Here is a 72,089-nt window from a genome sequence, read left to right as displayed (position 1 = left end):
ATAAAGCCACAGCTTTAAATAAAAAGAAGAAAAAGTATCTTGACATGGCCACATGGTATTATTTCTCCAATTTGTGAATGCAACATGGTGTCAACGACAGAAAAAGAACACCGCACTTAAACCCACAAAAACTTTTTTTTAACAGTAAAATGTGCTTATAAAGAATTTTACAAACAAAACAAACCTTTTAGGCATGCAAAGTGATTTGTCCAGGCTAAGAAAAATATGCTAAAATATCATTAAACTTTGAAGAAACAATCTATTATATTCACATACTGTAACAATTTAAGCAATAAAAACACACTGATTACATCTATATAAAAAAACGAGTTGTCACCTAAAAGCAAGAAAAACCAGCTCAGTTCATAGACCGCTTTACAGAGAAGAGAGTGAATGCGAAACAGTAAAACATCTCAAAGTTTGAACTCAGAGCATTTCTTAATAGTAACAGACCAACCAGGTTTACCCCATACAGCCCAAAGCATTCAGAAAAAAGAATTCCCACCACTTAAGCTCTTAATGTCACTCAACCGAAGTCCATTTACCAAAATGTTTCTCCTATTTCTTGTGTCCTCAGAGACATCTTTATAAAGTCTTAGTAGCACGCAGTAATGAAATCGCCGTGACTGTTGACTCCCCTGACACATAGCTGATTGATACTCCTTTGCTGAGCTGCTGATCGCATGATCTGTGGGGGTACAGTTCAGGGGGAGTCTGCACCTGAATAAGAGAGACAGAAAGGAAACAAGGCTTAGAAAAAAAAATAAGAACACTATGCAGCACTTGCTAGTTATTATACAATAACTGATGCATGAATGTCCACACTAATGAAATTGGCATGACTAGTGGTAAACTTATACAGTATATTGTCATATCCCTGTGCTTATCCCTATTACAGCTGGAAAGAGCACCCTTAAAGTAGAGTATTTGTGAAACCCAGGAAGGAGCAAAGAAACAGTAAACTAAAATTCTGAACAGTCAAGAAGATCAAATATGTGCATCAATTGGTGAATTAGAACCTCAGTGTGTTGTAGTACAGTGATAAAGGTTTACCTCTGTTTTCACAAAGATGGCACAGCGGTGCAGTGGTTAACATTCCTGCCTCACAGCACGGAGACCAGGGGTACTATCTGTGTGGAGTTTGTATTTTCTTCCTGTGTGTACGGGGATTTTCATTAGGAGCTCTGGTTTCCTCCCACAGCCCAAATTCATACCAGTAGGTTATTTGGCTTCTGGGAAAACTAGCCCTGGTGTGAACGTGTATCCCGTGATGAACAGGCATCCCATCCAGGGTGTATCCTGCCTAGAGCCCGTTGCTTCCCAGCATAGGTTCCGGCTCCCCCATGATCCTGAATTGGATGAAGCAGTTTGAAAAGGGATGGATGAATGTTAGTGAGTGTTTATTTTCTCCTATAGACCTCATTATTCCTCCGAATTGGGTGTAAATTATCATTTCATGTAATTCATTAGAATTTAAAATGTCATAGAGTGATATTAACCAGAGTATAAAACCTGTTAAGATTTAATCAAACCTTAAGAAAAGCTAACATCATGCCTGTTATGCTCTTGTTTGTATTGTGTCCATTGAAATTGAGTGGTCGGATCTTTTCCAGCTAATATATCTTTTCCAGCTATCCAGGTAGTAATAAGGAATATCACTTAAAATGTATACCTATCAATGCCATTAGATAATGGGAGAAAACACAGAAATGATTATAAAAATGTTCTCTGGAATCCAGTTTATTCCTTTCATATTTCCCTTTTCTCAGGATGTGGCATGTTAATATGTTACGGTAATTTATTGCAACATTCACAGCTAGCCACAATTTGCATCATAAACCAGTTGTGCCTCATATTTAATTATTACATCAGTATATATTTCTTAGACAAAAAGGTAACCTTTCAAGAAATTCCCAGTTATATTTTGTTTTTGTTTTTTGTCATATGACTACTTTGATTTGACCAGATCTCATGTTTCTACGTTAAAGATGTCTGGTCATAACAACAGTAAGGATAATGCTAAGGATGATGTCTACAGTGTTACTTAGAAATATTTAATAAATATTTCAATAACATATAGTATTTTTAAACTTTTAAAAATTGGAATCCCATATTTATTACTTGAACCTTTTTTGTATGAAAATACTCCTTCACTTACTATGAATTACTTCTGTTCAGAACCTTAGTATTATGTTACACACGTTTAAATATCTGTCACAATAATAATTAATCACCTTTTAACCCATGTCCTTTCTGTCATGCAAATTAAGCACCAAGAATTTTATGCTAGGTTTGTTCTTTTTTCCCCACTTTTCTGTCAAGATCATCCAACAGAATTTCAATACAGAAGGAGGTTAAGGAAACTGTCAAGTCCAGCTCAACAGTTTTATCTTTTTTTCTTAATTATAAGCAATAAGTCCTTTGTTCACAAGGTTCCTTCCAGTGGGGTATCAATTGTACTGAAGAATGGAATAGTTTTGTGCCACTATTGTATATTTTATTTTTACAACATCAAAAGAGCCTCTAAACTTCAATTCTACTTACACACTAACACTCTAACTATTTCTAGAGCACATTTTTTCTCCTTATTTTTCATCTCAGAGTTGAAAAAGCCAAGCATTATTTCTAAATACTCATCTTCAATGTTTTCTTTTACCAATCAAACCTTTTCTCATCAACCTGAGTTCTTAGAGATATCCATGTACCATTTTCTTTCCCATTAAAAAGACATCTCTGAGACTGCTGTGAAACACACAGCACACTGAGGGCTGATGAGGAATATTATACTTAGCCTTGGGCAATCAATCTTCTTTCTCTTAGTTGTTTTTATGTGTGCTTTTGTTTCTATAGTTACTTGGTTTGTGTATCTGTTGATTATGTTCTGTATCACATTGGCTTTTTATTTCCATTTATCTTTTTCACAAAAAATAGTTTCAGAAGGCTAAATATGGGCCCGTCCCCAAAGTACAATATTTTAGCTCATCCCTTTAAGGCATGATAACTCATTTACTGTGTAGTTCTCTGGTTTCAGGCTTCCTGTTAAAATTGCCAACAGTCCATGGTTCTTAAGAGATAGACAGAAATAGAAGAGTTTATCTGCCATATGTCTCAGGACATGCACAGTACAGCAGACAACACAGTACAAGAGATACTGTAACACCACACAATGTAGACAGTTAATAATAAATAGAGACAGTATGTACAGTACAGAAAATAAACAAGCAGAGAAATAAATATGTGGTGGACGTGGAAGCATTATTAGTAGTAGTGGCAGGAGTAGAAATAAGAAAAATTAATTTTATTTCATAAAAAGTAGTGCATTTGGATCCACTAGATTACAAATTAAACCATATAACAATGGAGACGCATACAAACTAGAATTAAAATCTTGAGAATAAAAGTGAGTTTTAAGACATCATTTGAGAGTGTTGACAATGACAATAAAACAAAGCAAAACCATTAGAAGTACACAAGTACACAATTTAATACAGTAAATAGAAAGAAGTGAAGCTTTGAGGTGAAATTTAAAAGTTTTACTGGCTTGCAAGATCTGACAGGGGCTGAGAGGTAATTCCATGGCCTTGGGCCAACAGAAGATATAGTTTGGACAAAACAAGGCTAGGGTTCAAACAGCGTACACGAGTTGTAGGTGTTTAAGGAATTAACAGCAGACTGGTGTATTTAGGAGCCAAACTATTCAAGCTCTTAAAGCAGAGCAGAAATATATTCATTATTTTTCCCCAGAATCAATAGGAGGCCATTGGAAGGAAGCTGAAACAGGTGATACCTGTTTATTAGTTTTGGTTTAGATCCAGCCGAACATGATGTTGACATGAAAGCACTGCGTTCTAATAATACCAACATAAAATGCAAGCCTGCCAAAGTAAACATTAGCTTCAGGCATATCAACATACAGATGTATCTATGCATTTAAAAATAAGGAAATAACCAAGGAATATATCTATAAATTTCAGTTTTCATATTGGGCAACATAAATTTGAGATGCCACTTTTAAAAAGTATAAAAAAAATGCAATAACAACAGCATTTTCTTAAGAAGCCAATTATTAAGACAGATAAATAAATCTGTAATTCAGAACAGTGCTGAAAATAGATGCAATTGTAATTGTACTTCAACACCCATTGGTGTTGAGCTGTAATCTCCCGATTGGCCACTAGATGGCAGTCAACACATTCATGTAACTGTCAAGGGGCTGAAAATGGTAAAGAACTGAGAGCAAAGAACTAACAGACGGAGCAAAGCGTGCTACAATACGTATCATTAACACAGCAGATCATTGGAATTTTCCGTTTCTAATATAGAATGATATGTCAGAGATGTATAGTTTTTATTTAAGTTTATTTTAATAGAAAAGAGTGTAAGCAAAGTTGGCATGGTGGTACATTACTTGCCATTGCAACTTTGCAGCTCTGGGACCATGAATTCTTAGGCTGTCATCTGTGTGGTGTTTGTGTTTTTCACATTGTTTCATTTTAGTTGTCATTTTATTGCATGAACAAATTTTATAACTCTTTTAATCTGCAGTTTTCAGTGGATGACACAAATACTGTAGAATTGAACTAATTGATTTCTTCAGAGAATAAATATTCCCTTCAAACAAGTATCTTGTTTTTCTGACCTATTTGACTTGATTATCCTTTTCAATTAAGATTTAAACATCTCTCAAGTTTCCCAGTCAAGTGTTTTCAAGACATTTTCAGAGCTGCTCTATATATTCTTTATAGTATGTCAGTGATACCTCTTACATTTTTACTGAATGCTCATTCATTCTGACAGGTACTAGTTTAGATGTTTTACTGTATTTAACTGTTCTAGTACTCATGTCACCAGCAGTACCAAAACACATATTATTGCCAATGGAAAACATTTAGTAGAGTACCTTGAGTTTAAATAAAATAAAATAAAATACTTCATCAGCATTTTAAAAATGCCTTTTATGACTGTTACTGTTTGTTTCTTATTAAAATGGATCAAATGTTGCTTTCATGAAGTAATATCTTGAAGGGTATGCTGAATCAAGTATTTTGGTTCTAGCACTGTGATGTGGGAGATCACTGGCTGGGACTTGTTCATTTTATGTCTCGTAAACCAAATAATCAAACTCTGTTTTAATGGAACTTGGTACGAGGCATTGCATTGGAGAAACAGGCTTTTCTTCTTCACCCATGACAATCTCACGATTTGGTTCATTTACATATAGTATATCTGACACTTCTGGGAATATCCGACACTTCTGAGAATACATTAAGGTGGTATTTTATGTTTTAACAATATGAACAAAACCATCAAGGTTATAAAGTTAATGACATTATATGCATGATTTTCTGAGACCAATTCATTAGAACACATCTGTGGCCTACCATGTAACAAGGAATTTAGTAAAAGCAGGCTTGAAGAATTTTCTCTTACATACAGTATGTTAGCCCAGTAATAAAAGCCTTTATTGTTCAAAACTTATATATAGTATATCTTTTGCCCATATAAATAGAATTAACTACCGAGATATTTTTGCCCACGGTGCAAGAGGTTATAAACAGTTACTGTATGATCGTGTTGAAGCTGGGTGCAGAGAAGGCTTGTGTACAGCTATAAAGTACATACAATACATCTTTACATAAGAGAGCATGTTACTGAGCAAGTGTCTTAGCCCGTTGTATAGGACTGTTGTATACAACATTTTTAATGGCATTATTATTGTTGTTGTTGTGTGTTGCAAATTAAACAGTAATACTGGCAGATTTGACAGTCCGTGTTCACTGTTTTACATTTCTCTTCTTTACATCCTTCATTTTACTGAATTAATGTTACATTGAATCTAATCATACCTGTGTTTTCCACTTAGATTATTGCAATTTTGGGGATTCACAAAACTGTTTCACAAAGAAAATACTTTGATGGCACTGTAATAAAAGATCTAAAAGTATTAAGAAGGGATTCAGGCAGAGATATGAAAATTTAAGTTCTACTAGGCTCACAGAGTGAAGATTAATACGATTTTAATACAATAGTTATATCCAAAAAACACTGCACTTTCAGCTCCTTTCCTTATCAAAAGCTTCATACAAACATTATGGACAGAAGTAAAGTTTGATATTTCCTTTGTCCAGTGTTCCATTCCTCATGTGTTCTTCAGTGTGCCCACTGTCGTTTAAGCTTGTGCTTGTGGTAACAAGACACGCATATCAATTGCAGAGTTTTCTCGTGTAGCATGCAAACAATTTACATACCAGGCTTTTATTGAATCTCCCAATGGCACGATGTTTCATTTCACTCATTATTTAATTTGTGATTTTCAGAGTGTGACACTAATTGTCCTGAACTGACTTAATTTTCCATAGAATAAATATACCTACCAAACAATACCTACTGTCTTGTTTTAAATTCTCAGTCTGACCTTTTTGAAGATTTGATTATCTTTTAACTGTCTTTCCCCAGTCAAGTGTGTTTTTAGAGCTGCTGTTTGTATATGCTTTTAAACATAACATAGTACAGTACGTGCTGAATACTGTATGTGCACTGTATATACTGTATAGACTAGACAGATATATGTTGTTATAAACATAATATTGTCACATTGCAAATGAAACGACATTGTTATCTACTAAATTATTCAGCACAATAAATGTTGTAAATTTTGTCTGTTAGCCTATGGTTATTTGTCAGTGGTACCTTTTGAAGGTTTACTGAATGCTCATTCATTCTGGCAAGTGGTAGTTTAGACTTTCTACTGTGTTTAACTGTCATATGCTAATACTCATGTCACCAGTGGTAGCAAAACACATATTATTACCAATGGAAAATATTCAGTGTACTACCCTGGTATTAAAGAAAATATAAATTAATGTGTATACTGTATGTGTATTTCCATGTATACTGATGGAAAAAAGAAACACAACACCTCCTCCTCCACACTCTGGCTCTCCTGTCTGTGTGGAACAGGCTGAAGAGTGATTCATCCATGAAGAGGACCTGATGCCACTGCTGACGAGTCCATCACAGCCTCTGTTTGGTCCCCAAGCCAGTTGGTGTGTGTCTAGGAGGTGTGAGCAGAGGGCTTCTGACAGGTCGCCTTGCTCTAAGCCCAGCAGCATGGAGCCTCACTGTCCCATCACTGATGCAGGCATTGTCTGCCAGTGTCATGCCCTCTACAGCTAGAGGGCGCTCCTACTCTGCCCTGTTCTTAGTTTCCTTGCTGGTCATTCCAGTGTGTGTTTGTTTGGGTATATAAGGTCACCCTTTCCTCCTCGCTCAGCATTGAGGGTTCAGATGTCTTGAGACCCGCCTAGCACCAGGTCGTCTCCTCCGCAGCCTTAGGGCATAGGTTTCTACCCGACATCGTCTGACCTGCTGAGCCCGGGCTATTCCCTGTTTTGCCGCTACGCATGGGGTCTTTTTTGCTCTCCTGCCATTCCACGGCTTGCGCTTTCTGACATCTGTGACAGCCGGCAGTTTCAGCAGCAGTATGAGTGGCAGATCTGAAACGATATCTCAGATGGACCGGTCTGATATGTCGGTCCTGCTCTGGTGTGCTCACTCGAGAGCGACCGGATATACACAACAACATATATCTGTCTAGTCTATATATACAGTGCACATACAGTATTCAGCATGTACTGTGCTATGTTATGTTTAAAAGTATATACAAACAGCAGATCTAAAAACACACTTGACTGGGGAAAGACAGTTAAAAGATAATCAAATCTCACTATTTGGATCATTGACATACCATATATCTGACCGTTCTGATACTGACCAGACTCACACCTGCTTAGTTTCAGTAGGTTGCCAGTTGTGAGTTGTAGGGAGCTTTGGCTGGTTACTGAGTGGTTCAATGACTTCTTCTTGAAACTCATGGTAATTCTTCATCCATGCCAATATCACCTGGGCTTTTCATCTCTTATGATCTTGAGGCCTTTATCAGGAGCAGCAAATAATTTTTTTTTACCTCCAGCTGGTCTTTGTCCCTGGGATTCACTTAGTTCTACGCACACCCGAAATTCCTGTTCAGGCCCTGGAAGGTAGACCCCTAGGCACTGGAATGATCTGACAACAAACTAGATTCATCACCCTGAAGATTGGTTTCACGCACAGATACAGAAGAGTTACAACCTCTGTGTCTTCCATCTCCATGATGCCCACTGGTAGTCTGCTTTCCTTGGCTCCAGAACCACAGCCCATAGCCAGATAGAGCTCCTGAGATGGGGAGCAGAATGTTGGGGAAAATTCCTGCTCACCTGCTTGTTGTCACTAACATTGATTTCTTTTGACTTCCACCACAATACCTAAAATTCTAGGGTGTCTTCTGTAAAACTAAGGCCCAGTCTCTGCCTCCAAACCAAGACTGACTGTCCTCTTGACCTTCTGTCTGGAGCTAAGCCCCATAGAGGTGGCCTGTACTCTCTCTTCCTCAGTCGCAAGCTGTGAAGGAGTATATTGAGTAGAATCTAGAGATGGGATATATCCACCTATCCACATCACCAGTACGGGATGGGTTTTCATTTTTCAAAAAAAGATGGCTCTCTGCAGCCATGCATTCACTCAACTCAAAGATTCCCTCGAAGTACTGGCAGGACCTATAATTAGTATAATGAACATATCCCTTGCATCAGGCGTTGTACCTGACCAATTTAAGGTATTGGTTGTTAGATCGCTCTTTAAGAAGTCAAATTTGGATCCACAAGTTCTTAACAACTACAGGCCTGTTTCAAACGTCCCATTTCTATCTAAAATTCTTGAGAGAATAGTTGTGGCCCAACTGCAATCGTTTATGGATTCAAATAATATACTTGAGAAAGTCTGGTTTCCGCCCAGGCCACAGCACTGAAACTGCATTAACAAGAGTCGTAAATTATATTCTGTTAACTACTGACGGGGGTGTGATTGTCACTGTTCTGCGCGGGGTCATAATCATTTTAAGTAATCGTTTTCATTATGTTCAAATATTTAATAATTGTACTGCTTCATCAATGTCACCAGTTCAATTTGGGGTACCACAGGGATCAGTGCCGGGACCAATATTGTTCTCTCTCTACATGCTGCCACTAAGTAGGATAATACGAAAACATAATATAAACTTTAATTCATATGCTGATGACACGCAAATATACATTTCGTTTACACCAAAAGACAACTCTTCTATTATCATTTTAGTTAATTGCATTAATAAAGTAAAGTAAAAGATAATAAAGTAAAGACTTGGATGAGTGAAAACTTTTTGTTTTGTGAACTTATTAATGTTTACCAGTATTCAAATCCAGACTTAAGACCTATTACTTCAGCCTAGCCTACTCACACCTGACATTATAGCCTGCTGCAGCCATGGCTGCTGGTGCTGCTGTACATGCCATTGTGTGTCTCTATGTTGGCCCACCAGGTAGATACATCTGTTCTGATCAAACTATCCTATTCTCCTCCCCATGTGTCCAGATGGTACCATCTGAGTTGGATGCTACATCACTGCCATGGATCCAAGAGGGACATCGTGGATATAGCTATCGTTTAGGAGGAATTTACTGGTCTACAGAGATCTTAATGTAGTACTAACACACAGAAACCATGATCGTCAATTGCATTGTTAAGTGCCTTGGGGCAACCTTGTTGTGAAAGGCACTATATAAAAATAAATTGAATTGAATTTAATTGAATGCATTGAGTACAGGGACTTAATAAAGTACTCAATAATAAACAAAATCACCTTAAGAAACTACCCTTTACTATCTACATCACTCCTGGAGAAGGTCAGTCATGCCAGGATATTCAGTAAAATTAACTTGGGGGGGCCTACAACCTGGTCCGGAACAGAGACAAAGATGAATGGAAGACAGCCTGCATCAGTACAGGGCATTATGAGTATCTTGTGACTCCCTTCGGTCTCTGTAATGTTCCAGACATCTTCCAACACTTAATGTCTTTCAAGACTGGGTTGACAACTTCAACTTTTTCTCTCTGAAACTGTCCAGCGCAGAGCTGATGTGGCCACCTGGAAACTGTTGGCAATAAGGATGGCCCTGGAGGAGTAGAGACATCTCCTTCAAGGGGCTACTCATCCATTTGTGGTCTACACTGATCACCTTAACCTGCAGTACATTGAAAAGGCAAATAAATTAAACCCTTGAAAGATGGTTTGGATCCTATTCTTCTCCCGGTTCAATTTTAAGGTATCATATCAACCGGTGTTGTAGAATGGGAAATCTGACACCCTATCAAGAATTCACACTCTCAAAGAGCCGCAGACCAGAGCCATTCATATCCGTGAATTGGTGCCACTCTCTTGGACATTGAGCAAGCATTGTCGGCAGCAATTGCATCAAATCTCTTGCCGCCAGAAGCTCCAGCAGATAAACTCTTTGTTCCCCAACACTCCAGGTCAAGGGTGCAAAATGGGGTCACGCTTCCAGGCTTGCACGACACGCAGGCATCCAAAGGACCCTGGAACATATACATCCCTGGTGGCCCACCCTGAGGTCTGATGTCAAGGCCTTAGTTGCCACCTGGTCAGTCTACTCCAGAGCCAAAGCTTCTCGTACAGCTACCACAGCCTTAATACTACAGCCACCTCCAGTACAAGGGCATGCATTAGAATCCATATCCACAGTTGTTCTCATGGGTCTCCCATGTTACTAAGGTAATTCAGTTATTTTCACAGTTGTTGACTGGTTTCCCAAGGCCACGCATTTTATACCTCTCCTCAGATTGCCCAGATTGGCACCTCAATATTTCTGTCTGCATAAAATCATGGAATGTGTGAATGCCAAAATGTATCAACTCACTCTTCCCTGACACCTTGGGCAATGGATTTCACTGACATTCTACAATCAAATCAAGAAGCCTGAATCTGTTACACTGCCCATCGAGGTATCTGAAGAACTCTGGCCACAACTCATTTGACTCTAGGAGGGTGCAGGGGAGCCTCCAAGGCTCCTCGCATGATCTATGCTTTCCATGTCCAGAACCTTAAGAAACCATGTTGGACACTAGGAGAGCACCCTCTGAGGGTGGGCACTGTCACTGCAGCTAGCCATGGCTTGCAGTCATCAACTACCATGGCAACAAATTGGATTCCCATGAGGGATTTTGAACAGCCTATCACCAGCTGAACTTGTGCCATCTGTTGCTACTTGCAATCAGCCCCTGGTAAGTTACTCAATCAGGGATATTTAAACCTTTCCAGGGTTTCATTGGGCGCTCTGACATTGAGTCTGTTTATATTACCACAGATCTTCAGTTTTTCTGATCAGCCCATCCTACATTCCTGACTTTCTCTCCGCATTCCTTCCTTACACTGCTGACCTTGTCTTCGGATCTTCCCTTTGCCTGACCTCATCTTCTGATTATGTTACTGAACTCTGCCTGGTTTATTACCATGGTTGCAAGCTGCACTGTTTTAGTCCCTGCTCTTACTTGAGCCCTGCCTGCTTCATTTTCAACTAGTCCTTCAATTGTGTCCTATTCATCCCGGCTCTAGCTTCTGGATTCCTTAGCCTGATTACTGACGCAACTCATACCAAGTAAGCAGCTACGACATTCCATCCGATATAAAGGACTCTCAAGTCAATCTATAGCAACTATCTGCCTCATTGCACTTTGGTAAGAACCTATTATGAAATATATTACACATGGAGTTACAGATAACCACATAATATATATGGCAAAAATGTCTGAAAATTGTGTGTGTGAGATACAAAAGCAGTGCTTTTTAAAAGTAATGGAATATTTAAAAATTATTGTGATGTATATCTCTACAAAGAATTTTAGTGATAAACATTAAGACATAAATATTTGCTTTGTTGCTAAATACACAGCTGCGCAAAGGTCTTTCACATCTTAAACACAGTGTCTACTATCTATGTGTGTTAGGAGGACCAACAATTTGCTTTAAGTCTCTCCTGTTGTAACAGTAGGAAACACAGCTGAATGTTACTAATAGTGCTTAGTTTAAATGAGATGAAACCAAATTTAAATTAAACTTTGATCGGAATCTTCAAAAACTCATCACAACAGCTCAAGGCAACGTATATACAGTGCCTTGCGAAAGTATTCGGCCCCCTTGAACTTTTCAACCTTTTGCCACATTTCAGGCTTCAAACATAAAGATATAAATTTTTTATTTTATGTGAAGAATCACCAACAAGTGGGACACAATTGTGAAGTGGAACGAAATCTATTGGATTTTTGAAACTTTTTTAACTAATAAAAAAATGAAAAGTGGGGCGTGCAAAATTATTCGGCCCCTTTACTTTCAGTGCAGCAAACTCACTCCAGAAGTTCAGCGAGGATCTCTGAATGATCCAATGTTGTCCTAAATGACTGATGGTGATAAATAGAATCCACCTGTGTGTAATCAAGTCTCTGTATAAATGCACCTGCTCTGTGATAGTCTCAAGTTCTGTTGAAAGCGCAGAGAGCATCATGAAGACCAAGGAACACACCAGGCAGGTCCGTAATACTGTTGTGGAGAAGTTTAAAGCCGGATTTGGATACAAAAAGATTTCCCAAGCTTCAAACATCCCAAGGAGCACTGTGCAAGCGATCATCTTGAAATGGAAGGAGTATCAGACCACTGCAAATCTACCAAGACCTGGCCGTCCCTCTAAACTTTCAGCTCAGACAAGGAGAAGACTGATCAGAGATGCAGCCAAGAGGCCCATGATCACTCTGGATGAACTGCAGAGAACTACAGCTGAGGTGGGAGAGTCTGTCCATAGGACAACAATCAGTCTTACACTGCACAAATTTGGCCTTTATGGAAGAGTGGCAAGAAGAAAGCCATTTCTCAAAGATATCCATAAAAAGTCTCGTCTAAAGTTTGCCACAAGCCACCTGGGAGACACCCCAAACATGTGGAAGAAGGTGCTCTGGTCAGATGAAACCAAAATCGAACTTTTTGGCCACAATGCAAAACGATATGTTTGGCGTAAAAGCAACACAGCTCATCACCCTCAACACACCATCCCCACTGTCAAACATGGTGGTGGCAGCATCATGGTTTGGGCCTGCTTTTCTTCAGCAGGGACAGTGAAGATGGTTAAAATTGAGGGGAAGGTGGATGCAGCCAAATACAGGACCATTCTGGATGAAAACCTGTTGGAGTCTGCAAAAGACCTGAAACTGGGATGGAGATTTATCTTCCAACAAGACAATGATCCCAAACATACAGCAAAATCTACAAAGGAATGGTTCACAAATAAACGTATCCAGGTGTTTGAATGGCCAAGTCAAAGTCCAGACCTGAATCCAATCGAGAATCTGTGGAAAGAGCTGAAAACTGCTGTTCACAAACGCTCTCCATCCAACCTCACTGAGCTCGAGCTGTTTTGCAAGGAAGAATGGGCAAGAATTTCAGTCTCTCGATGTGCAAAACTGATAGAGACATACCCCAAGCGACTTGCAGCTGTAATCGCAGCAAAAGGTGGCTCTACAAAGTATTAACGCAAGGGGGCCGAATAATTTTGCACGCCCCACTTTTCATTTTTTTTATTAGTTAAAAAAGTTTAAAAAATCCAATAGATTTCGTTCCACTTCACAATTGTGTCCCACTTGTTGGTGATTCTTCACATAAAATAAAAAAATTATATCTTTATGTTTGAAGCCTGAAATGTGGCAAAAGGTTGAAAAGTTCAAGGGGGCCGAATACTTTCGCAAGGCACTGTACGAACAGCCAATATGAAGTGTTCAGGAGGGATAACAGCAGTCAGGTTCAATTGGCCTCAGCTATCTTAAATTGTAATCATTCCTAATGTAATTTCCTAAAATTAAAAAAACTATAAACTATAGGTAAGGTAAAACTAAAATTAATTTCTCATTTTAAAATGTTGCACCAATGTATAATGGCCAAAGTCAAAATGTGAACAAGTGAATTTCAGCACAGAATGTGTCTCAAGGTTTGCTGAGGGGAGAATCGTTAAAATTGTCAATTTATTTTCATGTCATTTTTCAGCAATTTTCCATCCCATCTGTGCATGTAATATGCCTGCAGTAAGCATCAATCAGATTATTTTAATACCTGCGTCAAACTGAATCTTGTATTTTAAAAATTGAATGCCTTTAAGGGAATTTTAGAACAAATACAGCACAAGTAGAACTGCTTAAGAATTGTATGTATCCTTCAGATGTGGTTATCCGCCTAAGCATTCTAAAGAGAAAGAGCAACAAAAGACAGATAAAGAACCAGAAGGTAAGAAAAACAACCTTATCTTGAGCAGTATCTGAAGGTTTTACATAGATATGTAGATTTTAAAATAATTGAATGAAATACAAAAAAGCACAGTATTTTCAGATTTTTATTAACTAAAACCTGTTTTGAAACATGCAATAAGAGTGATTAAAACTGAGAGAGAACATGCACACAGGAATAAATAAATCTAGGATAAACATTTAAATACTTTTTTCATCCAGTTTAGGTATTTTAAGTTTCAAACCTACTCTGCTGTATAGAGTGCTGTTGTGAAGACATTAATTCCTCAGTGTACTTATTGATTTCTGTATTTTCTTTTGTCTAAAACCCATGTTTTGGAAAGAGCTCCTATTTATTTTGGAACCACACATGACAAAATATGACTAAGGATATTACCCTGACATGCCAGTCAGCAGCTCTGTGAACTCCTTGCAGTTTTTGCCTTTGAGATCCCCTAAAAGTAGGTCTTCTGAGGTTGTCTATCCAAAGAGGGCTACATTTTAGTGGCAGATGGTCTTTCTACTCCTCCTTTACAATGCAATTAAGAGTGAGAGCAAAACAACTGTGGCACCATGGTCTAGCCAATCCATGAACACAAATGTCAGTAAGCATCTGTGGATTACCAAATAATCCCTGCATGTGTCCCTGTAAACCGACTTCTTGGTACTCCTACTTGAATGTTCTCTGTCAGGAATACGACAGTCGTTGTACACTTGACATACATGCGTTTCTGTTATTGTGCAGCACTACTAGTTTTTAAACAAGATACATTTCTCTCTCTATGCCAGTTCCCTGCAAACTAATAACATATTTAGACGGTGTAGAGGCTTGAATGAAAATCAGAAATAACTTTGGTAAGCATGTCCCCTTACAATACTAACTAGTCCTTAATTAGTGTGTTTAATACATACAAACTGCTAAGGTTTCATTACAATGGATCCTTAATGACTGAATTTAACAGGTGGCACTACTGTGGCTGAGAAATCCCTTTGCTTCCTAAATGGAGTATCTGAAATAGGCAATATGCTTAAATAATAAGAACCATAAAAGTATTTTATTTCTTTAGATCTAAGTTAAGTAGGGAAACCACTAGCCCATTGCTAGCCTTATTAAGATGATTAAAGTATTAAATGAAGTGTACTGTATATACACAAATATTCAAAATATATTACTACATTAATATTTACAGTAGTAAATACTGTATTACTTAATATTTGGTTTTAATAAAACCAAAATTCAGCAATTATTTATCAACGTTAAATTTGATGAAATACTATCAATGTTAGTGTATGTCACTTTAATTGACTAACACTATTAATGAAAATTATTACCGAACAGACCCTTTGGGCCCAAGGGCCTCCTCTCATTTGCAACCTTTCTAATGTTTGTGAGAATAAATCAGATTGTAAATTCAAGTAGAGCTGCCAAGCTTTTGAAATGTGTAATAGCCACAGATTTAACAGCTTTTGAAGAAACAGCGCCTAGGGATTGGGGTGGCAGAGAGGCTACCTTCGCTCCCGTGCAGTGCTGGGGTCCCGGGTTCAATTCCAGGCCTCTGGAGTTTGTATGCTCATCATATTTGTGTGGATTCTTGTCTGGTGCCGGTATGTTAATTGGCTTCTGGGAATATTGTGTGTCCTTTAATGGACTGGTGTCCCATTCAGGGTATACCCTGCCTTGCACCTCTTGCTTTGATAGGACAGACTCCAGCTTTCCCACAACCCAGTTTTGGAAAAGTAGTTAGAAAATGGATGGAAGGAGGTTGTGCCCAGCATTGATCAACCAAGTTGAAACTTAACACTGAGAAAATAACACTGGTGCTCAGTTAACTATGTTAAGGAAACCTGATTTACTGCCAAATTTTGAGACAGGTGACTGTAGAACTCAAAACAGTTTTAAATTGTTGGTTGCAAAGCTGTGAAAAATTTATCTTTGGCCATTGCAAAGTAGTGTCTTTCCTATGGCATCTGATTTCGTGAAAATGGAAAAGGAGAAACATGTTTTTTTTTTTAAAAACCTGAAGTCTCAAACTTAGAAACATCTTAGGTTAAATTAATTTCCAAAGTCTACGAGAGAAAATAATTCCATAAGTATTCATACCCATGAACTCACAAATTTGGGGAACAATTACAGCTGCAAGTTTTTTTCTTTCAACTCCAGGTTACTTTCGGTTCTTATTTTTAAACCATTCCAGTGTAGCTCTGGCCCTGTACTTTGGGTTACTGTCCTGCTGAAGAGTGACCTTTCCTCAAAAAATACACCTCTACTTTGCCACATTTCATTCAGGCTTGACATACTTACCAGTCCCTGGTGATGAGAAGCAGAATTATAACAATCCTGCCACCACCATATTTGACAACAGGGACCGAGTTGATTGAGTGATGCGCTATGTTGCGTTTGTGTCAGATGTAATCTCTCACATTTAGACTAGGTAGTTCCTATTTTAGGCTTATAGGATCACAAAACCTTTCCCAGGTTTGCAGTATCACTCAAAATTGTTGCAAACTCTTTTAAGGAGCGAGAGGAACTCTCAATGTTGTAGTCCTTTCATATTCATCGTTGATATCAATTCCCCTCCTTAACAGGTTACCTCCTTGCCCAGCCACTCAGACAGGAAGAACAGCCTGATCTAGGCAGTGCCTGGATGGCATGATATACAGAAGCTCATTTATTTTTGCATGTAGTGCTCTTCCTAAAAAGCACTTAACTTATGGAAAATCTAGACTCCAGGGCTTGTGCTCATTCAATGAGGTGATGCCACTCACGTTAACTATTTAGGGGTTCCCAACCTTGGAAGCCAACACATGCTGCATTTCTTATAATTGAGACTTGGTTCTTAAATTCTGAAGTGAATTTGAAGTTTGTTGCCTTTTCTAAGTAGATGAATCCCAAACTCTAAACCCCCCCACCACACCATTAAGCTCAGATGGAGCGGTGTTTAATTTCAATGCATCATGAAGTGAGTCTAGAGGTCAAGAAGCTCAGCCGAACCAAAAATTGAAGGCCTAGCTAAAAACTAAATACCAAACGAAAGGCTACTACAGTGCATCTACTTAACACCCATTGCTATAAAAAGGACAAATTAAGGAAACAAATACACCAATTAATTTTCACTAAGCATTTTACTTATAAAAATACAAAATTTAAAAACGTTTCCATAGGAACAGTGTAAAATGCAATCCCATCTCTTTCACATCCATTTTTGAAATATAACTGGCTTCCAAGTCTTAAGTAGAAGGCAAATATGTATGCAAACTCATAATTAAGGTTTCTACATGGAAGAGGAGAATTTATTCTGGATCTGTAACAGCCCACACCCTTTCAGGAAAAACCTCCTCAAAAATCCTAATGCCGTGAAGTTTGAGAACATGTCATGCTCAGCAATTTATTCCACACACACCTGACCAACTACTAAAATCCAGTTATTTGCAGGAACAATCATGGTACTAAATCTCAGAATAAAGTTGGTATGACACACTAGGAGGTAGAAGAGCAGTTTTTCTTCCAAGACAAAATGCCAAGCTTACATATAGAAGTACTACATACAGTTGCCTTCACTCTGCCTATTACTGGTCCCCAACACTACTGCCCCCTTCTCCTCCCTCCCAGAAAAGCTGGTTACAGCACACGTGTGGAACATGAGGATGAAGGAAGCTCTATTCCACTCTCCCAGGCGCAGCATATGGGCATAGTGCTAGGACACAGCTCCTCCACTGGCTGGATCAAACCTTGCTCCTGGATTTGTTGCATCAGTTGCCTTGATGGAGGGAGGAAAAAGAAAAATGGTAAGGGATCAGAATTATAAAGATGGGAAGTCCCATATTGTGAACATATTGTGAATTAATCATCTGGTACTAACCAAGCAGGCCTTGACATCACGTAGTGAATGTCTGGTTTCTGGAACCCATTAAAGGTGGATGATGCAGCCACTGTGTAAGCTCCCATGTTCTCAAACAGCATCCAGTCTCCAACCTGGAGTTCCGGCATACCGCAGAGCTCAACAATGCGATCCAGGCCATCACACGTTGGTCCCCAAATGCTGCAGGTGAAGAACTTTTCATCTGGCTTTGGCTTCTGAAAGTGGAAGAAAAAATAAAATTGAGTTTCCAAGCAAATAAATGGTAAAATCGGGGAACCAACCGAGAAGTTGGAAAAACTTTTTACCTTATGGAGAACAGGCAATACATGGGCATGGTCATACAGGATGCAGTTGAAGGACCCATACACTCCATCATTGACATAATACATCAAAGTTTTGTCATTGGTCCCATCATCTTCATCTAGGAGAGAAGAAATGGGGAAAATTATGAGCTTACCTACTCAGACTTTTAAACCTAATCCTCAGCATTTACCCACAAAGCAAAAAAAGTAAACACCCCTCAGATCAATTATAAGCACAATCCTTACCATCAGAGGCCGACTGTTCCTTCAGGACCACCTTCTTGGCAATGATGTTGACTGCTAAGGTATAGGCAGATGCAACATAGTATCGGCCTGGTTCAGCAATGATCTGGACTCCAGAATCAGCAGGGAAGTACTTATCAAGGGCAGGATTAATTACAGCAGTTATCTGAGAAAGGAAAAAAAAAAAATACTTTAAGGGATCAGCCACAGACAATTCCTGCACAGTAACAGACCCAGGTCTTAGCACTGCCCCTCACCTCCATGTGATTTACTAAATTTGTTGAATCAGGCATTTTCACATCACTCTAAAGACTTGCAAAAAAACTCACTGTTTTGTCAACCCAGTGATAGTGCATGGCGTATAGTTAGTTAGGATTAAAAATAAAGTCAGAGCATCCCCCAAATCAGGTTATTAAAGTCCTTCTCCCATAAAAAACTTATATCAAGTTACCTCTTCAAATTTAAGTTTCACATCCTCCGAACCAGGAAAGCCACCACCAATATCCAGGAGCGTCATGTTGAACCCAAGTTCTTCCTAAAAGAGTAGATATTGCTTTACAAAATTGTCCATTTTCAACTTCAAGCCAACACTTTGATATTAACAGCTACAGAAGTTTCAGATTATTGCTTTCGCACTAAATGAAGTCCAAAAAGACACTAGTAACACATTTAACATACTTACGCCCATATCAAAGACACAGCGCGCATCAGAAATGGCTTGGCTGAAAGTGTCTGGGTCAGTACAACCACTTCCCACGTGGAAGCTAGGTTTAAGAAAAACAGAAATTGTAACCGAAAACCAGGTATTAAATTGTAGAACATTACAAAAAAAAATCAGGTTTCGCTATACAATGCTGAGATACAGACCTTCTCAGATACGTCAGCTTTATACATTAAGGGAGATTGTCACTCTTTCCAAATAACTATTTACCTTACACCAATGATGTCCACACCCAGCTCCTTTGCCCTTTCCAAAAGGAGACGGCTAGTTTTTAGCGTAGCTCCAAACTTCACACTCAAGCGGCAAACGGCCTTGGAGTCATCTGTAGCAATTCGAAGAACCAGCCTGGAGATAAGCAACATGTTTAACATTAAACAGTGTATTGACTCAGCAGACCTGGGAGAAGCAGGGAAAAAAAAAAAACAACCTACTTTGCATTGCTATGGCTTCTTGCCACTTTCATCAACTCCACTTCGCTATCAAAGGTCATCTTCTGCACACCCTGGGCAGCAGCATATTTAATTTGCGAAACTTGTTTGCAAGGGTTTGCATAGATGATCCTCTCAGGGGAGACTCCAATGTTCTGAACAAGCTGAATTTCAGTCTGTGGGGGAAAGAAAGGCATCAATGGTTAATCCCCCCCACATCTCAGTGATGACTCGATACTTCAAAACATGCGTCGGTCAAGCCTCCACCACTGAAAAGCAGATATTACCTTGCTAGCACAATCAAATCCTGCCCCCAAAGATGCAAGGGTCATCACCACAGCTTTGCTATCATTGCACTTCACAGCATAAAATGGAGTGACGCGGGGCAGTGCTCTGACCCATCGCAGGTGCTTCTTAAGGACATCCCCAAGGTCAGCAACATAGAAGGCATCCTTGTCATCCTGGAAAGACCGAAGCCATAAGGTTACGTTTAGTAGTACAACAGAAGCCAGCAAAAAAAGAAAGCAGGGTTTTCACCAAAATTACTTACAGACAGGGAAACTTCATTGATTTTTTGTTCGACGATGTCTCTGGCAGTGAAACCTTCATCGAGGAAGGCAAAGTCAAATTCGGCCGAGTTGAAGACGCTCATTATTCCAACTAGACTGCTGGGGTTCTCTGCGGTAGAAAAGGTAAGCGTTAATCAGAATATCAGAGCGCCCCCCCTCCCTTCTACCGTCTCAGGAAGAGGCCTGGTAACAACTAGCTTTCAGTTGTGCAATCAAACCGAGTTAAAAATTAGTTAAAAATTACAAGAAAAGCAGACAATCTACTTGTACCCAAATCTCCATTTTAAGATGTCTACACTGTAATGCGAGTTAGAGCTTTCAAAAGACTTTAAGTCTATAACTTGCCCAAGAATGATTCTTAGCTCTTGATAACTTGCTTTCCTCAGAAAATACACTTTCAAACCAGATAAAAAGTGAAGAGACTGTACACATTTAAAAGTTTTATAGGGCATAAAATAAAGGAACTTACACAGATGAGAAAGAGATGGGATCGGCAGCAGGAAGACGGTCAGCCAGACAACCAGGGCGGCTCACCGGTGAAGTTGAAACCTTTCAAATAGGAAGCGAGGCCAGGGCCCTCTAAGAAGCCGATATCTGCTTTCCTGAAATGAGCGTTCTAAGGGAACAAGAACTTTTTTTAAAAAAAAAAACTTCGCAAAGATATTCGCGTTACAAGCCTAAATTGATGTCCCTACAAACCCTGCCGACGGAGCTCAGCCACTATTTTGCAGTCTTGAGTCTTTGAATTGCCATCCGTGAGCTTTTTAAAGGATATAAAAAACGGCAGCGGGACTGCTCCCGCGTACACGCGTTTAAGACTCATTTACACGAAGTATAAAGGCGGGGGGAAGTCGCAGTTTGCATATTTAAAAGGGTCAAGTCGCAGGATATACACCCCCCCACCACCAAACCCTGCAAAGACCTACGCACTGCAGAATGAATGGCACGTAATCCAGCCGAGCCGGCAAACGCAAAGCCCGCCCACACAAAGGGGGGGGAACAAGATAAAGGGAGCCAATGGGTGGAAGGGATTCGAGACTGGAAGAGGATTGACGGCAGTGAGAGCCAATGGCGCAGAGACGGGCGAGGGAGGCCGCTGCTTCTTTAAAACCACAATGTGTTCAGTCAGGAGCCACGACCATTTTCATTCAAAGCCATGCCTTTTCGTCCTCATAAAGAGAGCCATATAATCCATTTTAAAAAAATCTACTTAGGGGGTAAAAAAAAATATTAATGTGACTAGCTTGTTCAGTTCCGCAGAGGAAAAAAAGGTACCTTTTCGAGCCCCTCCGATTCAAATAAAGGATTTAGGTCATTCTAGAGAAATTCGTAATTTTACCAGTACCTGATGAGATTGAAACGACTATGGTACAATAATCTTATCCCGGATGTTCATTTTAAAACACTTACGATGGTTTAAATGTGGAATTAAAAACTACGATCCTATGTCGATATACGATCGAATTTATAATTTACTTTAACGCTAATGAAACCGCGGCCGTAGGCAATTCAAACATACCGACGGGAAGACCTATCTAGCAAAAAAGAAAATAAATCTCACCTTAAAAAGCATTTACGAAGAGTATGTCCATTAGACCAGATGACTTGAAATGAGAAAAAATAGACCCTGACCTACTCCCTTCCCCGAGCTTATCTTACAGCTGCTTGAAATGAAAAGACACTAGTAACTGCTTGTGGGTTGAGGCTTTTATATCCTCTCGGTTTCCAGGGCAACGCTCCAGCTGGAACCGGCTGAGAAACCAGTTTGCTCTTGCTGCGTTTCAGGCCACATGCTCCGAGAAACTGCTCACTTTATGACATCATACAGAGACGGAACTCTTAAAGTGGGTAAAGGAGAAGGAAAGTTTTCTGGCACGTCTCAGACTTGACAAAGAAAAGTACATTTTACGGGAACAGTAAACCATTACCGGTGCTCTGCTTTTACGTTTACCATCGGAAATGATTGTAGTTATTTAAATGAGGAGTTCTATAAAAATCTGAAGAAATGTGCTGCCCCGCTCATTAAATGTAAAGAAAATTTGATAAAAAACGGACCTTTTCACGGTTGCCTATGGTACTAGGTGTTACACAAATTGGGCTGGTACTGATAATGACGAGCATTGTTCTGTGGCTGAAGCATGTGCCTCAGTGTATCTGAGTGTCCGAACTATGCAGATAGAATCACGACTGAAGTATCCCATTGCCTCAGGGTGGTTGAGTATCGCATGATTTTATTAAAACGGGGTTTTAACCGTACATAGGTCCCCACCTTTAGTAATGCGAAAAGGAAGGACGTGTTTTCTTCGTCCTTGTCCTAATGAATTCAAGTCAGATTCAGCCAGATAAGGACCTCCCTTCAGCCTTGGTGTGAGAAAGGAGACAACCAGTTCCGTCCTGAATGTGCAGGACAACACCTGGAAACAACACGTTTCCCAACACGTTGGGGCGTCTGCACTGAATTATTCTGTTACTCAACTCCTGTAACTGTAAGTATTATGTAACTGTTATTACAAAAAAATGTCCTGCAAATTGTGTGGAGATTTTATAAAAGGGTTGCACCAATGTTTTGCCCCTTGATATGTCGGCGTGCTCTTTGCAGATGGGGCAACTCCCACTGATAAATGTGTCCCTGTGCTTACAACACTGTTGGTGTTATTTCCTTTGCACCTGATAAAAGGCAGCTGCACATCCTTTGAGAGCACTTTCAGTGCTGATTGTCACAACAAAAGACACTTGAGAGCATTGGTAGTTACATGCAAAAGGTTTGGCTATAATTAGGCTAATGTCCTGGAAATGTGCAATTTTAACACTGTTATGGTGGTTGTTTATGATTTAACACTCCTTTTGTTTCAAGAGGCTGCCAGTGTCGTGGTTATACACAGACTAATACTTAAATGTCACAGCAAAAGATTTTTGCAGTACTTGTGAATTGGTAATGCAAGTTGATTTATGAAGTTCCACTAGGAACCTATTAGACTATGAAGGTGTGATGGGTTGGAAAACTATGCCCCTGTTGTATAACCGTCGCCTTCCGCACAGCTCAGAGTCACGCCAAGAGTTGTGGGAGTGTGATACAAGCTACCCAACCATGTGTCTGAAGCTGAAACCCTGACTTCTTTCCAGAAATGTGTGGATGAGAAATTTGGATCAATTACCAAACTACCAGACAGGCTACATGAGCTGAATGGCCTCCTGTCATGTCTATGATTTCTACGCGTGAGTCACTTGTATAAACCACTGCCACCACTTTTATCAATGTAGTGAGGCCCAGCATTTTAAGTGTGTGAGAATGCAAGAAGGCTGAAGATAATAAAAAGGTAAAATATTCATGGGACTTGAATAGGCTACAACTACAATTACAAAACTATTATAAAACTAGACTCTTAGACTAAATGCTGCTCGCCTCAGCTTTAAAACACAGAGCATGTTCTTTTTAAATGTCTAATCTAATGCAAGTCTGTGATAGTATGCAAATAACCAGTTAATAAAGTGAAGCCATTACATGATTAAAACGAGTGAAAGGCCGCGCTTTTAGAAACTGGGGGCATACTTTAGCAATTTACCAAAGCAGTGGAAGCTAAAATACCCTGACGAAAGTTGTGGCGTATACTATAAGGGCAGTCCTCTCCCCTCTGCTGTCAGTGCTGCTCACTGGGAGGTTGTGAACATTGCCCCAAAGCTTTATTTTGTCCCTTCCCTCAGCTGCCCCATCCTTATAAAGCGCCAGATGATATCACTCATTCATTGACCTTGCCTTTCAGCATATATTCTTGTAGAGTTAAATGACTTCATTGCATGTGAACCGTCATCTAATCAGTACTAATGTGTTTCTGAACTTTAGGTCTTTAGAACAAATGTTTTAAGCCCGTGGAAAAAAAAAAAATAGCCCACCTGAAATCACTCGGAAAGAAACGCTTCTTAAGAAATGACCCAGACAAGCCTGTATGTCACATGTTGCGCTGACTTTTACCAAGAAGCTTCCCTGTGTCTCCACAGTCAGATGGTGTCTGGATCTACATATTAATCCTCGTGTAGCGCAGAGCACATGGGGAGACAGACAAATGCAAAACACATTTTAAAACAAGCATGGAAAGCTCTTTTTTTTCAGAATTGAAAACCCTGGGAGTGGGAAAAATGCATATATTGGTTTTCCATACCATCGGATATCATCACGAGTTGAACCGTGCCTTGTGCAGATGAAGCCTGCTCCACAAAGAAGCAGATGAGGTCATGTTGCTAATTAAGTACATTGGTGAACAAAGCATGAGGAGGCATGAGCTGTGGAATTAGCTTTCTGTGCCACTGGCACAGCTGTCATAAACATCAAAAACTGTCTCTTTTTTACAGAATGTATTGTATTTGGCATTAGTTTCTATCAAACTGAGGCTCATCTCGAATAGTGGTGTCACGTGAAAGTATTTGTCATTGCATTCCCTAACCAAGGTGGCTAAACAGTTTACAGTCTGTTACAATGGAGGTGAGAAATGTTTGAGAAATATTGCTCACAAACAGGCATACAGTATGATAATGTGTTTTTGGGTAAACACAAGCAGAATTTAAAGTAAACACTGAAGCTCTAAAAAGAATCAACAGAAGTCATTAAATTACCATATGAAGGTATGAAACAATTGTTTTTTTTATACTGTGTCTTGTAAAGGTTACGTGAAGAAAGATTTTCAAATGACTTATATTTGTAAATATGTCTTCTTTATCACAAATCAGGTAAAGAAGTAGACAAAGTAGCCACAACATCTTTCTAATTGAGAACCTTCCTGGTTCTACTTTCTGCTTTGGAATTAACCTTTACATGTCTAACATCCCAAGGTTTTGCCATTCTTCTTTTTAAACAATGGTTCTTATGGCATTAATTTAGGTAAACTAACCAATGTTAATTTAACTGTATTGAATACTGGTTTTGAATAAGTGTACATACCCCTCAGTAAGTAGTTCATGGAAGCACCTTTTGCTTGAATTACTTGAATAATTCTTTTTGGATAGGTCTGTACCAAAGTAGCACACCCAGATTTGACTGTGTTTGCCTGTTCCTCCTTATAGAACTGTTCAAGATCAGTCAGATTAAGAGGGGACTGTTGATGGACTGCATCCTTTAAGTCATTCCACAGATTTTAAGTTGGATTTAGGTCAGTGCTCTGAGTGGGCCACTCCAGGACATTTACCTTTCTGTTCTTTAGCAACTCTACTGTTGCTAAGGCTGTGTGGTTATGGTTGCTGTGATGATGAAAGGTAAACTTCCTTCTCAATTTCAGCTTCCTTGCAGAGGGCAGCTAGTTTTCTTTAAGAATCCATCTGTATTTTGCTCCAACCAGTTCTCCTTCGGTCCTGACCAGTCCAGAGTCTTTGCTGCAGAGAAACACCCCCATATCACAATGCTCCTCTACCGTGCTCTACAGTAAGGATGGTGTTCTGTGGGTGATGTGCTTGCTTTGTTGGGTTTTACCAAATGTAACATTTTGCATCGAAGCCAAAAAGTTCCATTCAGGTTTTATCAGACCACGAAACATTTTGTCCACGTGGCTTAAGAATCTTCACATTTTCCATAACTCAAATGTTTCACTGTGGGCTCTTTTTTCAGTAATGGCTTTCTTCTGGCCACCCTCCCGTACAGCCCACACTTGTGGAGAGCTTGGGATATTGCTGTGACATGTACACACTGACTAGTGTTTCACATACGGTATAGGCGTACAAGTCCTCAGCTGCCATTGGATTCTTGGTGGCATCTGATCAGTCTCCTTGCTCGGTCATCCATTTTGGAGGGACAGACCTGAGCAATTCAAGGCTTTGTTGGTGCCATATACCTTCTGCTTCTTTATGATGGTCTTGACCGTGTTCCAAGGGATACATAATTATCAGGGCAGAGCGGTGGCTCTGTGGCTAAGGATCTGCACTTGTGGCTGGAAGGTTGCCGGTTCAAATCCCGCGGCTAGCAGATGAATCCTTCTACGTTGGGCTCCTGAGAAAGGCCCTTAACCCCAACTGCTCCAGGGGCACTGTACAATGGCTGACCCTGCGCTCTGACCCCAAGCTTCTCTCCCCGCCTGTGTGTCTCATGGAGGGCAAGCTGGGGTATGCGAAAAGATGAATTCCTAATACAAGAAATTGTATAGGGCTAATAAGGTGATCTTATCTATCAGGCTTTGAATGTTTTTTCAGTAATGAAATGGCAGTAATGCCACAACTTTATTCCAGAGATCTTTTGATGGCTTCCTGTTGCTCGTAGTTGGCTCTTTACTTTGAGGTGCACTATCCAGCAGAGTAGGCCAATAGGTACAGCTGATTTTATTCTGTATTCTTCAGGTTGCTATAGTTGAACACAGGTGGACACTAATTACCTTGTTGTGTGATTTGTAAAGCAATTGGTTACACCCAAGCAAATGTATAATTGCTATTACTAAGAGGTCTGGAAACTTACCCAACCCATTTTTCTCAGTTTTCATTTGTAATTATTTTTCAGAATGTTTGAACATTTGATTTTTGCCTGGAGGTTACTGTATGTGTTACAATAAAGGAAAACAAAATCTGATTTAATGTGTCTTGATTTCACTCTGTTAGGCCACAAAATGTGTTACTTGATGTGTAGACTTTCTATTGGCATTGTATGTCATGGTCAAGTATATTTGATTAAACGTTTTTAGAAACATTAATTAATCTAGTAAATGAATTCGTGAAGAGAAGTGGTTAGAATGAAGGGGTTTTTAAAATTTGTCTTCAACTACATATATAGGTCCCTTCAAAATGTAATTTTAAATTATATGTGATCTTTCAGAATGAATCACAGACTGAGCACAGAAGCACCTTCTTAGTGGCTGAGCTGTAGATTCAATACCATATATTGAACCATTCAAAGATGATGGCTCTGCACTTTATTTTTATTGTCGTCACCAGATGTGAAGCATCATGCCTCGGAACATGGCTCAGTAGAAATGACTGTTTGTAAGAGAACCAGGAAGGTTCTAGCAAAAAGGATGTCTCCCCCTCTGTGAAGTGGGGAGATTAATCTTTTTTCCTCTGATATCTCTTTTTTAGAACTGGGCAAAGGGTGGCTTCCACATTATTTTAGTCAGAAAATTTTAAGAAGCTTAAGTTTGGTTACAAATTATTTTTATTTGAAGCTAACACTAATAAGCCCACACCCAGGTCTGCGGACAATGACGGAAGAGCATGGAATCGGCATTCTTGACATGTCATCACTATTGCCAGCGACCTCAGTCTATCAGACGTTTTGTATAGGAACTGGACAAAAAAGATCAGAAGCATAAGCAATACAACCTGGAGGAACTGGAGATTTTCTGCACAGAGAAGTGATCAAAAATCTCTCTTTTTGACAGATAAGCTGTTGATGTAATTTGCTGCAAATAAGTTATACTTTTTAAAATTCCTTTATTTTACCAGAATGGTGAAAAGCTAAAGTCCACCCCAGAGCTCACCCTGGTTTCCTTGGCTCTCTAGCAGACTAGAGAGCCTGTGGCTCCCCTCTCCTGGATGGAGAGTACAGGTCCATCACAGGGATTACCCTAACAGCAATGTAGGTGGCTACTTCTATAGCCAGATGGATTGGAGCACCTGGAGTGCAGTAACTTACACATCGTTACAACAGCAGTGCCAGCAGCGGGGTCTTGAACACAAAACCTGCTAGATAAGGGTCCTGCAGATCACGCACTATGCTACACCACCTCTGTTTTCCAAATAAGTCTGGAAAATCATTTATACATCAGGGCTTTTACTATAACAACTTGAAGCAACTTCCTGAAAAGTATAGCAGTAACAGGATCTGGACCGCTAACTCTCTGGAATCTGTAGTGCCTAACCAGCACTCAGAAATGCAACTTTGTACATGTATGAATGCATTCACACACTTTTGTTGTGATATCAAATTATTAATGATATGAATAAAAAGTGAGCCATACAAACATATGTAAACAATAAAAATGTAGTAAGATTTAGTACAGTAAATGGTAAGAGCAAATTCTTAACATTATATACAGTATATACAGTATTAATTAAGGCAATTATCTTTCAGACATAATTCTACCATGTGTTTCTTCTTAAGAATACATTGCAGGGTTACATTATGTTTAAGAGTTTAAGGACAAGCAATTGCTATGCCTAGTGAGAATGTGAATAATTATGTTTCACCCTTTCACAGTGCTAGATAGCAAAACCATCAACATTTGACTTCACACATACAAAATCTAATTCAGCTACACTTCCACAGGCAGCTGTTTCTGAATGGCATTCCTGGTAAGAAATACAGTATACACAGTAAGCCTGCTTCACTGGTCAAAGTTAACCCAAGATCCACTGATGAGCCCTGAAAGGGAGCAAAAGCTCTCTATGGTAGCTAAGGTTGACTTTATACAAGGAAGGTGACCTTTATAAGTCTGTTTAAATAAATCTGCTTCCCAGCTTTGTAGAACAGTGAGAGAAATTAACTTTCAAATTCCCATTGCTGATACAAAACAGAAATAATTTTTCATCAGTTGTATTACAGTACTTTCCATTGAAACTCTATCCAATTAAAAGGCTTGTGGCTTTTTAAAGATTACTTGTTGAAGTATTTTTGTTTTTATGTATTATTTAGACAGTTTTAACAGATATGGATGCTCTGTCTGAAATGAGCATTGCATGTGATCTTATATAATTATGATTTTTCTCGGTCTTAAGACGTTCATACTGTACGTGCATAAACACCCAAGCTGAATCACATTCCAAATCACTTGCTGCTTTTTAATTCACAGTTCACGTCTTCCCAAACACTAGCACATAACATGCTCTGTAAGCCTTGATTGTGTAACATAAGAAACATAAGCTATGATATGGTCAATGTTTGTTTGATTTCTGCAAAAGTTGTCTTGCATTAAAGCAGCTAAGCGCTATTTTGTAAATAAGCATAAAGGGTTTAATTCATTGATAAAAAAACTTTTTAAACTTACATTTGGAAAATTGAATCATAGTATGATGATTTTTAAATATATATATTTTTTTGTTGTTGTTGTTATAAAGTTTTTTGGCAAGTTGCATCATGTTTAGAACTCAGCTTTTCAGAACTGAAATACATGCTCGTATCACCTGTTTTTTCTTCCATGCACAGGCTCCCTGTGGAAGGAAAAGTGGCGTTCACCTTTAAGGTCTTGCATGGTTTGGCTCCCAGCTATATCAGTGAATGGTTATCTCCTTGTTCTGCTCATTGTTTGTTAAATTGTGGACTCTGGCACTCTTTCATTTGCCAAAATACGGTTCCAAACAATGTGCTATTGCCATAAAGCAGTTGAATGAACTCTCAATCCATCTAGCAAATCAATCCTTACCTTCACATCCTATAAAACTTTAATTCTGTCCAGTTTATGTTTTTGTTTTCAGTTTGTTTGAATTTCAGTACCTTGAGATGTCCTTGTGTAATGAAAAAAAAGACTATCATTATTCTCAGCCTAATTCCATCAAGGCTGTATTGCACAAACCCCAGAAATTCTATGATTTAACATGGGAAAATCATAATCCAACTATTTAAAGCCAGCAGGTGTTCTGTACTGGGGAAAGAGGATAGGATCATGAAAGGAAATGAATAGACCCACTTCCTATTTTCTGTGAGACAGTATTTGTAATAATTGAAGAGGAGAATATCAGAATGAGAAATTTTAAAAATGAGAGGAGGCCATATACCCCATCTTGCCTGTTTGGTGGTAGTAGTATATTGATCTGAGGATCTCATCCAGCCATTTCTTGATAGAAACCAGGGTTTTGACTTTAACAACATGGCTTGTTCCACACTCCCTTACCTTTAGGGATAAAGCAGTACTCCCTGCTCTCGGTTTTAACAGTTTTATTCATTCTCACTTCCATCTGAATTAATATTATTTAATTGTGGATGGGAATTTGCAATTATTTTGTTTTATGGTGATAATTCTGTTATTTATAGAAGACAAATCTGAAACTCTCAGAACTAGGCTTCAATCAAGTCTGACTTTGTCCTTTTCGATATCTTTGCCCAGGAAGAGGATTTCAGCAGAACATGGCCAGGGCAGCCACAGCTGAGAGATCTCTGGTGAGTCAGTAAATAGTGGGAACAACGGCTGCTGTTGATCTTCAGAGATATAATGGGCGCAGAAACAAAAGGAATTAAAGTCCCTGCCAATTAGAGGTCAAAAGCCCTTGAACCAGTTATTGAAGATGACATTACAGCACATGTAGGGGAGAGATGGGTATCTAGAGAGTGTGTCCTCACTAGATTTAGCTTTGACTTTTCAAGAAGCAATTGACATAAAACACAACACCTGCCATATTGACTTGGACATGGTTCAAGTAGAGCATGCTGATATTGTCAACATCATATTATAAAAATATTAAATAGAAAGCTGTAGCTTTGAACCAGTGTCCTGGAGAATTAAAAAACCTCTATACAGGCACAGAAACTCCACTCTGAGTATTGCCTTCAGTGATCTTTCTGAGTAGACAAGACAACCATGCATGGCTGATCATATAAAGTATGGCTAGAGGAAATATTTTATGGTTAATAATGCCTAGCCAAAGCTTTATTCTCTTCAAAGGCATCCTTTCAACAGCCCGTATTAAACAGCTTAACCAGACCATCCATTATTTTTGCTCAGCTAGAGTCACGACATTGGCCATTGTGGAATAAAGATGGGAGCAGCAAAACAGTCACTCTGTATATACTGTAGGAGCAACTGTTTGACCAAATCAGATGTGAGGGTGTCCTCATTCCAAAGAGAAATTCACTGGGAATAAAGCCATCCAATAATTGTATGTGTTTGGGGATGTTTATTTGAGTGTTTAGGTATGGTAAGATTTGGCTTAACCCACTTGGACGAGGGTCAGCCTCTCGGCTACAGGATGAGTGAGAGTGAGCAGTCAGCAAGGGGCAGCTGCAGAGGTGGAGATGGGGTGAAGAAGGTATGCTTGAGATGAAACGTGAAAAGAGGGATTGTGTTTAATATACATAGCTTTTGAGAAATGGCGTCAGAAGTGGTTAGAACAGCTGAGTTCAAAGTGACCTGGTTGAGAATTTCAGTTGAGAGTGTCGATGTTTTATGCTAACACCCCATAAAAAACTAATATCAACCAAAGTACCAGAAGGAAAGTGGTCAAATGGTGATTAAATGTGTCTAGTCAAGCAGGAATCAAGTACAGTGTAGTAAAACAAGGAATAAACATAAAAACATTACATAGAAATATCAGGAAAATGCAGTTTGTTTCAACAGTGTAAGATTTATGTGAAATTTTAAACAATAAATTATTTCTGAATGTATAATTTATATTAAAAAAACTACAAGCTCAGTGAGTTAAAATCTGTGTGTTAAATGTTCCTAATTCATATCTTACAGCACATCTGCTGCTTTCTTGGGTTGAATAAATATTTCCTAATTTATCATATGTGAAGAATGCTGTGCAGAAGAATGATTTAACTCTACATTTTATTAGTTTATTGTTACCCATAGCCACTGTCCTCTTAAATTTAATGAGTGTTTTTTTTTTAAATAAAACCAATAGAAGAGCTATTGGAACAAAACACTTCTCATGCAGAAGATAACCATTATCTGATTAAGTGATTTACTCAACCAGCTGCTACTAGGTAATTTACATTGGCAGACAGGTCAAAGTTTCAATTCAATCAAAGTTTAAATAGCATAAAATAGCCAAATGAATGTCCACCAGAAAGTGGCTAGATTTTAATTACAGGGATGTTTTTTTATGTAATTTAATTTAATGTCATGAAGAGTTGTATGTCATGAAAAGATGTAATTTATTTCCAAATCATTTTAAATGCTGGGAGCAAAGTTATTCCAGTCTCTTGCTCAACTATACAATGTTTCATTGTATCATCAAGAAACTTGATAAGTAGTACGCAGAGTTAAGAGATAGAAGAAATATGATCTTGGCCCCTATCCCATTTCCTAATTTTCACATGGTTGTTCTTGTACAAGAGAAAGGATTTGTTTGGCCTGTTTTGATGTACATGTTGGCAAGCTTTCTCATTTTTCCTGAAAAGGCTTTTATTTTATGGACTTGTTGTGGTAGGAACAGCTTCAGAACATTGTTAGTTTTTGCTGAGGTTAGTGACTTTCTAGTAACGCAGTGCTCACAACACTGTGGAAAGAGACCCTTTTTACTAACTTAACCTCCTAGCTCCCACTCCTCCACCATCAATTTGCGATCTCTAACTCAATGTGCGATGCATTGCCTTTTTAAAATGAATAACCTTGGAAATGGTGTTTTGTAGTGGAGAACTAATAACGTACCTATTTTTCTCTCCTCTATACAGTCAGCTAGAGTTATTGATTATTTTGTGATAGGTTTAAGTGCTCCAGTTCCTACCGTAAGATATTAGTCTTTCATTATTTATTGTGGTCTATTTCCAGCAAGTTGGAAGTACTGTATAGCACAGTGCTGGGAAAGGACAAGCACTGCCTCCTGCACATTAACCAGATTTACTTCAGGGCTTGGAAAAAAAGGCATCATGTTTGTTTTTCCTCTAAACCAATGTGATGAGGAAACAGTGACAGTCTATTTCTATTTCTTTTGTTGTGTCTTTCCAAAGAATGAGAGAACCAGCACATGGTTTTGATATATAGCTGACATGAGCAAAATTAACAATGATATAATTCAATTGGACAAAAACCAGTTACTGCTAGAGCATGAAATAGTAGATATACCTGTTGAACCTGGCCATTTAAATACACGATGTAGGGAGGGACACAAGTCTAAACAGAAATAACAAGCACTTTTTCTTGTATGTAGTTTTGATAACACAAGTGACATATTGGCAAGGTGAATGTCCAAAGGGAAAGTCTCATAATGACCATGTCATCTTATGCAAACACTTAATCACTAATGCAGAAAACACTCCTACCTGTAAGTGCAGTAAAAGTGGTGATTGTGTATAATATATCAATTATATATGATAAAAATGTAAGAAAAGTGTTTGAATTTAGCAGTGTACTTGAATGAGGTGTGTACTGTAAGAAATGTATTTAAATGATATTAAATTATGTAATGGTAGAAAATTGTAATTTGTATAATTGTAGGACGGTCTCCAAAAAAAAGATCTCAAAACCTTGACAGTCTCCTTGTGGTTTCAGAGATAGAGTTCCTGAGAAGAAGGTCTCATTAGCATAACGTCTTGGCTCCACATTTGGACTCTATGGCAGTAATACACCAAAAAAACACATTTTCTGGGTAAAAAAGTAAAACATAAACGACAAGAACTTAAAAAGGTTACATATTAGGGGAAACCATCCGTTCTCACTTTCATTTTGTCTTCTCATAGATCAATTCTTATACATTAACATCACACTACAGACTTGCAGACATCAAATCTTTAGTTTCCCAATGTAAACATGTATTAACAAAGATGAATAAAATGTATTTCGTTAGTAAACAAATCTGCATAATAACAAAAAAGAAATAGGACTAACATAAAAATGAATCCTTTCTGTGCTCTGACCTACTGTACATCAGAGCACAGCTGGGGTACACACTAACTTTCAGCATTTGACCAGCATTGCCAAGGTGTTAGTCCAGAAACTGGCAAGAACAAGCTGACCTGCATCAACACCAGTTCGATGACCCCTGTGAATTCCACAGGCAAGCGCTGTGCACTGGTGTGATATACAGCAGCTCTCTTTGGCTTGTTGGTGCTGAGCTAAGAACTGCAATGCGGTGCATCATTGGAAACTTCCCCCCCCCCGCACCAACACCCCTGGCTGTGTTAGCTGTCTCACACTGCACCCCTGTCCATATTCTGTGGATAAGCAGTCTTCCAGGAATGTGCAGAAAATCAAGGAAAACAAAGTCTTCCCATCCACCAGCACCTCAGTAGGGCCCCATAAAGTTGCACAGGCCCTTTTTCACCCATATAAAGTTTAGAAAGCAAAATGGAGCCCACAAGAAGTCACAAACAAGTGATATTAAGCTCTTGAACTCTGGCAAACTCTTGAAATGAAACAACTCTTCCAACTGTCCCCTAAGACAGGGATAGCACCAGGGACTCTAAAGTTGCTAACATACTGTACTACCCTTCCATAAACAGATTAGTGACCTTATTAATTCTAGGTGATTAGTGTTCACCTATACGGAAATATTATCCTAAGAAATAACATGGATTTAGCTAAGATAGGTGTTTCCTAACCAACTTGTTGAAGTTTATTGAACCAACTACACGGTAATGGATGTATACAGAACATATGATATGTTGCGTTTAGATTTTCAGAAGGCTTTCGATAAAGTTCCTCATAACTACAAGTGTGAACAATCTGCTTTGCGTATTCTGCTTTTCACGGAGGAGATTACCAGCCGGTAATTGCCTTCGCTACCACTTAAAGTATCTGCCAGTCTTCAGCAGTGCCAGAGAAGTAGACAGCAGCCTGACGTCAAATCGGGCTCCGTCCCGAGCGTGGCCGTCTGTCAGCTGTCCTCCGAATCCTCTCAGGATCGTCCTCTTGGGCCCTGTTTTCGAGAACCACTCCTCAACCACCTCACAAGCCAAAACGATGCAGCTGCACTGGGCTGGTGGCAAGGAACTATGGGGAAAGAACTGATGTCTAACGTATAAAAATAATAATAACCTTTACACCACAGTAAGTCGGGCTGTCTAACTTCTGACAATGAATTGAATGTTTTTTTTTGCTGGTCTTCTGTGCTGGTTCACTGAAGAAAATGTCAACATGAAAAACTAACAAAAAAATATGCATACCAATTTTTTGTTCGATATTCCTATAGCCAGGGGCATTGATAGTTTACTATTTTGTTTTTTCCTTTTTGTCCTTTTTTTTTCTTTTCCTTTTTGTCTTGACAGTTCATTTCTTGGGAAAATTTCATTCACAACGGGTTGCAATAGATGTCCCTTTGAGAAGACTAGGGAATCGTTAGCTATGGTTTTCTCTTTTTCTGATTTAATGATGGTAACATTGGTATATTTTTTTTTCAAAGGAAAGATAACTCAGCACTTAAGAGTATCCTAATTGTACTTGATTTAAGGTGTTAAAAAGAGTCTCAATATAGTAATTTGTCTCCTGAGGTAAATAATCCCAACAACTAACATATGCTGTATTAAAGCCTGTGGCTATTTTCAGAGTTATACCGTGAGACAATAACTGTTTTGAATTACTGCTCAACAGGAATGTTGTTTTGTATTGTTTGATAAATACTTAAAAATTAATTTCCTTTCATGACTCCTAAATCGATTTTTGTTTTATGTCTGAAAAACTAGAAATTATTGATTATTTTGGACTGTTATTGATTCAACAAAGCTTTGATTGCCAGTCCCCAGCAACAATATTGATAACACATTATTGCACAGTGCTGGGAGAATGCAGACATTATCACCAAAGCCAAGCTGCAGTTCTTTATTACACACCCACAGCACATTCCATGAGCTTCAGTTATCGGGTATTTTATTCAGCATCTCCCTCTACATCAATTGGTTGATTCAGAGTAGGAACAGCTTCTTCTCTTTCCTTTATGTATTGAAGCATTTAATTATAGATTTAATGCCAAACACAAATCCATTCTTTTTAGTACATTTGCCTGTTTTCCTGCATTCAGAAACCTCTATCATATTATTCCAAGAAGTAGGTGTACCTATTGTGTGCTCTTTCAATTGCTAGAAGAAAAACTACAATCCATTTTCATAAGACTTTAAATATAACACCTGTATTGCATATGTGGAATTAAGTGGTCTAACTATTGTTTGAATACAACGTAATGGTTAAAAGTACCATTCTGAAGCTGAACATAACGTGTGTGAGCCATGTGACACAAAATAACTGGGTGAGTGTGATATGGTGTGATGTTTATAGATTTTTTTCTGTTTTGTATTGGAAAATAAGAGCATCACTCAAGCGTGTCAGCACCTTGATGCCACTATGAAAGGTGTGTTTTCAAATGCTTCTGTCATGGTACCACTATCTCCGACGTGCAGTTCAGGATCATGTCGGCATATAATCTCCAGTTGACCCAGTTTTTTTTGTCTGCTAATGTCTTGCCTCTCGTTTGCCACATGGCTCTATGTGCATATGGACTCCTGCAGTCTTGACAGAACAGCTCCGGGGAAGTACAGTTGCCCGCTTTATCACTCAAGAACTTCATCTCCACAGGAACTGATTTTCTCTAAAAGGTATAAGTAAAACTGGCCCCCTGAAGTTTTCAGGAAGTAGAAAAAAATACTCTCCACTCAGACAACAACACCTTTGACTATTAGAGGCAACAGCTGCACTGATGGGGGAGCTTGCTTCTTTCACACAGTTTATCTCTCTAGGCTAAATGTAACTTTAATTCACAAAAAAAAAACGGCAGCAGATTGTGCGATGGTGGAACCATTTCTTGAATTTTGTGAAAACTCTGGCTGAACCAACTTGGCTGAGGGGCAACCTCCTGGCCATGAAACGGGGGGGTAGGACCCCCAAGCTTGGTGAAGAGGTGACCAAGAGGCTGCTGCAAAAGAAGAGATGGGGTGGAGGGATCCACAAATGAGAGAGGAAGAGGAGAGGGTGATGCATGGTATACAGTATATGTGAACTGAGGCAGTTACGTCAGGATTAGTTGTGAGTTGCAGCAGCTTGCAGCTTACCTTGCGCAGTCATTCTTCAAACAATCATATAATCATTGGTGGTTGTGCTTGTATTCCCTGTGAAGACAGAGCGTGGGTTTCCAAATTCCATATGCCATTCAGTTGTCTTTTCAGTGAGATAAACTAGTTGGTATGCTGGAACTTGGAAACTGGAATACACTGCATTTTAATGAATGGTAAGGCTACACTATATATTCATCTATTCACATTTGGTGGGGCAACCCACTCGTGGAACTTTTGTTTCACTAGGCTTGACACGCAGTTTTCAGAGCTATGCACTTGCAAGAGCAATCTGAGTGAAGCACCTTGCTCAAGCACCCTGCAGTCCAGAGGCCTGACCACTACTCCACGCTACCTGTACCTTTCTGCATCATTTTATGGGGAGAAGAGTGAATTACTTTCTGTTTTCCTTCAGAAAACCTGGATAGACTTTCACGTGGAAACATTTCTCTGCCACTGTTACCTCAACTTTCCCATGAATGCAGGAGATTGCCTTCCAAATAAAACCACTTCTGGGATTTACTTCAAAGGCATTAATTAGCCTAATTTTGTGACTCGTCTTTTTAAATTAATGAGACTAAAGTAGTTTGACGTATTTTTCTTTAAGCAAATCCCTTTTCACATTATTTACCTTACTAACAGTTTTAATATGAAAATGCAATAAAAGAATCAGATAATAGAAGTGGAAATCAGTGAGAGTTTATGCATTTGTTGATTGTGATGTAACATGAGGTCAATCAAGTTTTACTTCCTTTGCAACTAAAAAGAATAACACTATATAACTCCCACCAAAGACTACCATTCAATTTCATTTTTCACTCCTGTTATATTACAAATATTTGGGATATTTTGAGATAAATCTTGTACTGATTATTCCATTCTGAGATATATTTCAGGAGGGCTGTCCTGGTATTCCCAAAGTTCTGAGTATTGGTGTTTATACACACAAAAGAGGTGGCAGCTGGAAATATCCTGCTAAATCGCTTTACAGTCTTTGGAAAAGTATGTGTAGTTCAGCAGAGTGGGTGGGTGAGAAAGGATCATTTCAGGCCTTGTAAAGGCTTTAATGCACCACTGGACTGTGATTTCAAAGTGACTTTGGAGTGATTCAACCTATTTTGCAGACAATATTTTTATAACTTACGAATGTTTCCACCATTTTCACATAGTATTATTTCATAACTATGGCTATTATCCAACCAGACGAGACAGCCTTTGAGATATAATGTGTCAGAGAACCTATGGACATTTTGGTGTCATGCCACTCCAGAGGGTGAAAGACTGTTATTGCAATTAAAAATGCCATTTTAAAAGATTTAGAAGCTGTGGTGGATTCAACCATCTTAAACATGTATATAATGATTCACTTATTCTACTTTGTTTAACCTCCTCCTAGCCAGGTTCTGCTTTTAGGTTATTGACTAAGCTGATACCAAAATCCACACCTGTCCTACAAAGTAGTTTACTTCTACCACAGGGTAGGTTTTATATTTACTTCAAAGATGTGAAAGACATTTACAAACTTTAGAAATATTTACAAAACACTGAAAACCAGAGCAGTGTGCAAATTTATTAGGATATATGTACAGTAGATGTGTCTATTGCTGAGCTTTGCCAAGTTTCATTCACATATTACTTACTGTAGGTTACATAATAGTGATGACTCATCTAAGATTAACCTAACTAAGAACAGCAAAAATAAATGTATATGTTAATTTCAATGATTTATTATTACACCTTTGGCTCTTTGCCTGATTAGGCTGGGTCTGAGCATGTCACTTTCTGGAATAAAATACAGTGTTGCTTACTTAGAACCATAAAGACACTTCTAAAAACTGCTCTGAATCTGGGGATTTACACTGTATTGTAGTGTAGGTGAAATTGACTTGAACAGTGTTGAGACTGGAAATCTAGGAGAGTTCAGAAAAGTGTGGATTATAAAAGCTATTAAAAAAATCTGTTGTTTAATGTTATATAGTTACACACTATGTAAAACAATTCAGAACTCATTTTCATTTACAATGACAAGTTACAGAGGACAGCATTAATTGGAGCACTTTAAATGAAATACCTAGATCAAATGGGATTTGTACCTGTTATGCTCTAGTCTGGAGTCCTAAGTCCCAGCCACTACTATATATTATATATAAAACAGTAAAAATGTCTGTATACACGTTGGTATGTTCTCATCTGCATTCTCAGGTGTACATATGAATGAAAAACATTCCAATGGAATGAGTCAAGGTAACTATGTACTGTATATACAAATTATCAACATCAAATGAAAAAGAGTTTTAAAAGATACGCTGGCCATACACTGTGCTGAAAAGATCACAGAGGTAAAAGTCAAATGTTACATTCCCTCATCTAATCCAGGCTGTGGGATATATCAGGCACATAACAGAATAGTCAAATTCTCAAATGGAAGTTCCCACAGTGAGCTGAGTTAATCACAATGGTGTAAGTCCAGTATTTGCTATAGTCAGAGAGCCCGACTTTAAAACTTTCAAAAGCAAAAGTAATCTTAGCTTTACAATAAAGACTAATGGTCTATAAAATAACTTAAAGCCTCCTTATCAAAGACTTGTATAACTTACATCTACCTACTAATCAATTTCAGAGACAATCCCGAAGCCCCCTAAAGCTAATATACAGTAGGTCCATCACAAATCATACTCCTTCTCGTAATATCAAAACTTACAAAAATGTAAGCCTGCTATCAAAATGCCAGTGAAAATTCGTAATGGAAGTTTCTTGTACAAAATGATTTGTTCTTATCTTGATGTAACGAAAAAATTCACCACACGATCACTCAAACTGCCTTTTGTTTAGTTCCAATAAATGGAAGAAACTATCTACACATTTCTAAAACAGTTATTTGTTGTTTGCAACAGGGAGCATGTCGGGATTGAACAAAGGCGTAACAGAGGGAACACGCAGACGGGAAACCTTCTGAAAGAATGCCCTCTTGTTCTCACCGATTTCATGAAGATGCAATTGTGACTTGCTCATACTGTATGAGGTGCAAATGGGAAAAAAAACCCTGCTGATTGCAGTTTGAATTTCACGTTTGTCTTTTTACTTTATATGGTGGGCTGTAAAACAGAAAAGAGTAATAAAGTTAAACTTTCAGTTAGGTGCTGTGCTATAAATAAAAGTGCTGCATCACACACACACACACAGATAAATGCACACACAAGGTCAAAATGTTGCAAACCTTTAATCATGTCACTAAATCTGAAAGTCAGCATTCCAGACTAAATATAACAACACCTACAAAGCAGGGTCAGAAAAACGGTAATAAAGGGGAAAAGCCCAAATAATTGACCATTAGCTTTGCAAATCTAATTGCAAAAAAAATATTAAGGAACAAAATGGCAGGAGAAGCCTCTATGGCTATCCAGTGTACATTGTTTTGATGGCTATTTGTATAACCCCAGTAACATCATAAATAGCAGTTATACTTCCTTCTCTTTTGTTCATTTTCTAAATTCAAAATATCAAACTATTAAGCCTTGACCAGGCTGTAGCATAGTCTTCCCTTTTACAGAATGAGGATTATTCCCCAACTAGGCAAGCTGTTGTTACACATAGTGTCATGTCTGTGGTGAGACAGGGACTGCAGCAGAGCACTGTATTTTGCCATGTAAAATTGTTGCAGACTTTAGCTTGGTTTCTATTGCCAAGATGGTCAGGTTCAACCATTTGTTAATTCAACACAGAGACACTGTCATACTTTAAATGTAGTCTTTTGTGGCTTTTGCCAAATACACTGAAACCGCACTAACTGCCTTGTTCTGATATCAAACACCATTTGCAGTCTTGCCAAATCATCCTTAATTCAGGCTCAACTGGAGTCACAGGGGAATGTACTTGCCAACTCCCGCCAAAAAAGCTCTTTGACGCAATCAGTTGCTGCATCTTTCATTGTGTATACTTTTCCTTCTTTTTGTGTGAACATGATGAAATGTAGGGGCACAGTGACAGCGCAGCGAAGTCTGTTATCCTTTTCCTGGAACTAGACATCCACCATAATAGCACTAGTGCTTACAAATCATTAGCAGTTCTTTGAACCAGTCCTCCGAGTGAGGCTGACTCTGCAGGAGACAGGCTTTGACATCTCATCTGTGTAAACGGGCCTATTGAGGCAAGCAGTGGGAAAGGATTATTCTGTAAAAGCAGCTCCTTTTGTGCTAGATAACCAAACCAGCAGCAGAGTCTTTTCAGTCACTCTCAGTTTTCCAGACTCCTTCAAATCCTGTTTAACTCCCCCCCGCCTTCCAACATAGTTTCATCTCCAACATCACAAGAGAGAGCCAATGGGTTGAACGGTTGTGCACCGCAGATAAAATAAAGTCTTTAAGACTTAACTTGTAAGTTAATACAACTGTGTAAAGATGGAGCTGGCAGAAATCCTGTGAATGTCTTGTCTATCTCTGCAGATTAAATCTGCGCCTTTATATCTACCGCTATGTATTCGTGTACTTTCAGTTATTTTTCTTTTCAGATATTTTCAGTACTTTTCAGATATTTGGGTGCCTTTCAGTTTACATTTTCCAGTTTACCCAAATTGTGGTCTATTTTTTTACATTAATTAGGTGATAGGTATTTTACAAAAGAAGAGTCGCAAACAAGGCAGCTTTATAGACCCTCTCTCGGTTATCTGAAGGCAGATTGTATTCTCATTGCTGTGGTGTGCCAATCTGTTTCATAATGCCCTGTCGTGGGCATGACCTATCTTGTTGCTAAACAGAATCAAACTCACACCAAGACTGCAAAAATCCACAGTCATTTTCCCATTTAGGATACTGTTACTGGATGGTTTAACAAGCAAGGGCGATCCACTTGGAAAGTACGATTACAACCTATTCTGCACTGGAATTAGAGATTTATCACCCCATAGAAAAGAACTGAACAACTGATTGTAGGCAATTATTTTTTGTTTCTTTTTTCCAACCTTCAGGAATCTCTGTCTCAAAACAGAACTCAAGGCAAAAACAAAGAGTCTTCTTTTTGGGCCCAATATCTACTTATGTTGGTAATATACAGCATACTATATATAGTATACAGTATATACTGTGGCTTAGAACAAAAGAAGGAAAGTGTGTACCTGTGATGTACTGTAGATGACTGCAGCCAACTTTTCTTGTATATTATTTTTACAGACAACAGTACAGAAAGCCCAGGCTGCATTGCATTAGAATTTTGTTTTCCTTTTCCACAAATTCAACTTTTAACATTCATGAAAATATATCAGTATATTTGTTGAATTGTTCTCATAGGTAAAAACACACAAAAGTGAGGTTACATAACTATATACTGTAGTACTTTTTATGCAGCTACAGCCTCTTTGGTTACATTTAAATCAGGGAGTATTCTTTTCATTGCTGGAAAGTTTGAAAATACTGTACCTCAGACTTTTCCAAGGGATAGTTTAGCAAGAGACACTGTCATTAAAAAATAGCTATAAGAACACACAATATTTCCTCATGGAATGTCTGTAAGAACATTAATGGAGCATCTTGATTTGTGATACATGCACTCTCCTAGCAAAAGAGGGAAAATAACTTAATAGAAGGTCAGGTCATTTTCACAAAGGTTACAAATGAGAGATGATCACATAGCTCATTCAGTTATTAGCAGCTATTAGATCTGTGGATCATCCTGACATATCTTGGAAGAAACAAGGGTTTTGGCTTCAAAACAAAGCTGAGTACCTTGTTCCACACTCCCACAAACCTATGTTTAAAGACGTACCTCCGATTCTTAGTTTTAAATGCACTTACCTGTAGTTTCCACTTGTGTCCTTTAGTTTGTTTCACTAATGATTCTTAAGAATTCCATTGGGATGACTTTAAATGCATTTCTCTTCATTTTTTCTCTGTTCAAGATTCAAAACATTTAGTTATTTTAGCCCATTAGTGTAGGACATTCCTAGAGCCTGTGAATGCTGGCTAGCTCCTGGTTAATTTCATCTGAATCCAGAGCAGCACTATCTTTTTTTGCATTGCAGTGACCAATTTGACAAAATCAGGTGTCTCAACGGTGCTGTTCTATTTTAACAAAACATCCAATGATTTAGATTATGTTCTATAAACCCTTTCTACTCTAGAATTGTATAAATGTTCTGTTTCCCCATGCCTAGATATAAATTATCTGTCAATATAGTATTTAATAACATCTTCAAATTCAGTGTTTCCCTTTTTGAATTTGGAGTTTGTTTTCCTACCTGAATGTAATACTTTGCAGTTTTCAGCATTAAACAGTTAAGCAAGCGAATACTTGTCTACATTAAACATCAACATCTTGAATTCTAAAACCTTTTGAGCTTCCTTTGCTGCTTTTACATTATTGTCTGAAACATCTATTTTCAAAAGTTTACAAACCATACCAGAATCTAGATCCCTGATACAAATTATGAAGAGCAATGGTCCCAAGAAAGATCACTGGTACTCCATTAATCACACCACCCTAATCAGAACAGTCATCCCTTATCTGTGGTGTTCTGTATCTATTGACCAGTTTTCAATCCAAACATTTGCATTAGCTATGTATTGCCTATTGCCTGCAAATTTGTGAAATAGTCAATCCTTTATGATCAAAATTAAATATTCCACATCTTACATACTGTGTCCATTACTCTTGTTGCTAGAGTTAAAACAACACTAACATTAGTAAATGTAAACTAATTTTAAGATCTGCCTTTTCTAAAATATTTCCCTAGCATCTCTTATACGTGATTCTCTATTTAAGTTGTAATCACTGTTTCCATTACCTTACACTTTACAGAATTACTAATTACTTGGTCCATATTATCACTGTTTTTATAGATGGGCACTAACATTTATGATTCTCCAATCCACCTGTGTCTTGATTAGTTCTTGGAGGAGTTATGTTAAGAGTCAGAATAACAGTTCTTGGTTCCTTGAATTCAGTTCGTAGGATGCCGATTGGAAGAAATGTGTCAATGGCCTGTGAAGAGCAATTTTTATTTCCTTAAGTACAATACATTTAATAGAATATCATCAGATGCTAGAGATTGATCTTAGGCTTTTCTAGTGACTGTAACACATTTGTCTCTTCTACACTAATTCAGCACAGAACAGAATTGTGTTACTCCTCAGCCTGAGGCATGTTGCCAATTTCTTACTTGGTAAATACTGGAGTGAAATAATGTTGCGACATTAAACTGCAGCTTTAGTGGATGTCCACTGTTCCTGTAAGACAGAATGGGGTATGTTTAGCACTTCATTTCAAAAAGAGTATTCAGGTTCAGGAAATTAGCCTAGAGGAATCAAAACTCTTTAAATCTACATGTGGGACAGATGAATAAAAAAACATTCTAAAGTTATAGTGCCAGGAATATGCTACAGACCATAAATTACAGTTATTAAATATAATTCAACACCGTGTAATGAAATAATGAATTTATGTGCTCAAAAAGAAGTGTTATATATGGAAGAATGGGGAATATCAGTAGCGGAATAAACTGTAGACCTGGTAAATGTCAATTTTCTTATCTAGTTCATCCGAGCACCAAAAGTATGAAATGCTTGACCTTGTCTTTTCATTCTTTCAGGACAGAGTGAACCAAACAAGATGATGAGAGAACCATTAAAGAACTGTGATCTTAAGATTGTGTGTGTTGAAGTATGCTTACAGTCTGAGTCAAAAAATTTTCAACATCAGTAAAGAAGATTATGAAGGAAGGAGAAGTAGGTTTAGAAACTTAGACTTTTATTTCTTAGTTTATTTGAGGAAAGTTTAAATTTCCCATGAAAACCACTTTTTCTTTCACATGTTTTCTTAAGTTCATTGTTCCATCTTGAAATATAATTAATAGACCTAAGTCTTTTGGATGTTTTCTGTTTTCTAAATCAAACTCTAGATTTAGGGAATCAACTCCTCTAGAACACTCCGCTTCTAAATTCTCATTTTGATGTAAAGTGCAACCCCCACCCCCTTTTCCTCAATTTTCTGTGTCTCTCCAGAACATTGTATAGTCACCAATGTCCACGAAGACATGAGACCAGCATGCACTTAACTGCATTTCATATGTTTTATTTTTATTTGGTAACCACTGCTAAACTTTAGAGACTGTCTGTATGGATGAATTTGCCACGTCTGTTGCCACCTCATGCAATGGATCAGACGAATCGGCTCCAAAAACCACACCTCCTGTTAAATGAGTTAAATGAGCTAGAACAGACTTTTTTCCTCATAGCTTTCCCACGTATGCTGAGACAAAAAACGTGTTTTGATATTACTGTACACAAGTCATGGTTCCTGAGGACATGGACCACAAGCTGGATTGCTCCCATTATTATGGACACGACAGTCCACTCCAAGGGACCATACAGTACCTTGTTCTAATATTTTGGTAGGGTGGAAAATATACTTTTGTTAATGAGCTAATTTGTAACTAAAATGACACCCAAATCTAAAAAGATTCATTTTTTTTCCTTTAATGCTCAATATTCTCAGTTTTTTCATTTTGTAATCACTATGTAGATTGTGTGACTTTAATTTTTCTCATTATAAATATATTCCTAGATGTACAGTATATTTAGTAAAAACTGTACACCACTTAACACATTTTAAGAACATAAAAACAGTTCGAAGAGAGAATATGGAAAATGGCTCATCTAGTTTCTCTGGCTTATCAGTTACTAATTGATCCAAGGATCTCATCCAGCCATTTCTATCTTTATGATTCCTTATACTGAGTATTACCAGCTCTTCTAACTACTGTTTAATAGGATGCCAGTTTCATTCATCTTATAAGTCTAATGCTATACAGTATGCAATTACATTAGTGTGCGTGCAAATGACATTGTTCTTAGTTAAACAGGAACAGACTGGCATGAGGGAAGCACACCTAACTTTCGGAACAGACGTATACAACACAAAGGAAGTATTGCAATTTTAAACTGATGCAAGACATGTCTTGCCGGGACTTACAGATACAAAAGGTAAACACTTGTACAAATAAGCTTCATTACACTCCTGGCATTTTTCTTAACTCCACCCATACTTACTATCTCATATTGCCAGCACGCCTTGTGAATCTTCTAAGAGGCTGCACACAACTTTCATCTGTAAGGGAGCCTAGATCTTCTGGCTCTGCTACAACAAGCGTGCCAGCACTATGTGAATTCTAGGTTTCAGTTCTACCCCTCTCTGCACCCTTCTCCACCATTACAATAGACAATAGATGTATTCACTATTACTATTCACGCATGTCATTCAATACCAAAAAGTACTAGGGTAGTTGATTTATGGTCCAATGGAATTTAATCATATGTAAGTATTTACAGGAGGGTTCTTATACTTGTGTGAGAATGTGCAACATGTAAAAATGTCACTTGAGAACACAAGAACAGTTACGAGAGGAAGCCATTCGACGCATCTGGTAGTCAGAAGCTAATTGATCCAAGAATCTCATCCGGCCTTTTATTGAAGGAAGCCAACATATGTGCTTTAACACATGCCTTCCCTTTGTGTGTTTTTGTCAATTTGGTTCAAGCACTAAATAACAGTGGCAACCAGTCATAAAATATTAATAAGAACACCGTTAAAAATTTACAGCATCAACATCTTCTGAAACAATCAAAGACAAAGCAAGACAACCTTCTGGCCAGATAGTGTACTTTATCAGCTGTTAAAATATTCTGTTTCGCTCCACAGGCACATATGATATATTTTAGAGGATCAAAGTGGATGAGCAGCCAAGAACCGCTCAAAGCAGTTCCTCTCAGACAACACAGCTTTCCAGCTGAGCCCCTCAGGAATTCCACAGCATTTCAGGCATCTCGTGCTGCGTCAGTGGACAGTGCTCCCACGTCTCATACAGGTGACAGCTGCCTTTGTCAGGAAACTGCAGAAACTGCTCTTTTTCTTTTACAAACAGCTGCACAGTTACTCAGAAATAACCCTCTAGGTTAATCATCTAGTCTTTCTAAAAGAAGGTCACCTTCCTTTGGAAATTTGTTTAAAAATAACATTAAATAATAACACGTAAAAGTTAATTACATGTAACTGACTTCCATAATTACTTTTTGTCATTGCACAGTACTTTAAGCAGAGTGCTTTTAAACCCACAATAACATTATCATGTACTATGTACACACAGCTGTGAAAATGTCTAACAAGTTGAGAATATTCTACTAAATTAAATATTAATTTATACTCTTAACATTATGGATTATGTGCCAGTAAATGCATTCTGACAATCCAGATCAAAGCCACTGAAACATTAAAGTAAAACATCAAATGCTAGATGAGTTACTGTCTCTAATCTGCTTAAGACAGCAGACTGCACAGATTCAACTTTGACTAAGTAACAACATTTTCAACTGAATACATTTGGGCTTCCTTCAGGCCTTGTCTTGTGCTAGTGGATATCCTGGAGCATTGACTTAACTCCTGTTCTTCTTTTGCTCAGTGTAATTAGAACAGTACTTGTGTATCCAGACAGTGGTTATGAAAATTGCTCTGGCTGTGCCACTACATGCATAAACTGGAGCAAGTTCCACTAATTGAAAGACCTCAATTTCTTTCAGGGATAAGATCAAAGTGGAAAGAAAGAGAAAAGAACAGAGTGCGTAATAAATTCACAGGCATCCACCAAAGCCAGTCTTGGCTGGCTTTCGTCTGCTATTGTTTTCACAGAGAACTCTCTTCTTGGGCACAATACAAACACTGTTACCTAAGAATCACTGTGATGCAGATGGCATCAGTATCCATATTCAAAAGAAACGTCACTATTCCCAGATCAATCTGAGCAAAAGAAATAGAAAAGAGCTTCGTGCCTCATTAGTTGTTGTATTGTTTTTAGCACCAAAGAAATCAGACAAGAGGTGCTGCTCCATCTCTACATAAAAGCAGAACAGCGTTAAAGACAACACATCTAAGTTTGTTAATGTGGCTGCATGACTGTGACCAAGAGGCAAGTTAATTTTTCGTCTTTTTTTATATAGCTGGCACTGTGCCTTGGCCTATATAAAGGGGGGATTTATGTCACAGCAGATGGTCTTACTTGCTGTCTTTTATAAGTAGATCTTGTAAACAATCAGTTTATGTAAAAACAGAACTTGTGCGTAGTACATCATCAGTTTTTGATGGTCACACTGGGGGATTAAGTGTTCACTTCTAAGAATCTTCTCATTAATATCCATGTCAGTGCAAGAATCTTACTGAAAAACATCTATGGCATGCTGCGTCTCCATAACCAAATGGTTCCGAGACTTTTATCATCCATGGCAGACACTGGAGAATGCGTTACAAATTTCTTTTCCCTTCTGTGCTTTTTAAAGAAAGCCATGCTTCCCGGTGACAGCAGCTGTCTGTCTTTACCCAATTCATAATTCGTAGGTGAGGCAACCGTGGTGACATTTTCCATGACCTTGTCCCCAACCAGAAGGAAGCGGAATGATTGCTGGGAAGTGTGTCTTTTCCAGGGAGGAGAGCGGGATTCCAGCTTGTTGTTTCCATGCAGAAGGAAGCCACAGCTGGGCGTCCGGAAGGGAAAGCAGAAGCCTCAGCATAGCCTACTGCTTTTATCCCCGGCAGGGAAGGCAAGAGCAATCTGCATAAATCAACTCCTGACACGTGTGCTCCGAAAGACGGGCACTCCACCCACCCTCCCTTGTGCTGAAGACTCTCTCCAAATCGCCCCCCAGGCCCCAGACTTCCTCCCCTCCGTTTGAAACACCGACCCATCAAGGACTACACTTCCACCTACCAGCTCAAAGATCACATCCTGTAGCTCACAGCTTCAGACCATCACAATGTTCGGACTTCCAAAGCAGAACAAGGGCTCACGTGCTGTCAGTTGTTTTTTATTGGGGACAGAGCACTTTGAAACTTGCTCCAAACTGCAACACAGTCATTCTGAAGTTTAATTATTTGATATCCTTAAAATGTATTTAAAATGTTGAGCATCATTGACATTACTCCTGAGAATTCAGGAATACAGCCCGTTAGTGGTCGATGTTTCTCTTTTTTTTCTAAAAGCTGTTTGTTTTAGTTACTGCCTCTTAAAAACGTATATTACCATGAACAGCTCGACCCTGGGCTACACTGCTTCAAACTGGACCAAGGAGGAGTGCATTGGGAAAAAAAAACACAAAACTGTTGCCTCACTTTAGACCTTGAAAAGTCATGTAATCAAGTTCATTCCGCTTCCTCCATGGTCACAAGTAACATCAATAACAAGGATGTTGCGTCAACTGGTCAGTCATATGCCTGAACTTGCAGGGCGCTGCTGAACGTCAGTTCTGACTAGAACCTTCAAAAGACAAGTGTGGACATTTTCTGCATTAACATGTTGAAGGAAACTCCACTCCATGTTTAAAACATATGTTGCGCATAAATACCATGAAGCCTGGCAGCAGGGCAGTAAACGTAAGAAAAATAACAGTTGTTTTGTCTGTACAAAGCAACCTTATCTGAAAAAGAAGGTATCAAGGTCTGTTGATACTGCTTTATTGTAAAGTACTGAAAGGCTTCTTTACCTAACCTTTGTGTCTGAGCTGAAGCCCACTGTCTAAAGCACGTTAGCACCCCCGGACGGTTGAACCAGGGTCCCAGGCAGAAGTCAGCATAAAAAAAACATTTTCTTTCAAAAGCGTCCTCGTCCTCTTCCTCGGGAAGGCCTGCTCTGGAGATGGCCGGCCGCTCTTCTCAGCCTCTTCCTCTCTTGGTGGTGCTGCCGTTCAGCTTCCTGCTGCTTCTCCTGCTGCTCAGACTAAGGAAAGAAAGGGCTGTCAGTACAACGCAGTGCTGCTGATCGATCCGACTTCGGCTGCTGGATATTGTCGTCCATAAGCATTCAGAGGAGGTCGCTCCGAGCCTGGCGCGAGTGACATGTGGAACTAAAGGAAAGTCACCTCACGCTTTGTTGTGAGCACAGAAAAAAAAAAGTGCTGCACAAACTGGACTGCAGTCAACATGCAACTTCATTCTGGATAGCTTCCCAGTCTAACTCAGTCCCTGGATTAACAATGCCAAAGCCACATATAGCACTTAAAATTGATAACTGTATAATCCCATGTGTTCGCAGGCATCTTTTGCTGCCTTTGGGAGGATGCCTGTAATTTACTATAATATTAGTGTTTTAAGATTTAATTCTAAAGCACATTTCCTTAAAGATTCCCTCTGTGCATTTGTAACTGCGAGACACAATGCTTGCTATAAAAGCTCATGAAAAAAATGATCTTTTGATCTTCAATAAATTCAATAAAAAAAAATATTTTTTAAATTAATCCAGGGATTGTCTTTTTACCACTCCGCCCACACTAAAATAAGGAAAACTGAAAGAAGTAAATCACAATTGTCGGGCAGTAGCATTATGCCGCCTTGCTTTACATTTACTTATCCCATACGAAGATGATGAGAGACTTGTGTAACCACTTTGACTAGATAGCACAGCTGGGCTTCAATGGAAATGCTGGAAACCAGGCACTTACCAGGATTGCATTACATTCACCTATGCCATAGATGGCGAGAGTGTCTACTACAGCACTGGGGTATAGTAGGGTATCGCTTTTTGCTCAGCACTGACTAAACATAGAGCAGTAAACTTACACCACTGTATGAACATAGCCCCAGACTGCTATGGTGCAGGTGCAGCAGTGGGTTTCTTCCCTATTGTAGGTATAGTATGTTACCACATATGATCTCTGCTGCCAACCCAATAACCCCAGAATTCCAGAGAATTTCCTATGAGTTTCCAATTGTCAGCTTTTGGATTTACTTCACAACAGAGGTCATATTCCACTAGAAGGAGGAGAGAAAGTAAAAAACAAGTCTCCACGATCTCTCAACCAATGAGGAGGAAGCACAGGCACAAACCTACGAGAAGTTCACACCACTTATAAAATCAATACATATTAAATAATGATAATAATTAGAAAGTATTCTGTATTGCTTTTATTATAATAGTTAGATGTTTACAGCACTTTAGCTATTTTTTTAAATAGGGATTTAGGCCCATTATACAGTCTACTGAAAAAGAGCTATCCTGAAGAAATCCTGATGCATACACTAGCCTTTTGTTCCATCAACCTGGGATTTTCTGGTATAAGCCTGAATTGTGATCTTTCATTTCAGCAACTTGAGTTAAGATCCTGCACTGGCAATTCTATTCTAAGTTTTAAAGAGTCTAATTGTAATTTTGACAGAGAGAAAAAATTGTTATAAACTTAAAAAAAAAATCACCTTCTTCAGTTTGAATGTCAGCTGTTTGCTGCCCACTGTGGTGTCAGAGACACTGAGCGTTCCAGATTTCTCTTCGAGTTTCAAACGATCTTCAAGCGTAGTTCTAGAGGAGAAAGCAGATGTGAAAACAATATTAATGAATATTATTTCAAAAACAGGATGAAAATATATCTTCATAAGAAGACGTTATATATGTCTTTGGTTGTTTGAAGACGTATTTTGAAGAAAAAATCAATTTGTGATTAACAGGCAAAATCACAAAGGCTTTGGTCTTGAAAATTATATGTCTTCAAAATACTGGGAACTTTGATGTCCTTTTAAATCAACTTGGAATGCAAGAAGATTTATACAAAACATCTTCTTTTAAAAACATAGTGTATAAAGTATTCTGAAGGACTCTTTTGTATATCTTTTACTGTAAAACTGGAAAGAACCGCGTGATTATTCAAATACTTCGAATTTTTAGTACCCACTGTTAATTTTGTTATGCCCCCCAATGTGGAGTCAGCAGTTATGCATTTTTCACTTCTCGGCTTGCATTCTCCACAGGGTGGGGATAAAGAAGTGCAGACAGAATCCTCTGACTGGCTCATTTTCAGTCACTCATCTTTTCATACTTCACAGTCACCACAGCAGAACACCAGAAGTTTAGGCAGCAACACACCAACAGCACCCGAGAGTCGGCAGGGGTCAATGTGTCACTGAGAGAGCCCTCGCCAACTAACCCCACCCCAAACCCCAGAGAAATTTGTTAAAGAACACTAAATTAGTATACAGGAGACGTAATAATTCCCTTGAAGAAAATACTGCGTGCACGATACTACGAGTACTATTAATAAATGACTGAGACTATATTCAGCTCCATGTCGCACTCCATATAGAAAGTGGAAGACTTCTTTTGAAACTGCATCCAGCAATAAATGTAGATGCTGGCAGAGATCCAAAATGTAAAAATACTCTCACACCAGTGCTTGTAAGGGCCCGATCAATACTTGTGTTCATTAAGAACCAGAAAACCAATAGCATTCCATAAATTAGGGACTAGATAAAATACCAGTGTGAAAGAGGCCCATATATTTTCCCATAGGTCACCGTAGAATGTGTAAAAATTGCTGACATAATTCAGCATTGCTTAACAGCACACAAGCCTTCCAAAACCAACAATTAGGTTAACAAGACTAGATTCTGTCTGGTTAAATTAAAATACTTGATTTAAAAGTATATTTTGAAAAGAAGTATTCAAAGCAATTTCATAGAAAAAAATCAAATTACACAAGTCTGATGATTGTTTTTTTTTTTTTTGCTTGTGAAAGGCACCATTGTGTGCCCTTTAGTGTTTGACATTCATTCTTCCTTCTGACAGAAAAAGCACAAACGTCTTCGCTGGAAATTGGGGAATTCAACAAAACCGTCGGGGACAGTCACAGCTTAGATACAGAGGGGTGAATCAGGAAACTGGATATGGAGATACGAATCCCACTCACTTCTTCAGCTTCTGCTTCCGAGCCGTGTCTTTGAAACTGCGGAACTCCTCGCCAGCCTTGATCTCGAAGAATCGGGGCTCCAGGCTGGTCCGTCGGTCCTCCAGCTTCTTCTCCCGCCGCCTGGCCTTCTCCTCCTGGCGCAGCAGCTTCCTCTGCTGCCTCACCTCCTCCACCCAGCTCTTGTCATCATCGGAGCTGTCCGAGCTCTCCTCCTCGCTGGCTTTCCCCTCGGGCTCTTCCTCTTCCTCCTGGGAACACGAGGAAACAGGCTCACAACTAGACTCCCGCCCCGACCTGAAGACGGGTTTCTACCTGATACTTCATTTGCTGGAAATCTGGCACAAAAAAAAAAAATGCTCAAACTGCTTTTTACGCCAGCAATGAAGTCGATGTTTTTACACAACAGCACCACTTACAATCATTCATCATGAGAAGCATGTTCCAGAAGCACATGGTGCCAGCCAGGACTGTGCCCTGGACAGGATGCCAGTCCATTAAAGGGCCTCATTCACATTCACGCACACGCACACGCACACGCACACGCACACGCACACGCAGAGACAAGTGAAAGACTCCCATCAGCCCAGCTAGCATGCCTTCGAAAGAAGGGAGGAAACAGAGCGCCTGTGAAAACCCATACCAACCCAGGGAGGCAAGCTCCACACATAAGGTGAGCCAAAACTAACTGAAGAAAAAAAATAGCTATAACTATTTTTGATTAGCTTCTACCCTCCTTCAAGATGGAACCGTACAACTCAAGAGACTCAACTACTCATTACAGAAACATTCTATTAGAACGTACAGTAACAAACATTTACTTGCTTTTTTCCCCAGTAAGAGTCTCATATAATGTATTTTGTAGGTGTCTCTTAAACTCACAAGACATCCTTGAAAACATTTAGTCAGCAAGCAAACTGTAGAATTGGAATAGCACTGTAATTATCAGAATTACAAGGTTCAAGAAATTGTAGCTACCAGACTTCTGAGAAACGCTGCACACAAAACAGATCTTTCCTCGGAGCTGCCGGTACAATTACAAACCAATCCAACAACAAATTCTCTAATAATGTGTTCTGAGTCAACTCATACAGGCCAGACTCTTGAGGGAAAGGAATTGGTCTGTCCATTTAATGTGTGGACAAAGGAAGATGTGAGAAGAACGCTGGGCAGAAGACTGCAGAGACAAAAGGCTTCACAGAATTGGTGATCAGAAACCACCTATCCTCCCACTTGTTCTAATCATGCATGAAAAAAAACATGCAACACAGCCTTTATTCTTGCACAATGCATTAAACAGAAACTGCAGTATCTGAAAATCACAAACTCACAGGAGTAAGGAAGATGTCAATGTAAAAGCAAAAGCCCATCACAGTGTGTGCTTTGTCTTGCAGATACCATTATCTTCTCTAATGTTTCACTATGGTCTCCTCTTTCACTCTGTACATAGGGCACCGTCTTGCCACATTTTTTACTTTTGTTTTTGCCTTCCTTCATTGACTTAATGCCTGTGAGTTTTTGAGTCTCTTAAGAACCGAATGTGGTGAAACTAAAACCGACCATTCTCTAATGCGATATTACCGGTATTTGCACACAATTTAGATAAATATTGCATTAAAATGTACAATGTAATTCCTGACAAATCCCTTAATTTTTATGGAAAAAATGGTTTTGAAGGCAACAGCATTTAACTGAAAGCATACTGCCTCATTCATCCGACTGCACCCTTATCACATTTATTAGGAATTGACCCTGAAAATGCAAATGTTAAAGACTTGCAGAGTTCTCTCGGAGAGCATCAAAACTCCACATTCACTGATCAAACCCACAGACTGGAGGAGGTCTTCCAGCTGGCACACTCTCCATCTTAAAAGCATCCATCAGCACAAGCAAAGAGCAGCCCAGAATCTAAAACAACGCTTCCGAGAAATCTCTCCGAGTGTTTTATTCTGGGTCACTCAGGGTAACTTACGATTTTTCATTGCCATTGGGTGGGACAGGTTAGGATTTAAATAACTGTTTCAGTTCTGCACACATCCCTTACTAATGTTCATAACACGGTGGCTGGGTACAAAATTATAGATAAGTATTTGAAATATGAGAACACGAAAGAAAAAACAGTGGTACAAACGTCCTAATTTGTACTTGGCATCTTATACTAAACAGGGAGAAAAGCACCAAGCATTTTCCTGGCACATTTATAATGCATGTCTGAGAGTGAACGATGCAAATCTTGAAGGGAATAAAATAACTCAGGACACTAGAAAACGGGGATGTTTGGGCTGTTAAGCTATCAGGACGGTCATTACCTGCAAAGGAGCCTCCTGCTGCTCCAGCATTCTGAGCTTCTTTTTCCTTTTCTGGTTGACCTTCGACACAATGGGATTAAGCAGCCGGAACTCCTCACTCATCTCGTCCACCTGGTAATCTGGGTTCTCGAACATCACCTTGAAGCGATCATCACTAAGGATGCTTGGCATACGCTGCATGAAAGAAGTAGAACAGAAATGAAGAAGGAGAACGCCAAATAACGGGGAAGTTTAATTAAATGCATGATGACGGGATTATGAGACTTTAAGTGAAAAAGAGTCTTTTCACAATCATCTTGGTGTCTCATGAAATCATTCATTAAAATGAAATGGTTTTAGTCCTGATTTCCTAAATAAAGGTTAAGGCAAGACTTTTCAGTTGACTTAATTTCAGTCAGAACGCAGAGAAAAAGGTCTATACCAGGATTACCAGAAAAATTCCAAGAAGTGTATTACACAGAAACAATTTAAAACAAAACAAAAATAAACTATGCTCATTAAATGGAAGGAAAGTATTTCAAAATCCTACGGGTGACAAAGAACACCACCCTAGACCACTATATCAGGATCATGACATGCCCCAGGAGAAGAAGGCAAGGAAAACCCGGAAGAACTCTGAAATGTCATTGTCAGGAGAAGCTTCTCACCTTCCCTTTCTTTTTCTTCAGGAGATCTTCATCTTCCCCTTCTTCCATTAGCTTCATTGCCAGCTCCTTGTTGACACTCGGCAGTTTCTGTTTCACAACACACAGATAAAGGGAAATCCGAACTAAAACACATGCCAGACCAATATTGCAAGGGCAATATTGCTTTGTGCTGTATTCTAACAAGACTATTCCCTACGCAAATTATGAAGACAATTGTGGCTCTTGGCCACGTCACACTGTTCATGTATAAAAGAACACCAAAGCTTCAACCCACAGTAGTGATCGTTCACGTCATCTTTCAGTTTTTTTATTTTGTTACCTGCGTAACGAAACTGATATGAAGAAACGTGAGAATGACTATTAAATAACTTCAAGAATAAGGTACTGAAAACAGTGAACTTAAATAGTTTAAAATAAACAGTCTTATAATTAATAAAGGAGAGCAGGAAAGAAAACAGCAATTCCTTCAAGGTCTCTCCCGCTTCCCAGGATACTGCACCTTTATTTGCACTCTTTGTGTCCTGGTGTCTTCTATCTTCTGTCGAATCTTATCCTTGCGATATTCATCATAGGCAAATGGGTTGGCCATGGACTTCACCTAAAAGTACAGCAAATGCACCAAATTGTATAAGGACTGTATGGTATTTAAACACAGTAGTTATAGCTACATATTTACAGAAAAAAAAGGTTCACGCAAAATAGCATATTTAAAAAATGAATGAATAGCATATTTAAAAAATGAAAACTTAATCAGAATGAGTTGGTTCCTGACCTTATTTTACCAGAGGTACAATACAATAGATGTTTATTTTAAATAGTTATAAATCTGAACCATGCTCCCACAATCATACACAAATAAAAGAATTATAGAAGTGGACAGACCTTATGGTACAATCGAATATCCATGAAGAATCCATGCATGTAAGCTCGAAGAAGTGGGGATCCAATCAGATGTGCAAGGCCTATAAATTCAAGTAGAATTTAGATTCCAAGGCTCATTTAAAGCCATACTCCACATCTAAATACACAAAATTTGCAATGGCTGTGAATATAAAGGAATGTGCAGTGCTTTTGAAAGGTAATAGTACTGCTATTATAATTATGATAAAGGCTGCTTTCTAAATTCAGTTTGGGTTTACAAATAATTAAAGCGGAGAACACATTAATGCCAAGCTCTTAGTATTTCAAGTACCATTATAATCCTCAATGTACACTGCACAAAAGCACACACAGACTTTGGTCCTGAACATCTTTTATCTTTTTTTCACAACGTCAGCTCCTACATCTGAAAACCGAATCCTGATTGCTAGTTTCATAATTGCCAGTGGGATTAGCAATTGCTTCTGTCTTCCACGTGGCATTGTAATTAATACTCCCTTAAAATGCAACAGAAGCTGTGAAGTAAAACTCACTGTCCATTTCCAATTCATTATAAAGCTCTACAATAAAATGAAACCTACATATCAATTTATTCACTTTTCCAACTGTTTTCTAACCGCTTTATCCAGTACAATTGAAAACAGGCCACCCTTTATTCAGCTTTCCTTGTTACCTATTTTAAAACAAGTAGCTTAACTACTGGATTGGTTTCTGTTTACTATCACTGTTTTGAAAGTGGTCAAGAAAAGCCTACAGTCATGCCAGTTCCAACCTGACAGCACAGAAATAAGTGTACAAATTCAGTTTAGCATGTAAAAGTAGGGAGGAGAGTACAAGAAATAATATGCCTTGGAGCACTGATTCACTGTGTGCTGACGTGTGCAACTGCTATTAACTTGTACTGTTCATGTGGCGGAATATTTCATTGACGTTGTAACTTGAGGGAGGCAGCAGAAGCAGTGACTCTGACAAAGGATGAAGGGCACTCACAAATACAGCAGTAATATTTACTCAAGGTGTGCTGCATGGTGTAACATTGGTTCAATCATCCATTTACAAAACTGAAAAGAATGACTGCCCAGCTTTTTATACAATTTTTTTTACGATTCCTCAATATATCTGGTTTGGACTCGAATATACCACCTCTTAATAAAAATAAACCCCACTGAAAATGACTGTTTGAAAGATTTTTTACATCGCATTATTGTTGTCTGGCTTCAGGGGATTGAGATCTGGCTAACTGTAGGCTTTTTAGCAGGAGCTGGCTGCTTTCAGTGCGATTCTGTTGCTCTGAGCTGCAGGGAGATTACGTAACAGAACATTCCAAAGAGGTAACTAGTGCCTTGGCTCACCAAGGTTTTCCAAGTCCTTTCTGGTGACGAATTTGTAGTCATCGTACACCGTGGTTTCTGGGTTCTCCTCCAGCTCCTCTGTGAGGTTGTCCAAGAAAGAACACCAGCGTGGAGCTGGTCCCAGAGCCTAGAAAAAAAGGGGCAACCCATGGCAACAACTCCAAAGATGGCTTTTAAAAGTATTAGTCTACAAAACAGGGTTTAAAAAATGCATTTTGTTTTATTTTTTGTTTCAGTATTTGCTGGAAAATGTTTAAAAAGTGTTAGGAGTGTAAAACCATGATCTTACAATGGTTCAATGCATTCAGTGCACTTTAGATGCTACTGTTTTTGTTTCTGTTTGTTATTAATGTACAGACGTGCTTCGCAGTGCAAAATGTTCAGATAGTAACACACAACAATCTAGCTAGTTTCTAGTGACAACCTCCTAATGTTGCATGAATAGGCTGAGAGATTCTATTGCAAAGCCGTTCTTCCCCCACTGCTGTGTCAGCATTTTCTCCCAGCTTGTGCTACAAGTCATATCAAAGAGAAGTGCCTCATCTTGTTCTAATTCTTAGACCTTTTTTTAAAAAGCACTAAAATAATAAAATGTGAGATACTCAGCCTTACCTCATAATAACAAAGTAGAATTTAAACAATTAAGCAACAATCTTACCAGTGATATTAAGAATTGAAAATATCCACAAAAAGCTTTCACTCACTTTTTTAAATTAATCATTTTTAGTTAGTTTTTCAACACAGCTGTAAGCAGCAGATTTCTTTAGATAAGTTGTATTGTCTATGTTTTACCCCTTAAAAGTACAATAATTTCTATTCTTTTTTTCCATCAAAAGAAATATTATAATATGAACTTATAAAATCTTACGGGAATGTAAAATGTATTCATTTTGGGATCCTCATTAGCCGTAAAAAGCATACCTGTAACACAAAAAGCATTATTGTTAAGTCTATTCTATTTTCACAACCTTGAACAAGGAAACTAATGTTCCTAATACTAGAATAAATTCCAGAGATGGATGGTGGGTTTTAAAAAAGCAAAACTACCAGATTTGAACAATGGATTTTAAAAATGTTCTCTCTCTCATTACAAACAAAAAGCTCAGGTGAACAAGCTGCTATTTACTTTATTGTAATTGAACTAAAGTAGGCAGCAGTGAGGAGTAGTGGTCAGTGCTCTAGACATTTAACTGGATTTGTAACAAATTCCACAAGGGGTGCTGCTGTTGTACTCCGTAACTCTCATTAAGGAAGATAACTTTTTTCCCGGATTAGCCAAAGATTAGCAGGTGCTGCCACCTGCTGTTTGAATGGAAGAATCTCAATATACACTGTGTGTAAAGTGTAAGGTTCTTCCTCCACGGGAGAAGACGAAGAAAGTTACAGCAGAGAATCAACAGTAATGGTTTGGTTTTTCAAATGTTTTAAAGAAGCAGTTCAGGCACATTGAAAGGAATAATGCATCCAGCCTTCTTCTAACCATTTTTTCCAATTCAGTTTTGCTGGGGAGCCCTGGACAGGATGCCAGTCCACTGCAGGGCAAACACACTCCATTTCCAGGGCAAGTTTCCCCAGAAGAAAATTATCCTACCAGGATGTTTTATACTGTGGGAGGGAACTGGAGCCCCTTGAGAAAACCCATACGGGAGAATTTAGAAACTCCATTCAGACAGACTGCTGGTCCACAACTGAAGTCGAGGCCGCAGTGCTGCGAGGCAGCATTGCTAACCACTGCACCACTGTGTCTCCCACATTTACAGAAAGTAAACGTGAATCAAGTACTAGTTACTAACCTAAAAAAAGTTAAAGTTTAAACAGTTACTAAAGGCCAAACCCTTTATGACATGCAAGCAAAGGTGCTATGAAAATCTGACCCTCAAATAAAATCTCTTGACGGATCTCAGAGGGATAAAGTACAGTTTAAGCTAATGTTCCTCTCACAAAGTTATATTTTTTATGCAAGCGAGCAGTGTGAAAATCTACACTGTTTAAACAGATGCACAGGCTCAAGTAACAGGGTAAGAGGATATGGTCTTACATGCCAGACCACAGTCCCCTTGCAGTCAGGCTTTGAGTTAGGTTGTCTTTCAATTAACTTCTTCAGCCTCACGATGCCAGAACAGGCCCACTGCATTACTGAAAAAAGGCCTCATCAGAGGCTTTTTTTCATTCAAATGTGGGAGAAGAATTTTCTGTCATTGGCATTATAAATACACAATACAATATTCAGAAAAATAATATTAACATAGTGTTAAAGAATCTCAATAAAGGGAAACATGTATCATACCAATGGGTGTCCTTGACACATTGTGTGTGATACTTACCAGAATTGGGATACAAACAGATATCATTGATGTCATGCTGTGGTTCTATTGAGGCAAATACTTTTCCCTGAAAATAAACAAAATCATGCATACCGTCAGACCTTTCAGTGTTTTTTCCATGAAAGCCTGACACCATGCTTGTACTCAGTTAGCCAGATTGTTCCTCCCAAACTTGATTCCCAAGTATACAGTTTCAAACAAGGCAGTAAAACTAACTGTTTTATTTCAAAATTTAACACACAATGTTTCCCTATCTAAAAATATGATGATAATAATTTTTTAAGTAATATGATGTTATTATTTATTACATTATTAGATGATCTCTTAAACAAAAATATTTTATTTCAGATTTTGACAAGCTATAATGCCACATTTAGTAAGCGCAGGGAATATTATTCTGAAGGCTCTGCAGTCTATCAACTTTAAAATAATTTCAAAATTATGTTCTTTGTAACAGGTGCATCATGTCAGTGACTGAAATTGGCAACTGAAATTTAATTTATTTCATATTCAATAATCCCACTATTCACTCAGCTGAGAACGACACTTTATTCAGAAAACATTTCAAATTTGTTTTTTTTCCAATCTGTTACTCATGAAGTATAGAGACTCTTTAACATAACCAGACCCATTTTTTGTTCTGGGATGCAGAGAAAATTGAACACTCTTTATTCTTCTACGTGCTATTTTTAATTTTTTAGTTTACATGTTTTAAAGGCTTTTACTGATGCTTAAAACTGTTCTGCATCAGATAATGCTACTGAGCACATATCAGATTGTGTTTCTGCCTGTACAACAGTAAGAAGAATGTCTGAAGCAAACATCTAGAGATGAACCTAACTCAACCCACCGTATCTGTGTTCCACATCTTGATAATCTTGGAATCTGCAGACAAAACCAAATCTAATTGGTCCTGAAACTGAATGGCTTTGATCGGGAGCCCATAATAATGATCCTTTACAATAAGTGGGCGACTGGAGCGGAGATCGTACATCAAAACCTTGATGAGAAACAAAAAATGTTTAAAGCAGTTTTTATTATCTGTTCTTCTCCACTGAGAGGATACCTATAAATGATCTGACCACAGCTGAAAACAGGCTTATAACGGAAAGCAAAAATAGAAAGCATTCTCGGCCATATTCAATCTCCTAGAATCATTATCTTTAAAATAATAAATACAATATAATAAAAAAGGCTTCAGATTTAGGTTTAGCAAACAGTCTTGTTTGACTTCTAGTTTTAGGAAGTTTTATTATTGAACATTATTATTTTAAACATTGTATTTGTTAGAATACCGTCAACTGCAATCATCCTCATTCTGAAAAAAAAATTTTGTTGGGACCTCTTCAGCCAATATATTTAAATAAGTATACTAAAAAACACACTCCAAACTAGACTGCAAGGAACTGGGAAGCAGAAACTAAATGCGAGTTGAATGGGCTCAGAGTTCAGTGATCAGTCTATAACTCTGTTGAAGTGACTGAAGAGACAACATTCAGTAACTGAGACTTACCGTGGAACCATATTTTTTAACAAGCAGATGTGTTTGAGTTTTTCTTGCAAACAAAATACAGCAAATGAAGGTATGTCACCTTATAAAAAACGTAACTGGTGAAAAAAGTCCTGAGCAAATAAATTGTGCTGTGGGATTAGAGACTGTCTCTATTTGCTTGAACACATACTATACACAACAGGAACTGATAAGACAGTCATCTAGCAAGCATGAGAGCACCACGTTATCTTTTTTTCCCTACAATAACTGTATAACAAGGAAAATTATACTTCTTTATTATACTTTTTTTTACAAATCTGTTTTTTACAAGAAAACCCAAAGTAAAATGAAAACAGAAAAATTTAGATCCAAATATCTCAACAGAACTATGCCTTCATTCTTATACTACTTTAACTTGGAGAGAAGACATGTCAAGTAAAAACTATTTGATCGTGTTTTTGGCTGAATAAGCTTATGATTTTGTTTATACTAAACTGATTCACAATTAGAACATCACAATTAGACACTAATTTACATATATGTATTCAGATACAGATTGGTGTCTTCATAAAAGTTCATAAAAGCTCAAGCACTTACCTGGCCTGTACTTGTTCCTACTGCCATATGCAGTGCCCCTTTGAATTTCAGGGCAGACACTGATGGCAAACCTTCCACCCTGCGATGGAAAGACAGTTTATGACAGCCACTTCGTGATAACACACACAGCACACAGCAGAGAAACACAGCTACTCTCCTACTTCTAAGGAAGGTACTGGCCTCTAGTTTTGTAGAAATAACACAATGATATTCTGGATGTTGTTATTTCATTTCAAATGACTTAATTTGGCAAATCACTTGGTTAAAACAGATTTTTTTCATCATCTTACATCACAGATGAGATTATCTATTTTAGGCCTAAGACAATTGATAATTAAAATTTCTGTACTGCATTCGAGCTTAAGTCTAAATTGAAAACCCTGATATTTGATTCAGGCTTGATATTTGATCCACATATGCAGCATATTGTCAAAACATCTTTCTTTCACCTTAGAAATATCGCTATAGTTATCACTAACTGTGGGTGAAAAGCTGATCAACACATTTGTCTTCTCCCAAATTGACTTCTGTAATGCTGTACCTGCTGGGGTTTCTAAATCCACATTGAACAAACTGCAGTAAGTCCAAAATTTGGCAGCCAGTATCCTGACCAAGTCTAGTTCAAGTGATCACATTTCTCGTATCCTGGAGTCATTGCACTGGCTTCCTGTCAAGTTTTGTGTTGACTTCAAATTCCTCATGTTCACCTATAAGACTCTGCACGGCTTGACACCTCAGTTCCTGTCTGAACTATTATCGTCCTACTCCCCACCTCACAACCTTCACTCTTCTAATTCTGGTCTCCTATCTGTCCTCCAAGCCCATCTACACTTTGAGAAGCCACCTTTAAAGGTGTTGTATAAAATAAAGTTTATTATTATTATTAAAATATTTCTAAAGATCAGCACTATTGCTCCAATTACAACAAATTATTTTTTAATTATGTGGAAGGAATTTGCTGTTGCAAGACACGACAACACCAATCTTGCTTTAAAAACAGCACACAGTACAAAACTGTAGATTATGATTTGGATAATTTATTCTCGGCTTATCTTCCTACTCACTCAACTGTAGTGGATGATTCTGGACATCATGAGTGGAACACATTGAATGCAAGTCACAATTTATCTGATTAAGATTTTAATGAGAGCAGGCTATAACATTAAGAGATGTGTATGGGAAGCTGTGTCAGTGTGCAAGCTGCATGTATGTACCAAGCAGAGGTTAATTCCATGTTGAAAAATAGACTTAAGAAACAACAACTTTTCAGTTGTCGAGTCCTTTTCAAGTGTGTTATATAAGGAGGAATTAACTTTGACTTCAGCTAGAACAGATGACAGCAGTTTTTTTAATGCTCAAGTTTCAAGAACAAACAAGCATTTCAGTTGTTTAATTAACAACAAATGGAAATAACAAAGCAAACAGTGTTTACTCACTCAACAGGTTCCAGATACAATTCTTTAAAGAAAACCATATTTTTTATGAATTAAAAAAATGATTTATGACAAGCTATAAATTTAGGCAGCTCTTTAGTGAATCTTTGTTGTAGCAGATATTGTCAGGTGCATTAAACATTTTACTTATCTTTTGTTAAAGACAGTGGGACAGGTTACACTGACAGGTAGCCACTGGTCTCGTGGCACCACCGCACTTGAGTTATTAATAAAGCTTTTAAATGGTTGGAATTAAACCTACCCAACAGCAACCAGTTATGTTTTCTTGCATCACTTACTGCGTATTTTCTGTGACACTACTTAAAGCACAGTCTAGTAAGCCCACTCGATTCCTTGTCCGTGGATCCCAGCATTCAACATTCCCCTACAGAGACATCGACATTAAACATTACAAGATGAATACAGGTAGTTCTTGATTTACAAAGCAAGAAGAATTTATGGGAAACTGCTGCATAACTCAAAAATATATCAATTAAAAACTAATTTTCTTATAAGAATACATGTAAATAGGAGGGTGAATACCAAGTTCACAGTAAACCAGGGGACTGAACTCTCAAAAAACATTACACATTTATTCATGTACGATATTCATATAGCTGTACTAAAAGTCATGTTTCAATTACATGTTAATGTTATCATATCAATATCAATTGAGTGCTTAATTTGCATGATTTAGGGATTGCAGGTGAATAAACCAGTATTGAATGAAGATGGACCGATTATATATAAAAAAAGCAGGAATGCACAGCCTTATTAGTGAAGTCCTGTTGTACCTCTGCTGTTCCAGTAGCAAACAGGTAATGGACAGGATTAATATCACACACATTGTTCTCTCTGTAAACAGAAATAACAAAGGGAAAACATTAAATTGTTCCTTTATGGAAGGTTTATTTCCTACAAAGCATATATACTGAACATCAATGAAAATGATCACTTGCAATGGTAACTAATTCACAACCATATCAGGAAAACAACAAACTATTTTAGTGGCAGGTTCACTGACACTGAACAGACGTGACAGGTAACTTCATTATCATTTTGTAATTCATCACTCTTTTGTCCTCCACATTGGTGGTGGCAAAGGGGAGACCTCATTATTACTACTACTATTACTACAGTGGAGGCAAAAGGAGCTTCCACCAAGTACTAACTCAAGGGTGTGTACACCTATTTTTTAAAGTTTTCATTTGTAATAACTTTGCAGAATGTTTGAGCATTTGTTTTTGACTTTGATGTTGTGTATTACACTGTATAAATAAAGGCAAAATAAATTCTGATATTGGTTTCAGGTATTGGTTAAGCGACCAAATGTGTACTTTGGAAAGGGTGCGCAGACTTTCTATAGGCACCGTGCCTGAGAATGAAATGTACAAACTGCTCAGCAATAAGGATTTCTTAAGATTTTGGTTTTTATCGCTTGTATGAAAATTAAAAAAAATCTAAATTAGGTAATAATAAAACAGGGTTCAAGAGAAAAGCATTAAGTACAGTTGGGATTTTTTAGGATTTTAATTTGTTTTGGAGAATGAAAGTTGACATAGCACTAGCATCCTAATAACACAGTTAGATTTGTAGACATATTCCAAAAAAGGTACTTACACTGCATCTGTTTGTAATGAATTCAGAAATCTCCCCTGTTCTAAATTCAATCTGTACACCTCTGAGCTAGAAAATAAAATTACAAAATCTCTTAAAAAGGACACTTCTTGAATTTCAATTAAATGAGCATCAGCTATTCAAACAACTATATTGCATCTTTATACAACTGTATTTCAAAATTCTGTTTTGGGACAACAAAAACACACAGGACATGTAACAGTGAAAGTTGTGTTAACTTTACAGTAGTTTCATCTCTTGAAAGGCCATCTAATTCCAACTACCTTTGGCATGCAAGTGTGTTTAAATGTATTAAATTTTCAGTGCACGTAATCACCACAGTCAGTGTCCTTACCTTGCTCCAACAAAGTACAAGTCACAGGATGGACTGTGATACGAGAAGTCTCTGCCAAACTTTGGTATTCTCGTCTTGTAGTAATAGCCATTTTGAGAATGAAATTCTACATAGCGGTCGCAATGCAAGAAGACAAGCTAAAAACAAAATAATTCATATTTTTCCTGTCAGATTTCATTACCAATTTAAAATTGTTAAGTTAAGCAACTGAATTACAAAATTATTATAATATGATTGAAGGTAGATGCTCTGGTGTAAGCAATTAACAGGGAATCTGGGTCGTTTATTCTTTTGAGCAATAACTGCATCATCTATATGTGCAAACATTTGTAATGTAACTAGTGTGCATGCAGTTCTCTCATGACAAACACAATCTTAGTAATGTGATACAGTAGGCATTAATGACATAAGAATGATGGTGATCTGAAAATTATTTTCACATATATACAGCTACATTTTTTGCTCGGGATTGCTATATTGCCGAAAGAAAAATACATTTAAAACAGGGTTTTCAATACATGACAAAAAATACCTTCCCATAAATGTAAGACAATGTCAGGAAAAAGTCTGTGGTCTACCTCGGTCTACAATATATGAGAATTATTTTTTCTGTATTCTCATATATTGTAGACCTAAAATTTAATAAGAGCTTTGTGAAAATCCAAATAAAAGATTAATATGATACACAATTTAAATGTGTTACACAAAACATAATATTAGAATTATTTAAATCATATTAAAAATTATTTCCTCATGTGAATAAATGTCAATTTACTAATTTCCATAATTATATTTGGGGTACACAAACTTTTCTAGTTTCCAAAACTCAACTGATAATCAATTTTTAATCCATATTAAATTTCTTCTACATTTTAGGATGGAATTATCCCAAACTTGTTTTTAATTTGATAATGCTCTTTCAAGGGCAAAGAGTGCTTTGCAAAGACACGTACCTTGGAGTAGTCATCGGACAGGATGTCAAAGGCTACAACTGTAAGGAGAAACGAGGCTGTTTAGTGTCCGGAAGACTGCACTTCTTCGATTGAGACCAAATTAAACTACAAGTCAAATCTGAAAGTGTTATTGTCAAGACAAGGCCCGTTTCACTTTGTATCCTTTCCATCAACCTGAAAATATTTTTAAAAAAAGACTTATTATTGTACATTTTATTTGTTACAGCTATAAGTAACCCAGTCTGGAATAGACAATTGTGTGTCCTTCACCTCTCAGCTCATGACTGGAATCCAATAACCGCACAGCCCACAGGCCCCCTGGATGTTCTGCCCCGACTGCAGGAGACATGTGTCCCATGAGTATATCAGGACCAAAGCACACAGGAGGCCACAGAGGTGAGACAGCACTGACAGACTAATCCCTTCCTACTGGCCTGGGAAACCCTGGGGACATGTCGTGCCTGTGCTCGGGTGACAGCTTTTACCTGTAGAGCCACTCAGGAGGCCCAGAAAACATTTACAAATAATTTACAAGTGTTTCATTTATGGCACACTGTCAATTCATTGTGCTAGCAGCCATATCACCCTGCAACTCACAACTGGCAACCCACTGAAGCTAAGCAGGCATGAGCCTGGTCAGTACCTGGATGGGAGACCTCCTGGGGAAAACTGAGGTTGCTGCTGGAAGAGGGGTTAGCGGGGCCAGCAGGGGGCACTCTCTCCCTGCGGTTCCTGTGGGTTCTAATGCCCCAGTATAGTGACATTATACTGTAAAAAAGCGCTGTCCTTCAGATGAGGTGTAAAACTGAGGTTCTAACCATCTGTGGTCATTAAAAATCCCAGGGTGTTTCTCAAAAATAATAGGGATGTATTGGCCTTTACCAATCATGGCCTCCTAATAACCCTCATCTATGAACTGGCTTCATCACTCTGTTCTACTCCCCACTGATAGCTGATGTGTGGTGAGCGTTCTGGCGCACTATGGCTGCTGTTGCATCATCCAGGTGGAGCTGCACATTGGTGGTGGTGGAGGGGAGTCCCTATTACCTGTAACACACTATGTAAGTGTAAGGAGTAATAATAATTCTTAGCACTAGTGCTATTTTAGGTGGTTTAAGGGCTGAGGATCCAAACATAGCACTAGCAGCCATATCACCCTGCACCCAGCACCCACCCTGCACCCACCCTGCATTCCACCCTGCATTCCACCCTGCATTCCACCCTGCATTCCACCCAGTTTGGAATAGGCTGTCAGGGAAATAATAGGACTGAAAAGTTTATATTTCTACTTATAGTACACATATTTACATTTTATTGAGCAGGTTCTGCTGGGTTACTGTCGAGTCAATCACAGCAATATGTGATGTTACATCTTAATTTGAATATAAAAAATGTATCAATATCATACCACACTAACTTTGGACATTTTCATTTTCTCAGTGCATTAGGCGTGGAGCAAATATTAAAGAGAAAAAAAAAACAGCAGAAAGATCTTGGGAGTGAATTGTCTATAGTGTCCCCAACTGCTGACAACATCTTTTCATGCCTATCACAATTTATTTGTTGTGTTATTTGATCAATGTACTAGAGGGGAAACAGCACCATAATTAAATTTTAATCATCGTATTACTTCTTTATTGCAATGGGCTTTCATTACAGAGGTCAATACACAACCTCACCAGTGCGTGGCAAACCTGAACTTGATATCAGCCTTGTGTGAAAAGTATCTGCTTACCATATGACCGAGAGTACTGTGACTGCACATTTCCTGTATGCTTGCCCATGTACTACCTGCATCTTCATCACCAAATGATGGTTCAGTATAATTATAGAACCATGATTGTGCCACCGACCTTTCCTATGAACTGAGTTACAAGATTTAATGTATCTGTGGTAATTGGGAAGATTAAAGATTGTGTGGGCAATATAAGAAGAAAAGAAAGGGTGAGAAGGCAGTTTCCAAAAGATATTTAAAATCACCAACACTTACTGTCACACATCAGTTACACACTCATGGTTAAGAGCTTCACGAATGGAAAAATTGCAACCAACGAAATAAAGCTTCTGCTTACCATCGGAGTCGAGGCATCTTTCAAACTTCAAAGACAACTGGTAAGTATCATAACAGCGAATCCGGGGCTTATAGGTGCCTGTAAAACAGTGTGATTGAAACATCATGCTTCTACCATATGTAGAGCAAAAGCCAACTAAAATCATTTAGGATGCAGCTCCTAACTTCCATCCTGTGTTTACAGCTTTAAATCTGTAAAAACTTACAAAAGGAAAAATTGCTTCCGAACCAATTATAGATTCACACAAAAATTAAACAAGTCCTTTAAATATTTCGTACAGATGAGTTAATTACTGATTATTCATTACAATCAGATGAACAGCTTTTGCTTTATTTTGTTGCCTGTTACAAGGCAGGGGAGACAAACATACTAAAGGACCACTGGAGATTTTATAGCAGTCTCTAAATATCCAGTTTAAGAACAAGGGAATTATTAAATTAAAAAAAGGAAATGCTTTAATTAAGCACATAATGAGTTCAATTAAGTAATTATGGCAGAGGAGAATGGGAATTCAGAAACCTTCTAACCCTTCAGGAGTGGAGCTCTGTTTTAAAAAAAAAAGTGCGTGCCCCAGGACGTTTATACCTAAAGAAGGTACTAAAAGACGTGCCTCCGCAGAGTGTAAGACCCTGCTTGGTACATAGGAAGTCATGAGAGATGTTAAGTATTGTGGGGATGTGGTGTGACATTCCAGCAAGAAAAAAGTAATTAATTAACACACTTTTTGGAAGTTAACACTACTATAAAAACTGAGATCTAATTATACATGAGGTAAATTTATTGTCTGCTTGTTTACTTACTGGATAAGTGTTTATTTGTGATAGTTAATATTAACAAAATATTCAGATACTAATGAAGTGGTTGACTAAAATGATTAGTCTGAAACCAAAAGGAAAACAATTAAGTAATACAGAGATCTCTTTCTTTAGGTTCCACAAGCCCAGCATCTCTAATACGCTGAATTCATTCTATATTTAAAGTATAATAATCTGAAGATATTGCAGATAAATGAACTGGAAAGCAGTCTCAAAGGATGTATTGCCTGTATGTGCTCGAAAACACTACACGTCACTCACCAGCTGCAAGGATATACTGTCCATCGCGTGACACTTTAATGGACGTACTGACTGTGGGCATGTCAAAATCCTGAATGAGCTCAATTCTCCTTCGTATGTCTGAAAAAGAGAGACGTTTTTTAGATTCCTCTATTTTAGAATTCTAAATACAAAGAAAGATTTTATACCTCAACTAATATTATACCTCAATACTTCAAAACTGTTCCCCTACTTGCAAACTGTATGTCGCCATTTACTGTATATGCTTTCTTGACTGTACCTTAAAATGTCATTTATGTATGTATTATGAACAGTATTACAATCACAGTGATACCAGTCCTGATTTCTCTTCCAATTTCCCTGGAGAAATACTCATTCACAGAAATATTGTGGGTTCTAATACATGACATAAATTTGGAGACAATTAAATTTAGTTGTTCTTGTACAGCATGTCAGAATTCATCCCAACTATTCACTGTTCACTTGTCGTACTTCCTATAAGCACTGTGCAAATGTCTTGGATATCTTAGATAGAATAAGGAGTTATATATTACAGAATAAAGAATTTAGTTAAAGCCCACACTAGTCTTCTAGTATAGTAATAATAATTCTTTGCATTTTGTGTATATAGCGCTTTACATTCCAAAGGATCCCAAAGCACCTTATATGTCATAGGGAACCCATTTTATCATCAAGTGCTTTATGTGCTAGCTTCCCCACTATAGTTCTATAACAACTTATTATTTATACTGCTTAGTTTGTGTTACATGAAAGCATACAGTACCTGACATTTAACAATCAAGAATTGGTATTGATCAGTCTTCAAACAATTCAACCGATAAAAAACTAACCATACTTGAGCAGCCAACTTGAAGTGTGGTAGCAGCTAAACCAACTCATTTAATAATCAACACTAATGAAAGTGTTGATGAACTAATGAATGAACTAATGAAACCCATTACTCCTCTCTACACATCCATAGTGCTAAAAGGCTGCTGTTGTACTGGAAAATCTTTTTGTATTGCCGATTTATCATGATGATCACTTAAGCTTAAAGTTAATCTATTCTACATCACCTATATTATTTTAACAAATGCTCCAAGCGTACCGTTCCACACATTAAAGTGCTATTTAGCATGCTACTGGCCAGGTAACTCTATATAAAATAACTCACAATATCAATCACCAATGTCTAAGCAACTTAAAAATGAATATACTCACCGACATCCTTCTTCTGTAATGCCCTTTTCTTTCGGTCCGAGAGCCACTGTGCAAAGAAGTATATATATATGGGTCACTTAACGAGTGACATTTTGATTCGCATCACAGAACCAACATTCGCATTACGTACCAAGAACCTTCATCAAAACGTATTAATGCAGAATGTCGAAATAAAGCAACTGGACACAACGTCACTATTAAAATCCCGAAAAAACACAGGCGTAACAAAATGCCAATTACCAGTTTACAGGCTGGGGTTCTTAATTCAAATTTAATTTTAAAGATATAAATCAAGGCTTTCCGTATTATACAATAATTTCTCTACACACGTATAGCTTAATTACATGATATCTTGTGTGTAGCTACAAAGATACAATACTACGTTTGGTCGATTTACCTCAGGCAACGACTTTCCACAGCTTAAGTTATATATCTTCACGTCATTTACGCTGGAAATCTGCATCCTTTCTAATATCAGTCGAACAGCTCATTAATAAAGTCGGATACAGAGTGAAGACTGTAAATCATGTATGTTCGCAGAAATATGGTGCCCACGTTGTTTCACACTCAGAGTATACACACACTTCCCAGTCGGCACTAATCCTGGTGACAACAGGAAGCGTGTACGTTTATTAACCGGTCCGTGAAGAAACACCAGGCGAGTCTTTGGCACACTCATGTGTCAGGAGGGTGGGGGAAGAGGTCGTTCTTCTGTAACTAAAATTCTGTGTATGATTTGCATGTGAGAATACGAGTGCCTTCTGTATACATTTACAGTGGCTAATAAAAACTTTGCAACATTGATTTTTCTTATGTAAAATAACTTTACATTATGTGCTGTGACGTGTACATGCAATAGTTTTAATGGGATGCAAGTGAGGTTTAATTACGCGATCATGAGAATCCCGTAACACGTACATTTCCTTTAAAGGTAGGAATATTGTATGTGATATCAGTAACTGAAGCGACGTTATTTGATTTCGTGGCAAACAACAAAAAACACATAAATATATTTAAGAAAATGTATTTTAATCATTAAAAAGCCGTGCACATACATCAGATAACATGCAAGTCCATAACAAGTCGAGTAAAATCTCCATTGTTTAATGACGAACCTGATGTTTATGTTACGTTTTTTATTTGTTTGGGGGGAAACAGTGGAGTTC

At 38.2% G+C, this 72,089-nt stretch overlaps 2 protein-coding genes and 1 long non-coding RNA gene across 4 annotated transcripts; 1 reads left to right on the top strand and 2 right to left on the bottom strand.

Moving 5' to 3' along the window:
- Positions 1–17,297: 17,297 nt before the first annotated feature.
- On the bottom strand, positions 17,298–22,010 carry odc1 (ornithine decarboxylase 1). Its single transcript, XM_006626044.3, has 12 exons — positions 21,878–22,010; positions 20,786–20,932; positions 20,298–20,425; positions 20,035–20,208; positions 19,751–19,923; positions 19,530–19,664; positions 19,281–19,362; positions 19,050–19,133; positions 18,602–18,764; positions 18,359–18,474; positions 18,054–18,268; positions 17,298–17,951 (listed from the first exon to the last, which is right to left on the bottom strand). The coding sequence occupies exons 3-12, from the start codon at positions 20,397–20,399 to the stop codon at positions 17,813–17,815; spliced, it is 1,383 nt and encodes a 460-aa protein (XP_006626107.1). The 5' UTR covers positions 20,400–20,425; positions 20,786–20,932; positions 21,878–22,010; the 3' UTR covers positions 17,298–17,812.
- A 19-nt stretch (positions 22,011–22,029) lies between these two features.
- LOC107077894 (uncharacterized) lies at positions 22,030–48,636 on the top strand. Of its 2 annotated transcripts, none has more exons than XR_001478869.2 (4): positions 22,030–22,802; positions 30,324–30,376; positions 44,496–44,631; positions 46,604–48,636. It is a non-coding gene; the product is annotated as an uncharacterized lncRNA (long non-coding RNA). The 2 variants fall into 2 exon arrangements; XR_011192108.1 differs by having other exon boundaries at positions 39,811–44,631.
- A 104-nt stretch (positions 48,637–48,740) lies between these two features.
- On the bottom strand, positions 48,741–71,538 carry nol10 (nucleolar protein 10). The gene is made up of 21 exons (XM_006626068.3): positions 71,321–71,538; positions 70,924–70,969; positions 69,724–69,822; positions 68,648–68,725; positions 66,576–66,613; positions 65,623–65,759; positions 65,271–65,336; positions 64,445–64,505; positions 63,950–64,035; positions 62,218–62,296; positions 60,979–61,128; positions 60,129–60,195; positions 58,673–58,725; positions 57,805–57,931; positions 56,456–56,535; positions 56,073–56,171; positions 55,574–55,660; positions 54,927–55,100; positions 52,621–52,868; positions 51,137–51,239; positions 48,741–49,664 (listed from the first exon to the last, which is right to left on the bottom strand). Exons 1-21 carry the CDS (start codon positions 71,384–71,386, stop codon positions 49,539–49,541), a joined length of 2,070 nt encoding a protein of 689 aa, XP_006626131.2. The 5' UTR covers positions 71,387–71,538; the 3' UTR covers positions 48,741–49,538.
- Between the last annotated feature and the right edge of the window lie 551 nt (positions 71,539–72,089).

This window comes from Lepisosteus oculatus, chromosome 2, assembly GCF_040954835.1.
Source record: "Lepisosteus oculatus isolate fLepOcu1 chromosome 2, fLepOcu1.hap2, whole genome shotgun sequence".
NCBI lineage: Eukaryota > Metazoa > Chordata > Actinopteri > Semionotiformes > Lepisosteidae > Lepisosteus > Lepisosteus oculatus.
This window is presented reverse-complemented; position numbering and strand designations above follow the sequence as displayed.

What these genes read in the sequence shown, in the direction of transcription:
- odc1 (XM_006626044.3), bottom strand. Translation starts at nt 20,399, where the DNA reads ATGAGCGTCTTCAACTCGGCCGAATTTGACTTTGCCTTCCTCGATGAA. An exon ending in GCTGTGTCTTTGATATGGGC is followed by an intron (nt 19,134 to 19,280) that starts GTAAGTATGTTA and finishes CTACTCTTTTAG; the next exon opens with GAAGAACTTGGGTTCAACAT. An exon ending in GGAACAGTCGGCCTCTGATG is followed by an intron (nt 18,475 to 18,601) that starts GTAAGGATTGTG and finishes CTTCTCTCCTAG; the next exon opens with ATGAAGATGATGGGACCAAT.
- nol10 (XM_006626068.3), bottom strand. Translation starts at nt 71,386, where the DNA reads ATGCAGATTTCCAGCGTAAATGACGTGAAGATATATAACTTAAGCTGT. An exon ending in ATATTCGATTGTACCATAAG is followed by an intron (nt 56,172 to 56,455) that starts GTCTGTCCACTT and finishes CTGTACTTTTAG; the next exon opens with GTGAAGTCCATGGCCAACCC. An exon ending in CACAAAGAGTGCAAATAAAG is followed by an intron (nt 55,661 to 56,072) that starts GTGCAGTATCCT and finishes GTTGTGAAACAG; the next exon opens with AAACTGCCGAGTGTCAACAA.